Source organism: Anolis sagrei, chromosome X (assembly GCF_037176765.1).
Source record: "Anolis sagrei isolate rAnoSag1 chromosome X, rAnoSag1.mat, whole genome shotgun sequence".
Taxonomy (NCBI): domain Eukaryota; kingdom Metazoa; phylum Chordata; class Lepidosauria; order Squamata; family Dactyloidae; genus Anolis; species Anolis sagrei.
The window spans coordinates 14889915-14952451 of NC_090034.1; the positions used below are offsets into that span (position 1 = coordinate 14889915).

Below are 62537 nucleotides of genomic sequence, written 5' to 3' on the forward strand. Positions count from 1 at the left end.
CTCCTTCCTCCCCTTCCTACTTTCCTTTCTTCCTTCCCCTTCATTTCTCTTCCTTCCCTTTCCTTCTTTCCTTTCTTCCTTCCCTTCATTTCTCCTTCTTCCCCCTTCCCTTCTCTTCTTCCCTTACTTTTTTCCTCTTCCTTCATTTCTCTTCTATCCTTCTTCCTTCTTTCCCCTTCCTTCATTTCTCTTCCTTCCTAAGAATAATAGAATCTTAGAGGTGAAAGAGACCTCGTTGGCCATCCAGTCCAACCCCCTTCTGCCAAGAAGCAGGAAGGTTGCATTCAAAGCATCCCTGACAGATGGCCATGCAGCCTACACTACAGTCCAGGGCAGAGACTTCCACTGCTGAACAGCTTTGTCACAGTTCACCCTTTTGTTCAGGGGAAATCTCCTTCCTTTCCTGTAATTTGAAGCCAGTTCCATTGTGTCCTAGTCTCCATGGCAGCAGAAAATGAGCCTGCTCCTCCCTATGAATTTCCCTCACATATGTATACATGGTCCTCATTGTGTCTCCTCTCAGCCTTCTCTTTTGCTGGCTAAACATGCCCAGCTCTTTAAACTGCTACTCATAGGGCTTGTTTTCCAGACCCTTGCTCATTTTGGTCGCCCTTCTCTGGAAACATTCCAACTTAGAGTCATCATCTCCCTTCAACTGCAGTGCCCAGAATGGGACACAGTGGGATTCCAGGTGTGGTCTGAGCAAGGCAGAAGAGAGGGGGAGCATGACTTCCCTAGCCCCCCCCCCCCCCCGTGGTGGTGCAGTGGGTTAAATCACTGAGTGGCTGAATTTGCTGACTGAAAGGTCTGTGGTTCGAATCCGGGGAGTGGGGTGAGCTCCTACTGTTAGCCCCAGCTTCTGCCAACCTAGCAGTTTGAAAACATGCAAATGTGAGTAGATCAATAGGAACTTCTTCTGTGGGAAGGTAATAGCACTCCATGCAGTCATGCAAGCCACGTGACCTTGGAGGCATCTACGGACAATACAGGCTCTTCGCCTTAGAAATGAAGATCAGCACCACCACCAGAGTTGGACACGACTAGACTTTACTATGACTTCCCTGGATTGTCCTTCATTCCCCTTCCTTCTTTTATTTTCTTTCCTTCCTCTTTCTTCCCTTTCCTTCCTGCCTCTCAGGGCCTTGAGCTCAGCCTGGGAGTGGAGCCTCTTCGGCCTGCCCTCCAAGACCATAAGGAGAGCTCAAGGGGGACTTTGGAGCTAGGCCTGAGAAAGAGAAAGGGGAGGGTAGGAATAATAATAATAATAATAATAATAATGTTTATTTATACCCCATTTTTTTCTCTCCACTAGGCATTTCATTACTATTAAAATGTGGCCTTGGATGCTCATCTCATGCCATTGTTATAAAGCTGGATTATTATGATATGTATATACCTCTGGTGGTGCAGTAGGTTAAACCACTAAGCTGCTGAACGGTTGGAGATTTGAATCTGGGGAGCAGGGTGAGCTCCTACTGTTAGCCCCAGCTTCTGCCAACCTAGCAGTTCAAAAACATGTAAATGTGATTTATTTATTTATTTATCGTGTCAGGAGCAAACCAAACAGTTGTATTGCATTTTTTAACAAACAAACAGTTTGCAAGTTTGCAAGCTTGGTAGTTGATTAAATGTCCTTTGACCAGTAGCTGGCCACTTGGAGTGCCTCTGGTGGGAAAGTAATGGCGCTCCATGCAGCCATGCTGGCCACATCACCTTGGAGCCGGCTCTTTGGCTTAGAAATGGAGGTGAGCACCACACCCCAGGGTCGGATACGCCTGGACTTCATGTCAGGGGAAAACCTTTACCTTTACTTTATGCCACACTTTTTCTCTCTCTGCAGAAGACATTAAAACATTTGATGTTAAAAGCATTTCGATACAATGTTAAACTGACCAATATACAAACATTGAAACAGAATTAAATGTCAATTGTATCTTTAACAATTCAGTTAAAATGCACAAAAAGATGAAGGGCCCAGTGGACTGGGACCAGCCCTGCAGCGCCATGACGCCTTCCTCCCCTTTCCTCCTTCTCTGCTTTCTCTTCCTCTTCTGCTGCAGACCAGGGCCTGGTCTCAGAGTACTTCGCCCAGGCTTCCCAGTCGCTCATGCCTTACAGCTGGTACGGCAACGCCAAGCTCTTCCGCTTCCATGTCCCGGAGGACGCCCTGCTGTTACGGTGGTTGCTGCAGGTCTCCCGCGGGAAGGGCCACCCGTGCAGCGATTTGGAGGTCTCTATGTACGTAGAACACACCCCCCTCCCCTATGCATCCTTTTTGTGGGTCCTGCGCCACCAGGGGAGGGTCCTTGGCCCTCCCAGCAGCGGCCGCCATAGTCCTTGACCTCACTTGCCCGCTCTCCCCTTGCAGCTACGTCCGCTTTGGAGCCCCACCAGTCATCAACCCGCTGGATACCCAGTTCCCCGCCAATGTGAGCGTGCGTCTGGCCCACCGTCTGAGCCTGAGCCTCTCTGCTTCCCGGCAGAACAGCACCTTCCTCAACCTCACCAATCCTGCCGCAGGCTACTGGTTCCTCGCTGCCCACCTGCCGGAGCCCACCGGGAAGATTCATGTGCAGGTGAGAGCTGGGGATCTTGTTCCTCAACCCAGATCTTGTGTTTGGACCCCTGAGGTGGCTCTAACTCTCCCTCCCCGACCCCTCTCCTTCGCAGGGTGTCTCCACTCCGTGCTCCTACATCTTCCAGCCTGACATGTTTGTGCTGCGTAAGGTGGACATGCCCGTCCTGCAGCCCAATGTCTCTCTGCGCCGAACCATTTGGGCAAACCGACCTCTCCATGCCAAGTAAGTCAGAGGAAAGGCCCAAAAGTACTGTGTGGGTTTCAAGGAGTGGGGGTAGGAGCAGTATCAGATTTAAGACCCTGTGCTAATAAAGTTATGAAGCCTCTCTCTTGGGCCCTGAAGGAGGCCAGCCAGTGTGCCTTTTGTGGCACGCTCCCATCAATTCTATCATTATGTCTGGAATCGCTCCAAAACAGAATGCCTTCAGATTTAGAATTGCACCACAGAAGCAATATCCATCATAAAAAGGAATCAGGCAGGAAGATGCCCCCCTCCCCCCATCCGGCCAATGGGACCATGTGCTTAAGCATCCCTCAGCACAAGGGTCAGTCCGGCACTACCTGGGAGCCTGGTGCCTGTCTTCAGCTGTCCCCTTGTGCTCTTTCCCAGGGTCTTTGTCCCTGCATACAGTGCCACACTGCACTTGAAGCTAGGGGCCTGCACTGTAACCGGTTCCTCTGCCCCTTGTGCCGTACGGGTGGTGCTGGGCTCGGTAGTGCTGTCTGGGTCCATCAGCTGGAAGGAGTTTAACTGCACGGGGGCCTGCACCCTCCTCCTCGCCTCGCCCCCCTGGGAGAAGTGGCTGCGTGTCAAGGTGGACAGCCTCATTGGCCCCGGGGCCAACATCTCTCTTGAGGTGACTGCCTCCTTCACAGGTGAGTGGGAGGGGGCTGGCCAAAGGAGCGGAGTCTTGCTCTTGCCGGCCCTCCTTCTGGGCATGTGCTAACCCCTGGGGTCGTGGTCACCCTTCCCTTGCAGCCTGCCAGCCAGGGGGGACCAGCTCCTTCCTGAGCTTCTTCCAGAGCCTGAACCGGAGCCAGGAGGTCTCTCAGCCCGGAGGCAGCCCCAGCAATGCCACATTGCCGGCCAATACAGGGGTCCTCGACCCACTTGGCTCCTGCCTGCGGGACCACGCTGTCATCCGGGAGGACCTGGATGTAGTCTCGGTGCGCTTCCGGGTCCTGGGAGATGGCAACATTCCCGTCCAGGCCCAGCTGCCCAGCCTTCTCCTCCTGAATCTCGATTCTGCTGCAGACAGTGGGGGGACCCTGGTGCTGAACCTGCTGCTGAACAAGGTGAGCAGGGACCCTGATCTGACATGTCCTGTGAGGGCCACTCTGCCTGAGTGCGTATTTGGGAGGGGGGGGGGCATTCCAAGCCTGGCTGCTTTTTTTCCTTGCAGACTTCCCTGGGCATCAGGAACGCCACTGTCCGGGCCTGCCTGAGTGCTGCCTCCCCGGTCCTGTCGCCAAACACAACAGAAGACTGTGTGACAGGTGAGTGAGGGGCAGATCTGCACCCTTCTGCCTGGGTCCCTATGCGCTGGACCATCCCTGGGGGGGGGGGGGGGCTAGGAGGGAGGCATCAAGAGGCCCATGGCTGCCTGTCTATCTCTCTCTCCCCACAGCATTCTTCCAAGGCTATGGGCTGAAGGTCAGTGCCTCCTCTCTAGAGGCCTCCCTCGCAGTTCCTTACCCAGAGTCTGACAACTGGTTCATTTCCCTCCAGCTCATCTGCCCTGAATCGCCAGGGTGAGTCTTGACCTCTACTGGCAGATACCCCAAACCTTGGGTTCAGCCTCTGCCATAGGGCATTGTCTTTGCCTTCCTGAGGAAGGGGTCCTCCTGCTCTTCATCCCAGTCTGTCCCTGTCCTCTTGCTCTTCATCCCTGCCAAGGCCAGGCCACCAATAAGCTCTCCCTCACTCCCCTTCATACCCTCTCATTGCAGGGAATGCCTCCAGGCCAAGGCCCAGCTTGCTGTCCTCGCCTACCTCAGTCCCTGCTTCGATGACTGTGGGATGTATGGTGATTGCAGCCTCTTGAGGCGCCATAGCTACCTCTATGCCGGCTGCAATTGCAAAGCTGGTGAGCACCCTTCCTGCCCCTTTGACTCCACTGCCTTGACCTAGGTGGCTGTCGCATTGGCACTCCTGACTGACATTGTCCCTCCTCCTCTCCCTCCCCCCCCCCCCTTCGTATTGGCAGGTTGGGGCGGCTGGGGCTGCACCGATGCCACCAAAGCCCTGAGCCTTGGGGCCCAGACGCTGGCCATCCTCCTGCTGACGCTCAGCAACCTCTTCTTCTTGCCAGCCATTGTGGTGGCCGTGCGTCGCTACTACTTGGTGGAAGCCTCTGTCTACACCTTCACCATGTTCTTCTCCACAGTAAGTCCTGGCTTCCGCCTTTGGGTGGGAGAAGGGCTTTGGGTGGGAGCAGGCTGGGTGGGGAGCCTGCTGGCTTGGGTCCCAGTATGTGGCTTTGCCTTCTGACCATTCCTTTTTCTTCTCACTTCCGCGGGGGCAGTTCTACCATGCCTGTGACCAACCTGGCGTCGTGGTCTTCTGCATCATGGATTACGACACACTGCAGTACTGTGACTTCCTGGGCTCTGTCGTCTCTTTATGGGTGACCATTCTCTGCATGGCCCGGATCAAAACGACACTGAAATATGTACGTCTGCAGGGATGGCATCAAGGCGGTGGGTGGGGGGCACGTGCTGTAATCAGGATCTTGGAACAGGTGCAGAAGGGCTGGCCTCTCCTCATTTTTGGCTGAGTCTTCAGCCTTTGTGTGGGAATGACTCCTTGTGTTGCCTTGCCATTTCAGGTCCTCTGTGTGCTGGGGACCCTCTTTATTGCCATGTCTCTGAACCTGGACCGCAGAGGGGTCTGGAACATGATGGGGCCCAGCCTTGTTGCCCTTACCATCATGACAAGTGCATGGGTAAGTGATCTCGGCTCTATGCTAGACCTGCTCTATGCTAGACCGGCTCTATGCTAGACCTATGCTAGACCTGCTTCCTGACTAGCAGCCAGTTCTTGTTTCCTTGAAGTGCTCCCTTTGGCCAGACAAAACTGCAAGAAGAGGTCTGCTGAGTACCGGGAGCAGGGGGTGCAGGGAGAACCTCTGGCACTGGCTTATCTGCTCACGGCTCCATGGCCCCCACTACCATCTCCTCTTCTTCCTGTGACAGGTCTTTCGCTGTGTGAACCGGCGCCACTGCTACCCGCCCTCCTGGAGGCGGTGGGCCTTCTTCCTCATTCCTGGGGTCAGCCTGGCCATTGTGGGTGGGTCAGTGTATGCCCTGACAGAGACCACGGAGAACTACTACTACACACACAGTCTGTGGCACATGTTGGTGGCCACCAGCCTGGTCTTCCTTCTTCCGCCAGGAGAGAAGCAGCAAGAGTCCTGGTCCTGGTACCGCAAGCTGTTCTGCCGCTACCAGATCTGCCAGAACGACCAGGACGAGATGTACACTGCGACGTGACACTCCCAGCTTTCTTGTTAGGAGCTCCCAGCCTCCTCTCTGTGGCTCAACTTCCCTTTATCCAGGCAGAAGGGCCACCACAGGACCTTTGTCCAGGAGCTTCTCCTGAGATGACAAGAGACTCAGCTCTGGGCTGGTCAACCAGGCCCCGAGCTTGATCGCTTTTTCTTGGGAGCCCTTAAAACACAAGGAAGCACCAGCCTGCCCTTGGGCTCCTCTTCCTCCCAGATGGCCAGCACCTGGGCTCTCAGAGCTTTTAGCCCTTGATGCTATTCTCTTTGGGAAAGTGGCCAAGGCCCCTGAAGAGCTGCCTGGGAGGGACTGGCTCCTGAAGCCCTGCCTTAAGCCTTGCTTGGGGCCTCTGACCTTGAATGAGAAAAGAAACCTCAGGAAGAGCCTCAGCTGCTGAAGCTCACACAGCTCAATTCGTCACTTTCTCTTTGAGTTCGTTGTGTTGATTTGTTTCTTTTTAAAAAGCCACGGAAATGCCCTTGATCTTTATTTTTTTAATGTGTGCTTTTATTTAATTAAAACTGCTGCTTGCACTTGTTGTGCCTCTTTGAGGTTTTTAAAAGTGGGTTTCCAGTTAAAGGCAATTAAAATGTTTCCCCATTTTGACTCACGGCAGTTATACCAGGTATGGGCTAACTTCAGCCCGCCCTCCAGCGGCTGAGGGGGAAAAGGAAGGGCCTGAGCCTGTAGGAATGGTGGAAGTTGAAGTCCAAAATACCAGGAGGGTCGAAGTTTGCCCATACCTGGTGTGTATGTATGCATGTATGTATGTATATATCTATATACATCGATATAAATATATACACACACACAGAATGTATGTGTATTGTACCTATTTATTGTCTAGATCACCAGACTGGGCCACAGCAAAGCGTGGCAGGGAACGACTAGTATCTGTATAGTATCTATATATACTCATATTTTGTCTGGTATTGTCCTTTAGCGATACCCTTCCACGTTCCTCAGATGATGTACTAAAAGAAGAACATAAAATGTCAGGTGTCTATGTTTGATTCCTCTCCTTGTTGTGGCCTGCAGTTCCTGCAATTAGGGAAGAAGGGAAGGAAGGGCCCAGTGGCAGGGGTGCCATGATGTTTAGGGGAAAAGGAAAGGGCCTGAGGCTGTTAGGAATGGTAGGAATTGAAGTCCAAAACACCTGGAGGGTGAGCCAAAATTGGCTCATGCCTGGGTTGTACTCTCTCAGCCTCAGGGAGGGAAGCCATTTCTGGGAGATCCCTGTTGCCATGGAGAAACCACTATAGTTAGGCTCGGCTGTTGGAAATTGGCCACTAACGGGGCTGAGGGAAGAAAAGAAAGTGCCTGAGGCTGTTAGGAATTGTAAGAGTTGAAGTCCAAAACACCTGGAGGGCAGGCCGAAGTTGGCCCATGCCTGGGTTATATTCTCTCATCCTCAGGGAGGGAAGCCATTTCTGGGGAATCCCTGTTGCCATAAAGAAACAACTCTAGCTAGGCTTGACTGCTGGAAATAGGCCGCTTTTTCCCTCCATAAAAGAGACTCATTTTTATATACAGCTTAGTACAGGCATGGGCAAACTTTGGCCCTCCAGGTGCTTTGGACTTAAGCAGCTGAGGGGGGAAAGGAAAGGGCCTGAGGCTGTTAGAAATGGCGAGAGTTGAAGTCCAAAACACCTGGAGGGCGACCTAAAGTTGGCTCGTTGTTGTTCATTCGTTCAGTCGTTTCCGACTCTTTGAGACTTCATGGACCAGTCCACGCCTGAGCTCCCTGTCGGTCGTCACCATCCCCAGCTCCTTCAAGGTCAAGCCTGTCACTTCAAGGATGCCATCCATACATCATGCCCTTGGTCGGCCCCTCTTCCTTTTTCCTTCCATTTCCCCCAGCATCATACTCTTCTCTAAGCTTTCCTTTCTTCTCATGATGTGGCCAAAGTACTTCATCTTGGCCTCTATTATCCTTCCCTCCAGTGAGCAGTCGGGCTTTATTTCCTGGAGGATGGACTGGTTGGATCTTCTCGCGGTCCAAGGCACTCTCAGCACTTTCCTCCAACACCACAGTTCAAAAGCATCGATCTTCCTTCGCTCAGCCTTCCCTAGGTGGCTCATACCTGGGGTATATTCCCTCATCCTCAGGGAGGAAAGCCATTTCTGGGGGATCCCTGTTGCCATGGAGAAACCACTCTAGCAAGGCTCGGCTGTCAGAAATAGGCCGCTTAAGTGACTGAGGGAAGAAAAGAAAGGGCCTGAGGCTATTAGGAATGCCGGGAGTCCAAAACACCTGGAGGGCAGGCCGAAGTTTTTTTATTTTTCTTTATTGTATTGTTAGCAACTATTTGTAATACATTTATCTTTACTTTACATTGCTTTGGTTTCAATACATTTTTCCTTTCCAGAGGGGACAGGCCAAAGTTGGCCCATGCCTGGGTTATATGCTCTCATCCTCAGGGAGGGAAGCAATTTCTGGGGACTCCCTGTTGCCATGAAGAAACAACTCTAGCTAGGCTTGACTGCCGGAAATGGGCTGCTTAAGTGGCTGAGGCTGTTAGGAATTGTAGGAGTTGGAAGTCCAAAACATAGAATCATAGAATGAAAGAGTTGGAAGAGACCTCATGGGCCAAGAAGCAGGAATATTGCATTCAAATCATCCCTGACAGATGGCCATCCAGCCTCTGTTTAAAAGCTTCCAAAGAAGGAGCCTCCACCACACTCCGGGGCAGAGAGTTCCACTGCTGAACGGTTCTCACAGTCAGGAAGTTCTTCCTCATGTTCAGATGGAATCTCCTCTCTTGTAGTTTGAAGCCATTGTTTCGCGTCCTAGTCTCCAGGAAGCAGAAAATAAGCTTGCTCCCTCCTCCCTGTGGCTTCCTCTCACATATTTATGCATGGCTTTCATATCTCCTCTCAGCCTTCTCTTCTTCAGGCTAAACATGCCCAGCTCCTTAAGCCGCTCCTCATAGGGCTTGTTCTCCAGACCCTTGATCATTTTAGTTGCCCTCCTCTGGACACATTCCAGCTTGTCAATGTTGTTGTTCAGTCGTCTCCAACTCTTCGTGACCTCATGGACCAGCCCACGCCAGAGCTCCCTGCCAGCCGTCACCACCCCCAGCTCCTTCAAGGTCAGTCCAGTCACTTAAAGGATGCCATCCATCCATCTTGCCCTTGGTCAGCCCCTCTTCCTTTTGCCTTCCACTTTCCCCAGCATAATTGTCTTCTCTAGGCTTTGCTGTCTCCTCATGATGTGGCCAAAGTACTTCAACTTTGTCTCTAGTATCCTTCCCTCCAGTGAGCAGCCGGGCTTTATTTCCTGGAGGATGGACTGGTTGGGTCTTCTCGCAGTCCAAGGCACTCTCAGAACTTTCCTCCAACACCACAGCTCAAAAGCATCTATCTTCCTTTGCTCAGCCTTCCCTAAGGTCCAGCTCTCACATCCGAAGAGAGGGATGTGAGAGCTACAGGGAATACCATGGCTTTGACTAGGCAATGGATCTTGGTTGCCAGTGTGATGTCTCTACTCTTTAGGTTCTTGTGGGTTTTTTCGGGCTATAGGGCCATGTTCTAGAGGCATTTCTCCTGATGTTTCGCCTGCATCTGTGGCAAGCATCCTCAGAGGTAGTGAGGTCTGTTGGAATTAGGACAATGGATTTATATATCTGTGGAATGGCTGGGGTGGGGCAAAGAGCTCTTCTCTGCTAGAGCTAGGTGTGAATGTTTGAGCTGATCACCTTCATTAGCATTTGAAGGCCTGCCTGAGCCTGGGAAAACCTTTTGTTGAGAGGTGTTAAGATGTGCCTGGTTGTTTCCTCTCTGCTGTTTTGCTGTTGTAATTTTAGAGTTTTTTTTTAATACTGGTAGCCAGATTTTGTTCATTTTCATGGTCTCCTCCTTTCTGTTGAAATTGTCCACAGGCTTGTGGATTTCAATGGCTTCTCTGTGTAGTCTGACATGGTGGTTGTTGGAGTGGTCCAGCATTTCTGTGTTCTCAAATAATATTCTGTGTCCAGGCTGGTTCATCAGGTGCTCTGCTATGGCTGATTTCTCTGGTTGGAGTAGTCTGCAGTGCCTTTCATGTTCCTTGATTCGTGTTTGGGCAATGCTGCGTTTGGTGGTCCCTATGTAGACTTGTCCACAGCTGTATGGTACACGATAGACTCCTGCAGAGGTGAGAGGATCCCTCTTGTCCTTGGCTGAACGTAGCATTTGTTGGATTTTCTTGGTGGGTTTGTAGATTGTTTGTATGTTGTGTTTCCTCATCAGCTTCCCTATGCGGTCAGTGGTTCCCTTGATGTATGGCAGGAACACTTTTCCTACTCTTTTCCTACTCTTTACTATTTTATCAAGATTGGACATTGCTCTCCTCCCAAGAAGTAAGCGTCTCCTGATTTCCTGGCCACAGTCTGCATCTGCAGTAATCTTTGCACCTAGAAATACAAAGTCTGTTACGAAATACAAAGCTTGTCAATATCTCTCTTGAATTGTGGTGCCCAGAATTGGACACAATATTCCAGGAGGAATATTGTGTTTTGTGTCCCAGAATTGGACACAAAACACCTGGAGGGCAGGCCGAAGTTGGCCCATGCCTGGGTTATATTCTCTCATCCTCAGGGAGGGAAGCCATTTCTGGGGAATGTATTGTCGAAGGCTTTCATGGCTGGAATCACTAGGTTCTTGTAGGTTTTTTCGGGCTATAGAGCCATGTTCTAGAGGCATTTCTCCTGACGTTTCGCCTGCATCTATGGCAAGCATCCTCAGAGGTAGTGAGGTCTGTTGGAAATAGGAAAATGGGTTTATATATCTGTGGAATGACTGGGGTGGGGCACAGAGCTCTTTTCTGCTGGAGCTGGGTGTGAATGTTTCAGCTGACCACCTTCATTAGCATTTGAAGGCCTGGCTGAGCCTGGGAAACTGTTCTGTTGAGAGGTGTTAAGATGTGCCTGGTTGTTTCCTCTCTGTAGTAATTTTAGAGTTTTTTAATACTGGTAGCCAGATTTTGTTCATTTTCATGGTCTCCTCCTTCTGTTGAAATTGTCCACATGCTTGTGGATTTCAATGGCTTCTCTGTGTAGTCTGACATGGTAGTTGTTGGAGTGGTCTAGCATTTCTGTGTTCTCAAATAATATGCTGTGTCCAGGCTGGTTCATCAGGTGCTCTGCTATGGCTGACTTCTCTGGTTGAAGTAGCTGGCTGAGCCTGGGAAAATGTTCTGTTGAGAGGTGTTAAGATGTGCCTGGTTGTTTCCTCTCTGTAGTAATTTTAGAGTTTTTTTAATACTGGTAGCCAGATTTTGTTCATTTTCATGGTCTCCTCCTTTCTGTTGAAATTGTCATTTCTGGGGAATCCCTGTTGCCATGGAGAAACCACTCTAGCTAGGCTCAGCTGCAGGAAATAGGCCGCGTTGTCATGGCGACGTTCGGGCCAATGGGAACGCGGAAGTGAGCAGCTTCCGGTTCAGCGGCGGAGACGGAGGAGGGAGGCCGGCCATGCCGATGCACAAGGTGCCTCCGCGTCTGTGGGACGCGCTGCGGCTGGATCGAGGCCTCGCCGCCCGGCTCCCGGCTCACATCCGGCGCGTTCTGCGGGAAGAGGCCTGCCCTTCCCCGACTTCCACGGCGCCCGCCGTCCACTGGCGCCCGCGTGGGGCCCGCTTCGTCCCGCCTTACGAGGGCGCCCCCCTGTGGAAGAGGCAGCGCGTGCAGGACGTGCCCGTGGAGCCCTACCTCCCACCCGAGAGCCAGGAGGGCCTGTGGGGCGGAGAGGGGTGGGTCTCAGGCTTCCGCTATGCCAACAACGACAAGGTAGGCCCCAAGGAAGGAGAGAGGGAGGGAGGAAATAGACCTTGACATTTGGGAGTTGTACTTACTGGGATTTATAGTTCACCAACAATCAAAGAGCATACTGAACTCCACCAATGATGGAATTGAACCAAGCATAGCATACAGGACGTCCGTGACCAATAGAACACACTGGAAGGGTTTGGTGGGCATTGACCTTGAGTTTAGGAGTTGTAGTTCACCTCCATTCAGAGAGCACTGTGCACCCAAACAATGATGGATCTGAACCAAACTTGGCACGAATATTCCATATGCCCAAATTTGAACACGGATGGAGTTTGTAGGAAATAGACCTTGACATTTGGGAGTTGTAGTTGCTGGGATTTATAGTTCACCTAAAATCAAAGAGCATTCTGAACTCCACCAATGATGGAATTGAATCAAACATGGCACACAGAACTCTCACGACAAACAGAAAATACTGGAAGGATTTGGTGGGCATTGACCTTGAGTTTGAGAGTTGTAGTTCACCTACATCCAGACAGCACTGTGGACTCAAACAATGATGGATCTGGACCAAACTTGACACAAAAATTCCATATGCCTAAATATGAACACAGATGGAGTTTGTAGGAAATAGACCTCGACATTTGGGATTTGTAGTTACTGGGATTTATAGTTCACTACAATTAAAGAGCATTCTGAAACGCACAAACGACAGAAATGGGGCAAACTTCCCACACAGAACCCCCATGACCAACAGAAAATACTTAAGGCCATCCAGTCCAACTCTCTCTACCAGGGCAAGAAAATGTAATCAAAGCCCTCCTGACAAAGAGCCATCCAGCCATAGATATAGATAGATAGATATGATTCTCACGCACACACACAGATATAGTATCAAAGATTTGAAAGAGACCCTTAAAGAAGGGCTATGATATGTTGCATATTTCAGAGTAGGCAAACCAGATAATTTCCACATCAACACTGACAAAGAAACAACAAGAAATACTGTTTACTCACAAGCATAAAGGGATTACATATATTAGAAACCAACACTTTCTCATTACTTTATTTTCCAGATCACCAGACTGGGCCACAGCAACAGCTGGCAGGGGACAGCTAGTAAATAATAAACTTTATTTATACCCCGCCACCATCTCCCCAGTGGGGACTCGGAGCGGCATACATGGGGCCAAGTCCAGACAACATATTACAGCAAAATAAAACCAGAACATAAACAACAAACAGCATGATCAAAGTTACATAAAGGAAAAAAATTATAAACACAGTCATAAAATGACACACCAATAAGCACAATCACAATGGGCGGGCCACATGTACAGAATAAAACGATTAAAAGACTCTAATGAGATAAAAATAGGAGCAGATATTTGCAGGGAACTCGTAAAAACACATAGAATTATGAAGCTAAACTTCCCATTTGGAGGGCGTGTATTCCAGTGGGAAGAGCGTTGAGGGGTGCAATGGTATGGTATTGTGCACCTACTCGCCAAAGGCGCAGCGGAAGAGCTAGGTTTTAAGGTTCTTTTTGAACGTTTCTAGTGAAGGGACTTTCCTGATCTCTCCAGGTAATGAGGTCCAAAGTCAGGGAGCCACAGAGGAGAAGGCTCTCACCCTTGTGCCCACAAGATGAGCTCGTGAGACTGGCAAGGGCAAAAGGAGGGCCTCCCCCAAATTTCTAAGGGCCCAGGTTGGTACGTGGAGAGAGATACGACCACGAAGATAGGCGGGTCCCAAACCGTTTAGGGTTTTGTAGGTGATAACCTGTACCTTCCTCTCTTCTTGCAGCTCTCAGCCCGAGTGAGGAAGATCTGGAAGCCGCAGCTCTTCTACCGGGAGCTGTACAGTGAGATCCTAGATCGGAAGTTCACCGTCACGGTCACGATGCGGACACTGGACCTCATCGACGCCGCCTTCGGGCTGGACTTCTACCTCCTGAAGGTCAGGGCCCCTCCCCATCCCTCTTAGGCCTCAGCTCTTCTCCACACTGGCACACCACAGGGCTGTGCCTCCAGTCCTCTACTTTGTACTCTCTGCACATATGAGTGCATCCCCTCCCCTTCACCATAATACAGGGTGCAGAAGCATAACTTCCTTTTTTCAAAACATAATAAAACCCATTGTATGAATCAGAAAAAAAATTATAATGTAGGCGCATACCTAAAGTTTTTTTTTTACATCGTTTTGAATATCAAATTAGGTAGGTGACGTCCCCCATTCTCCATTCTCCATACACTGAGTAAACCGATTTCTGTCGTTTGTCATGACTCTTGCCAGCATAGCAGGCGTTGTCTTCCCGGATGTTGGTCTTCAAATCTTGTAGGGTCCTTAGATGGTTCACATAAACATGGGATTTCCAAAAAAAAAAAAACCTGAAAAAAAAATCACAAGGGGCCAAATCTGGAGAGCGGGCCGGCCACTCCAATCCGCTCGAAAAGTAGGCCTCAACAGCAAAAGCACGCTCCTCACTGTTCCAATGCAAGATGGCGACTGAACTGTGTCAGGACAAAACTTTATACTCCCGCCTCTCGAATGAGACCACTAGCACTCCACTGCGTCTTCAACCAACTGAATGGCACACAATTTCTTACCTACAAAGCCCTGAACAGTTTGGGACCCGCCTATCTGCATGACCACATTTCTGTGTACAAACCTGCACGATCTCTTCGATCATCTGGTTAGGCCCTGCTCGCGCTCCCACCTCCTTTCCAGGCGCGATTGGTTGCGACGAGGGAAAGGGCCTTCTCAGTGACGGCCCCTCGACTCTGGAACTCACTTCCCAAGGACATCAGGCCCCAACTCTGGCAGTCTTTAGGAGGAGCCTGAAACATGGTTATTCCAGTGTGCCTTCCTAGAGTAAGGAAAACTCGCAGCAATTTGCCCTCAAAATGCACTTTACCATTGATTTAGGACTGACTGTGTTCCCTCATTTCTCTTTGAAAATCCTATCCCATTTATATTCTACCTTGTACATGTCCAGTATTATTTTTTAAATTTTAATTTATTACATTTGGCCCGGCCATTGGTTTTAAATGCTTGTGTGTCACTGTTGATTGCTTATTGTTTATTTCGTGTTTATGTGATTTATATTAATTGTATTGTATTGATTGTTTTTGTTACTGCCTTTGTTTATTTTTGTATTGCGGGCTTGGCCTCATGTAAGCCACACCGAGTTCCTTGGGGAGATGGTAGCGGGGTATAAATAAAGTTTTATTATTATTATTTTAAAAAGGAAGTTATGCTGCTGCACCCTGTAATAATGATCATTATTAACCTCCTGTTTAAGGAGCTCCATTGGCTGCCGTTTATTTTCCGGTCTCAATTGAAGGTGCAAGTTCTTACCTACAAAGCCCTGCACGGTTTGGAACCCCCCTACCTGTGTGACCGCATTTCCTATTACGAACCTATACTATCCCTTTGATCATCCGGAGAGGCCCTTCTCTCACTCCCGCTCCCTTCGCAAGTGTGACTTCTGGGTACGAGGGAGAGGGCCTGCTCTGTGGTGGCCCCTTGGCTCTGGAACTTGCTCCCCAGAGAAATTAGGCAAGCCCCCACCCTGGCAGTCTTCAGGAAGAGCCTGAAAACTTGGCTGTTCCAGTATGCCTTCAATGAATAAATGAACAATAACCCCTGACCTGATCAAACCCTGCATAAAATGCCCTCGGAAGCACTTTATTTTACTCGTCAGTGCAATTAAACCCTACTTCGTCCCTCCGATCCACTGTCCAGATACATTACATTGCTCTCTCACCCAGTGTTTTTAAACCTTTAATCCCTGCAGCCGGCCCTGCTCACTGTGATCAACTTTCTGTGTTCAAATATTGTGATTTTATATTGTTTGATGGGTTTATTTATACTTTTTATCTCCTTATTTTTATTGTTGTTTTCTTATTGTATATTGGCATTATTGTATTGCTGGGCTTGGCCTCATGTAAGCCGCCCTGAGTCCCCTTGGGGAGATACTGGCGGGTTATAAATAAAATTATTATTATTATTATTATTATTATTATTATTATTATTATTATTTCTGTCCTTCCCCATCTCTCTGAAAGGACTTGGAGCGGCTCACAACATAAATAAATACATTAAATAATATATGCAAAATAATAAATGACAAGTCAATAAAGGAGAAAGCAAAACAACAATAAAATAGACAGATTAAACAACAGTCAAAAACCTTAGTTAAAGCACAGTGTTAATAAATTAAATAAAACGAAAATACCAGAGGGTTTTTTTTCATGTCAGGAGCGACTTGAGAAACTGCAAGTCACTTCTGGTGTGAGAGAATTGGCCGGCTGCAAGGAAGTTGTCCAGGGGACACCCGAATAGGTTAGAGAATGTTCTAACCGATTGCATTTGTGTATGGTTTGCGAATTGCACAGCAGCAGATCAGAAGGCGCACCAGAGGATCCACCTCACCCTAGGTATTGTTTTCTTTGAATAATGACCATCTGGCAGATGGTATAGGATGATAAAATAAGGACAAATAGGCTGAAAGAGAGCTTTGACCCTAGAGCTATGACTATATTGAATCGCCGAAAACCGACTTGAGTTGCCAATTGACTGAGAAAGGCGGTATACAAGTATAGTAAATAAATAAATAAATCGAACTCTGTGACTGTGCTAAACTGATGTGACATTAGGGACTGTGCATTAGGTATTAGAGTGTGGAAGGATGGGTGCTTTGTTTTGTAACTACACATATAATGTGCATTGGGGATGCCATTTAATTTTGTTGTGCGATATACAATATCAATAAAGCTATTCTGTTCTCTCCCTCAGACGCCGAAGGCTGAGCTGTGCTCCAAGCTGGGCATGGACCTAAAGCGCACGCTGCTGCTGCGCCTGGCCAGGAAGGACCCTGCCCTGCACCCAGAGGATCCCGCCCGTAGGGAGGCCATCTACGCCAAGTACAAGGTGGGCCCCCACCAGGGAGCCTTCTCCGCTCTTTCCATTCCCCTAAGGAAAGGGGCCCCTCAGGGGCCACCCCCAATGCTACACCCCCCATTCTTCAGAGCAGTCTTTCAAAACATGGCAGCCTAAGAATAGCAGAGAGGTCTCTACAGGGAGTCAACTGGAATCATCCCTCTAAATCAAAATCGAGGCCCTGCGGTCGAACCTGACTCTCCATGCTCTTTGATGTGGCCCTCCTCCAGATCCTGGACTCCCAACTCCAGTCTTTCTCCTCATTAGAAATTGTGACTAGAGCTGATGAGAGTTGCCATCCAATCTCATCTGGGAGGCTGCTGTTTGTTTTGTTGAACCAGGAGAGCAGAGTCTGGATTGAGATCCAAGGCTCGTGGATATGATGTATGGCTAAAATATCCTTTGACCTATCCCTGGCCGCAGAGGCTGTTGGGTTGTTGTTCCAATAATAATAATAATAATAACTACTACTACTACTACTACTACTTATTTATATTCCACTCTATTTTTCCGGAGGGACTCAGGGTGGATTCCAAACACGAAAAGCAAACATTCAATGCCCGAATACAATATCCATATTAACAAAATTTAAACAACTCAACATATAAAAACACATTATTTTTTATTTATTTATTTACACTATTTCTATCCCACCTATATCAGCCTGAAGGCGACTCAGGGCAGCATACAAAGTCGGTACAATTAGATGCCATATATAAAATACATACATTGATAAAAAGCAAAAAAGAAACATTACAGTACATTTAGAAACATAAAAACAATAAATAATAAAAAAAACCAAAAAACTTATGTCCTCGCGTTTAAATCCTCATCTGTTCCATCATCTTGGCCGTTCCTGGGTCATTTTCCGATTCAGGTTTGTCTGTTTATCCCCAGGTTCTGAACGCTTTCTCGAAGAGCCAATTATGTTATAACAGACATAAGACAAAACATTAAACTTTTAGTACAAATAACAATTTCCCACTTCCTTGGGGCAAATAGACTGATTGGTTTTGTTTTAGAGAGACGATTGATCATCCTCAGTCCACATGGCAGATCATTAGAAGGGATGGGAGCTGTTGTTCAGTATCACCTGGGGACCCAAACAGGGTAAAGGCTAAATAACACTGACCATTATATACAAAAATACATACTCTGCACGTGTCAAGTTCACCGTATGGGACTGGCTGCTTCTGTTTTCTGCCATAAAGAAGGTAGGTGGGTGGGGGGAGGGAGGCTGGGTACACTTGGGGAAGGTAATGTTGTTAAGCTGTTTTGTGAGGGAAATTGAAACAGCACTTGACAGACTGTGGGAACAGTGTTTTGCCACTATGGGGTGATTGGGAGTTGGGGTTGATATATACAGGTTGTTTGAGTGGGAAAACTTTAGAACTGTCTTTTTAGGATTGTGGAAAGAAGGAATAACCGCTTGTCTCCAGCATTTTATTGTTGTGAGCTTGATTTTAACTCCCAAGATCTTCCAGAGTCTGGCAGCACAGATTATCCATCCAGAGATTCAAGGGCCCTTTGAAAACAGCCGTAAAGTGCATGTGGCCCTCTGTGAAAATGTGTTCCAAACCAATGTATTGTCAAAGGCTTTCATGGCCGGAATCACTGGGTTATTGTAGGTTTTTTCAGGCTATATGGCCATGTTCTAGAGGCATTCTCTCCTAGGAACATGGCCATATAGCCCAAAAAAACCTACAACAACCCTGTGTTCCAAAACGTTTACGTCTCAGTTCCAGTTCCTCCCCTCTTAAGGGGTTCAGGTTCAAGCACTGCCTCTGCCTTGAAATCTCTTACAGTTTTTAGATGGCGCACCTTTTCAACCTTCCTGCCCAAGGAATCGCTTGGCATATCCGTGAGGGAGACGCCTTGGGTTTGCCTGCCACAGGCCCCCAGGTCGACATAACATGGCTTTGGGTGTCTCTGGAGGGCAAGCAGTGTAGGCAGAATGCTGGGCTTCAAAGGCTTTTGGGGTGCAGCTCGGCTCCTGCAGAGTCTCCTTGCCGTTAATGCTTTTGTCTACTTTGTGCCCGTAGGAGTTTGTAATCCCAGAGGAGGAGGCTGAGTGGGTTGGCCTGAGCTTGGAAGAAGCTTTGGAAAAGCAGCGGCTCCGGGAGAAGAAGGTAGGCTTGGCTTGAGTCGTCTAATGTTTACATATGTTGTTTAATGTTGTTTTAAATTGTTGTTTAATTGCTTTTAATTGTTGTTTAGGCATGGAATAATGCCAGTTATGTAAGCTGCCCTGAGTTCCCTTCAGGGTGAGAAGGGCAGGATATAAATGTTGCAAATAAATAAATAAATGAGTTGAGCTTCTAGTAGGGTCCCATGTTTTGGGGTTGCAAGGCAAGTCCTGCAGAGAAAGGGACAGGCAAAACCACCTCTAGAGTATTCCTTGCTGAAGACATTCCTAGGCAGCTTGGAGGCAGGTAAATGAGTTCCAGCAAGCTCTGGCTCATCCGTCTGTTCCAGGGAATCCCTTGTGGAGCAGAGCTCTGTGGGTGGTTTCCTGCTGTTGCATCAACTGGTGGCCTCCTGACCCTTCTCCGAGTTTCCTTTCCCTGCTGCGTTGCCTTATGTAACAGCCATCTTTCTTCTGCCTTTCTGTCTCCGTGCCTTAGGATCCCGTTCCCCTCTTCAAAGTCTATGCAGAAGAGCTGGTGCAGCAGTTTCAGGAACAGAGGCTCTCGGAGTCTGCTGAAGGCCAGAAGCCCTGAGAGGAGTAGCCCCTTTGGACTTGGTGGACTTCTCGTTCTCTTTGGGTTCAGTGGAGTGGGATGATGCTTCAGAGCATGGCTGGATCCGGGACTGTCTGCGTGGGGCTTGTGGTGGAAGGAAGAAGGAGTGGGGCCCTTCAAAGGGGAGAAGTGTGGCAAAGGGCTCACACCTGAGGTAGGACCTGCTGTCCTGAGCAGCCCTTGAGTGGCAGCACCAATAAAAACAATCTTGCAATCACACAGCTGCTTGTGGATCTCTCCTTGACCCGGCTGATGAGAGAAGTAATACTTATGGTTGCTCCACGTGCCTTGATCCCTTGCTCGTTAATCCAGACTCTTATCAGCCTGAGCTGTTTTGGTGTCTGTATCATTGTCAGAGGTCCAAGGCAGAGTCACACAGAAAATAGTGATTTTCTCTTCCCAGTGTCAGGACTCACATTCCAGAAGCTGAATGGCTGAGAGCTTCCTTCCCGTCTCCCAATCTTCCCCACAGATTTTGCCTTGGACCTCAGGCAGAACCTTATACCCCCAACCTCCCTGCAGGAGCTGGGAAAGAAAGACCCAGAGCAGTGCTGCCCCTTGGCACCTGGAACAGGCCAAGGGGGTGTGCATGTCTCTGTTTGTGTATGTGGGGGGAGGGGGAGTGGGTGTTAAGGAGAATCTAGAACAGCCCTCTCCAACCTGCGGCTGTCCAGGGGTTAGGTCCTCCAATTCCCAGAAGCCTTTTGCCAGCTTGTTCAAGGGTATTTATTTATCATGTCAGAAACAAATTGAGAATACAGTTATAATGTATCACAAACAAAGTTAAAAACGTGGCATTATGCTAGATTTCCTTTGACCAGAAGCTGGCCACTTGGAGTGCCTCTGGTGTGGCTGTAAGGAGGTCCTCCATTGTGCACGTGGTAGGGCTAAGGGATTCTGGAAGTTCAACAAAACAGCTGGAGGGACACAGGTTGGAGAGGCCTGCTCTTAAAGAAGACTACTTCTAGAGAAACATGCTGGACTTCCTGGATTATTTCCTGAACCTGTCAGACTTTGACCTCTTTGGAATGATATTGCTGGTATCTTCCGGGTGCCTCTGGCAGTTGCAAAGGACCTTGTGGCTATCCCTTGCTTCCAGCCACCCGCTCTAGTGGCAAGATGGATGCTTTGGGTGCATTGGGCCCTTCACCTTAGCTGAGCAGTAGAGCTTGGGTGGTCCCTGTGGCGTTTGCAACTGGGAACCTGTTTGCGCTGTCCAGAGGAGGGGTCCTGAGGGATTCCACCTTCCTGCTGGGGATTTGGGATGAGTCCCTTGGAAGCAGGATCCCTTTTCCTAGGACTGAGCACAAAGCAGGGATGAGAAGCGGGTTGCTTGCCCTTGTTCGGTGGGCCCTCTCTCCTGGTGGCTAATTTGTGGAGAGAAAAATGGGGCCTGTGCGTGGCTGTTGGAAAATGGCAGAGCTGCCCATTGGCACTGTGGGAAAGGATAGCCCAGCCTTCCTTACATCTCAGACTTCAGTGATGGAAACAGCCGATGCAGTAGCGCCTGTCCCAGATGTGCCGCCTTCAACCTCCTGCTGGAGGGATGTGTGTCTTTGGGGGTGGGGGCAAGGAGGGAGGGGGTGCAGGCAGAGGCCCTGTGACCAAGCCACCAACTGTGCAGATGGGAAGTGGAAGCAGTGCAAGGTCTTTACTGCCACCGCCTTCCAGTCCTGACATCTTGGAGCACCTCAATCAAAAACTGGGAGAGAAATGGTTCTGGGCAGGATAAAAGTGCCCCAGTCACAACTGTTGTTCCAGCCATTATAAGTGAACTGGTGGCGGCGCCACCGAGGGCCAGTTACCATAGCTACCATAGCATTGGAAGGGCCATCTTTGGGTCCGGTCCTCAGCCAATCCGGCGCAGGAAGACCAGGCTACTGCAGCACATCACTAGTGCTTGGCACCTTCCTGGTCGCCAGGGTGGCTGCCATGCCAAGGGACGGGCTTCCCGGGGAGCCAGCCAGAGCTCTGGATGGCGGCTGCTGTCATGGCGGATGGCGGGGGGCCCAGCGAGAGGGTCGCGCCACCCGAGCAGCAGGTGAGACAATGGGACCTTCCCTCCCCCCTTCCGATGGGCGGCGCCACGCCCAGACCCCTCTCTGCACCCTAGAATAACAGCAGACAAAGCGGTCCCAGTGGGGGGTGGCAGTGACCATGGTCCTTCTCACAGGTTGCCTTTGTCAGGGTTTCAGGCTGTGCTTTGCAAAGGCGGCTCTGCAGAGCCCCCCCCCCCCCCCGTTGCTCTGGACCCCTGCTGAGTGAGTCGCGCCCTGCTGCCATCCCCATTGGTCACAAAGCAAAGGATGAGGACGTGGGACCCAGATCGATCTGTGGGGCATCTTTTGCCCATTTGATGTCCTGCGGCCCCTCTGGAGATCAAAGTGTGGGGTAGACCTCCTTCCGTGAGAGTTGCAGCGGGATATACATCCTCTATGTAACTCAGTAGTGTTACTACCTGTTGGGTTGTGCAGCAGGCCAAACTTCTCCAGGCCAGGTCCTGGGCCCCACAGGAAAGGAGAGATTGCTGGCAGGGCTCCACAGCAAGCCATCGCAGGCAGGCCAGTCTGCTTGCAGGAGGGCTCTTGCTCTGCCTGCCTTCTTTCCCTCCCTCCCAAAGTGGGCCAGGAGTTTGAAGAGGAGGAAATGCAGACACCCTGCCTCCCTGGTGCTCTCTTCTGCAAACAGACCACTCTTCATTGCCTCTGCCTTCTTCCCCCATCTGAAGAAGGCGCAGACTCACAAATGGCCGATGACAGTCGTGCCGCCTTCAAAGGCACCTTCTGGGGCAATGGTTGCATTATGAGGTCTAAACCTTTTAATCCACTGTGGCTAATCCAGTCTGCTTTGATTGGCCGTGACACATTCAGCACCAACAAAAGGTCCGGGCGGTACTGACATACATAATGCATGGGCTGCAGAGTGGCCCGGCTGGGGGTCTGGGGCGGTGGGAAGAGAGGTCCGCAAAGCTTTCATCGCAGTTCAAAGGGCCCCTCCGCTCAATGCACGGCAGCAAGGGGCACCAAGGGCCAGGAGAGGAGTGGGGGTCCACTGGGACTGAGTCTCCTTCCTCCACCACCCTCTTGGAGCCCTGTGCGTACCAATTAAAGGACCTGCCATGGGGTGGTGCTGGGGGCTGTTCTTGTGCCAGAGCAACACACGTGTGCCCTGCCTTTGTCAAAGCAGGGAGGTGAAGAGTACAACTAGAACAGCCATGGGGCAACTTGGGCCCTCCAGGTGTTTTGGACTCCAACTCCCACCATTCCTAACAGCCTCAGGCCCCTTCCTTTCCCCCCTCAGCCGCTTAAGCGGCTGAGGGGGGAAAGGAAGGGGCCTGAGGCTGTTAGGAATGGTGGGAGTTGGAGTCCAAAACACTTGGATGACATGATGCGAGAATGTGTGTGGGGAGCCCTCTCAGCCCAGTCATAGCAAATTTCTACATGCAACACTTTGAAAAAGAAGCCCTGGAAATAGCAACAAAATAACCCACTATATGGTTCAGATATGTGCACGACACTTTCCCCATTTGGAGCCATGGAGAAGAAGAACTAAATAGGTTCCTGGACCATCTTAACAGCATCCACCCAAACATCCAATTCACCATGGAAAAAGAAAATGAAGGAAGACTGACTTTTCTAGATGTCCTAATTAAAGGTAGTCCGCTGACATTAAGTCCAGTCATGTCTGACTCTGGGACGTGGTGCTCATCTCCATTTCTAAGCCGAAGAGCCAGCGTTGTCCGTAGACACCTCCAAGGTCATGTGGCCGGCATGACTGCATGGAGTGCCTTTACCTTCCCGCTGGAGCGGTACCTATTGATCTACTCAGATGTCCTAGTCATCTGCAAACCAGATCAACAATTGGGTCACACAGTCTACAGAAAACTTACACACACAGATAGGTACCTACATAAAAACTCCAAGCATCACCCAAGTTAAAAAAGAAACATAATTAAAGCCCTGGCAGACCGTGCAAAAAGAATCTGCGAACCCCACCTCCTCCAAGATGAACCGAACCACCTAAACTGGGCTTTACAGGCCAATGGAGACTCTACCTCAGACATCAGAAGAGCTGCAAGACCAAGAACAAGCCACGAGAGTAAAGACAAAGATCCACCCAGACGAAAAGTGTTCTTGCCATACATCAAGGGAACCACTGACCGCATAGGGAAGCTGATGAGGAAACACAACATACAAACTATCTACAGACTCACCAAGAAAATCCAACAAATGCTACATTCAGCAAAGGACAAGAGGGATCCTCTCACTTCTGCAGGAGTCTACCGTATACCATGCAGCTGTGGGCAAGTCTATATAGGGACCACCACACGCAGCAGCATTGCCCAAACACGAATCATTGCCCAGAGAGATTAGGAAAGCTCCCACCTTAGAAACCTTTAAAAAGAACCTCAAAACCTGGCTTTTCCGTTGCGCCTTTGGAGAGTAGCCACACAACTGTACACTATTGCTCCCCTCAAAGTTCTTGTCCCTGGATTACACTTCCCCTCCTTGTATGAAGGACTATTTTTACAACCCCATTTCTTTACAAGCTCTCCCTCACAAATAATCTGCTCCTCTTTTATCTCACCTTGAGTTTTAACATTTTATCTTGCACATGCGGCCCGCTCATTGTTATTGTGATTTTGCATATTGTAATAATAATAATAATATTCTTTATTTAATACCCCGCCAACATCTCCTCAATAGGGACTCGGAGCGGCTTACATGAGGCCAAGCCCAACAGCATATTACAATAAAGTAAAACCAAAACACAATAACAACACAGTAAAATACATACAACACATGAGTACAAAAACAATAAAGCAAAATCATACACAATAAAATAACATAACAATTAGCAAGTCACATGTGCAAGATAAAAACTAAGATACTAAAAATGCTAAAATCAGGATGAGATAGGGATGGAGCAGATTGTTTGTGGGGGAGAAACTCATAAAAGAACGGGGTCATAAATATAGACCTTCATACAGGTGGGGAAATATACTCAGGGGACAAAAACCGTTGAGGGCGAGCAACTGTGTATGGTAATATGGCTACTCTCCAAAAGTGCATCGGAAAAACCAGGTTTTGAGATCCCTCTTGAAAATTTCTATTGTACTTGTATATTGCTCATTGTATTCATATGTTTTATGTATTTCACTGTGTTGTTGCTTGTATTTGGGTTTTTATTTTGTTGTAATTTGTTGTTTGGGCTTGGCCTCATGTAAGTGGCCCCGAGTCCCCATTGGGGGAGATTGTGGCGGGGTATAAATAAAGATTATTATTATTATTATCAAGGAACATGGAAGGCACTGCAGACTACTAGCTGGCCACTTGGAGTGCCTCTGGTGTTACTATAAGAAGGTCTTCCATTATGCATGTGGCAGGGCTCAGGTTGCATTGCAGCAGGTGGTCTGTAGTTTGCTCTTCTCCACACTCGCATATTGTGGATTCCACTTTGTAGCCACATTTCTTGAGGCTGGCTCTGTATTTCGTGGTGACAGAGCGCAGTATGTTCAGCGCCTGCCAAGTCGCCCAGTCTTCTGTGTGCCCAGGAGGGAGTCTCTCATTTGGTATCAGCCACTGATTGAGGTTCTGGGTTTGAGCCTGCCACTTTTGGACTCTCGCTTGCTGAGGTGTTCCAGCGAGTGTCTCTGTAGATCTTAGAAAACTATTTCTTGATTTAAGTCGTTGATGTGCTGGCTGATGAGCTGGAGATGTCACTGCCTTGGTCCTTTCATGATTGGTTGCTACTTCCCGGCAGATGTCAGGTGGTGTAATACCAGGTAAACAGTGTAATTTCTCCAGTGGTGTAGGGCACAGACACCCCATGATAATTTGGTCGTGTCAGGAGTGACCTGAGAAACTACAAGTCGCTTCTGGTGTGAGAGAATTGGCCGTCTGCAAGGACGTTGCCTAGGGGTTGCCTGGATGATTAGATGTTTTATCATCCTTGTGGGAGGCTTCTCTCATGTCCCCGCATGAGGAGCTGGAGCTGATAGAGGGAGCTCATCCGCCTCTCCCCGGATTCGAACCTGCGACCTGTCGGTCTTCAGTCCTGCCAGCACAGGGGTTTAACCTACTGCGCTACCAGGGGCTGCACACACCCCGTGATAATGTGGCATGCAGATTACTCCAACCAGAGAAGTCAGCCATAGCAGAGCACCTGATGAACCAACCTGGACACAGCATATTATTGGAGAACACAGAAATGCTGGACCACTCTCACAACCACCATGTCAGAGACGCCATTGAAATCCACAAGCATGTGGACAATTTCAACAGAAAGGAGGAAACCATGGAAATGAACAAAATCTGGATACCAGTATTAATAAACTTTAAAATTATAACAGCAAGACAACACTCAAACTCAGGGAAACTCCAGAGAGGAAACAATCAGGGACAGCTAATCACCTCTCAACAAAGGATTCCCCCAGGCAGTAAGAACCAAACAAACAAAAAAACTGCCAGGCTATCAAATGTTAATCAAGCAGGCCAACAGCAACATTCACATTTGCCTCAAGCATAGAATCATAGAATCAAAGAGTTGGAAGAGACCTCATGGGCCACCCAGTCCAACCCCATTCTTCCAAGAAACAGGAATATTGCATTCAAATCACCCCTGACAGATGGCCATCCAGCCTCTGTTTAAAAGCTTCCAAAGAAGGAGCCTCCACCACACTCCGGGACAGAGAGTTCCACTGCTGAACGGCTCTCACAGTCAGGAAGTTCTTCCTCATGTTCAGATGGAATCTCCTTTGTTGTAGTTTGAAGCCATTGTTCCGCGTCCTAGTCTCCAGGGAAGCAGAAGACAAGCTTGCTCCCTCCTCCCTGTGGCTTCCTTTCACATATTTATACATGGCTATCATATCTCATATATCATTAACAACCTCAGATATGCAGATGACACCACTCTGATGGCCGAAAGCGAAGAAGAGCTGAGGAGCCTTCTAATCAAGGTGAAAGAAGAAAGCTCAAAAGCTGGGTTGCAGCTAAACATAAAAAAACCCAAGATTATGGCAACAAGAATGATTGACCACTGGGAAATAGAGGGAGAAAATGTGGAGGCCGTGACAGACTTTGTATTTCTGGGTGCAAAGATCACTGCAGATGCAGACTGTGGCCAGGAAATCAGGAGACGCTTCCTTCTTGGGAGGAGAGCAATGTCCAGTCTCGATAAAATAGTAAAGAGTAGAGACATCACACTGGCAACGAAGATCCGCCTAGTCAAAGCCATGGTATTCCCTGTAGTCACCTATGGATGTGAGAGCTGGACCTTAGGGAAGGCTGAGCGAAGGAAGATCGATGCTTTTGAGCTGTGGTGTTGGAGGAAAGTGCTGAGAGTGCCTTGGACTGCGAGAAGATCCAACCAGTCCATCCTCCAGGAAATAAAGCCAGACTGCTCATTGGAGGGAAGGATACTAGAGACAAAGTTGAAGTACTTTGGCCACATCATGAGGAGACAGGAAAGCCTAGAGAAGACAATGATGCTGGGGAAAGTGGAAGGCAAAAGGAAGAGGGGCCGACCAAGGGCAAGATGGATGGATGGCATCCTTGAAGTGACTGGACTGACCTTGAAGGAGCTGGGGGTGGTGACGGCCGACAGGGAGCTCTGGCGTGGGCTGGTCCATGAGGTCACGAAGAGTCGGAGACGACTGAACGAATGAACAACAACAACAATCATATCTCCTCTCAGCCTTCTCTTCTTCAGGCGAAACATGCCCAGCTCCTTAAGCCGCTCCTCATAGGGCTTGTTCTCCAGACACCTGATCTGCTCCCTCCTCCCTGTGGCTTCCTCTCACATATTTATACATGGCTATCATACCTCCTCTCAGCCTTCTCTTCTTCAGGCGAAACACGCCCAGCTCCTTAAGCCGCTCCTCATAGGGCTTGTTCTCCAGACCCTTGATCATTTGAGTCGCCCTCCTCTGGACGACTAAAGACAAGAGTTCTTTCCACAAATATATAAACCCAATTTTTCCTAGTTTCCAACAGGAGACCTCACAATCTCTGAGGAAGCCTCTGCCATAGGAGAGACTGCTCCTAGAACAGTGTGTTTGAAAGAGGCTGGCAAGGGGGCGGGGCCAAGAGAAGGGGCGGGGCCAAGAGGAGGGGCGGGGCTTCTCTCCTCCCTTCTTGCCTTCCTTCCGGCGCCTGCCTTCCTTTCCTTTTCGGCTCTTCCGGTTGCGCAGGCGCATCCGGGCCGCCAGGGGGCGCTGTTGGGCCAGCTCCTCTGCGTCTCCGGCGGCGGAAGAACGGAAGGAAGGAAGAAGGGAGGAAGGAAGGAAGGAGCGGAGGAAGAGGCCAGGCCCCGCCGAGCGAGAAAGAGAGCGAGGGAGGGAGGAAGCGGGCCCGGCGTGACCCCGTCCGTCTCCTGCGGGGAGAGCGAGATGGGCCCCCGCCGCCGCCGCCCGCCCTTCTCCTCCTCCTCCTCCTCGGCCTCCCCGCCTCCTGGGCCCCGGCTCTTCCTCCTCCCGCCTCAGCCGGGCCGAAGGTGAGCCAGGTTTGGGGGTTCTGGGCGCCCCGGAAGTGCCTCCAGGGCAACCCCCCCAAGTGCTTCCGGGGTCGTGACCCCACTCTCCAGGCGCCTCCCCCCTGGATGGGGATGATGGGTCTGCAGATTGGGAAGGATGGGAGCCTGTAGCCTGGCAGGTCGCCCACCGCTTGGCCTGAGGCTGTGTGTTGTGGGAAGGGTCCCTGAGGCCACTTGCCTGCCCACCCTTGCCATTGTCCCTATCTGTCGTGGACTGCTCTTCTGACTCTGGGGATTTGGGCCTGAGTGTTGGGGAGGAAGAAGAAGGAAGACAGGCAGCAGATAGATCAGAAATCCCTTCATATCTGCAACGCCGAAAGGAGATCCCACCTGAACATTAGGAAGAACTTCCTGACTGTGAGAGCTGTTCAGCAGTGGAACTCTCCGCCCCTGCATGTGGTGGTGGAGGGTTTTAAACAGAGGCTGGATGAATGTATTGTTGAAGGCTTTCATGGCCGGAATCACTGGGTTGTTGTAGGTTTTTTCGGGCTATATGGCCATGTTCTAGAGGCCTGCATCTATGGCAAGCATCCTCAGAGGTAGTGAGGTCTGTTGGAAGTGGATGGCTGGATGGCCATCTGTTGGGAGTGCTTTGAATGCACTTTTCCTTCTTCTTGGCAGAGGGTTGGACTGTATGGCCCAGGATGTCTCGTCCAACTCTGTGATTCTATAAGATCAGTGAGGCTAGCAGAGAAAACACTGAGTATTCAGACCGTGCCTTAGGGATAGCTGTGCTGGACTATAAATTAGCAGCAAAGTCAGGGACTTTGTTGAATGTATTGTCGAAGGCTTTCATGGCCGGAATCACTGGGTTGTTGTAGGTTTTTCCGGGCTATATGGCCATGTTCTAGAGGCATTTTCTCCTGACATTTCGCCTGCATCTATGGCAAGCATCCTCAGAGGTAGTGAGGTCTGTTGGAAGTGGATGGCTGGATGGCCATATGTTGGGGATGCTTTGAATGCAGTTTTCCTTCTTCGTGGCAGGGGTTTGGACTGGATGGCCCAGGAGGTCTCGTCCAACTCTGTGGTTCTATAAGATCAGTGAGGCTAGCAGAGAAAACACTGAGTATTCAGACCATGCCCTAGGGATAGGTGTGCTGGACTATAAATTAGCAGCAAAGTCAGGGACTCCGGATGGCCATCTGTTGGGGTTGCTTTGAATGCGATTTTCTGCTTCCTAGTAGGGGATTGGACTGGATGGCCCAGGAGCTCTCTTCCAACTCAATGATTCTATAAGATCAATGAGGCTAGCAGAGAACACACTGAATATTCAGACCGTGCCCTAGGGATAGCTGTGCTGGACTATAAATTAGCAGCAAAGTCAGGAGCTCTGGATGGCCATCTGTTGGGGGTGCTCTGAATGTGATGTTCCTGCTTCCTGGCAGGGGGTTGGATTGGATGGCCCAGGAGGTCTCTTCCAAATCTATGATTCTATAAGATCAGTGAGGCTAGCAGAGAAAACACTGAGTATTCAGACCGTCCCCTAGGGATAGCTGTGCTGGACTATAAATTAGCAGCAAAGTCAGGGACTCCGGATGGCCATCTGTTGGGGGTGCTTTGAATGCAGTTTTCCTTCTTCGTGGCAGGGGTTTGGACTGGATGGCCCAGGAGGTCTCGTCCAACTCTGTGGTTCTATAAGATCAGTGAGGCTAGCAGAGAAAACACTGAGTATTCAGACCATGCCCTAGGGATAGGTGTGCTGGACTATAAATTAGCAGCAAAGCCAGGGGCTCCTATTCTGGGGGAGCTCCTACTACCAGCACCCTGCCGTGGCTCCACCGTCTGATCTCTGAAGGCTCTTGTTGTTTGTAAGGATGCTTTGTTTCCAAGACATTGTTTGCTAGCTGTTTGAAGACTTCTGATTTTCATGACTTTAATTTGTTGTCTGAAGAAAAGACTCTGTTTTGTGTTACTGTATATTCACTGTATTGTTGAAGGCTTTCATGGCTGGAATCACTAGGTTGTTGTAGGTTTTTCGGGCTATATGGCCGTGTTCTAGAAGCATTCTCTCCTGACGTTTCGCCTGCATCTATGACAAACACGGCCATATAGCCCGAAAAACCTACAACCCAGTGCGTATTCAATTCTTTTGGCTGAAGTAAAGCCCCTTTTATTTGCTTTCACATGTGCATCTGGCATTAAACTGGACACTCTCCTTGTTCCTTGCAGCCGGCGCTGGGCCTCCTGCCTGGGGGCACGCTGAGAGGCACCCACTGCCCTGCCCCTTCTCCTCCGGACGGACGCAGTGGCCCTGGCAACAAGGATGAGTGTGCCTGGCTTCACGCCGGACCCTGGGGGCGGCTTCTCGGAGGACGCCCCGCGACCCCCGGTCCCCGGCGAGGAAGGAGAGCTGGTTTCCGCAGAAACAGTGCGCCTGCCCAGCCACGGGGGCTTCTTCCACAGTGGGGAGGCCCTCAAGGCAGAAGCCACACCCCGTCGCCCGGACCTGGACCTGGGCTATGAGCCTGAGGGCAGCGCCTCCCCGACACCCCCCGCCTTGCGCTGGGCCGGCTCTCTACACTCGCTGTTGGACGACCGGGATGGGACCCAACTCTTCCGCAGCTTCCTGCGCGAGGAAGGCTGTGCCGACCTGTTGGACTTCTGGTTCGCCTGCAGCGGCTTCCGGAAGCTGGCGCCCAGCGAAGGCAGCGAGGAGAAGCGGTTGAAGCTGGCCAGGGCCATCTACAAAAAGTATGTTTTGCACGGTGCCGGCGTGGTTGCACGCAGGGTCAAGCCGGCCACCAAGAGCTTCATCAGGGACTGTGTCCTGCGGCAGCTGGTGGATCCGGACGCCTTCGATCAGGCCCAGACCGAGGTCCAAGCCGCCATTGAGGAGCACTCCTACCCGCTCTTCCTCAAGTCCGACATCTACCTGGAATATGCCAGGAGTGGTGGAGGAGGAGGGGGCTGTGGAGGTGGGGAGAGCCCGAAGGGCCCCTGCGGAGAGCACAGCCCCGAAAGCAACGGGAAGGGTCTCCCAGGCTACCTTCCCACCCTCAACGAGGATGAGGAGTGGAAGGGCGAGGAGGTTCCTGAGGGGAAGGGGGCCATGGGCCGGGCAGTGGTTGAAGCCCCCAGGGACCCCTTGCTGCCTGCCCCCACCGGATGCCTGACCCAGACGCTGCTAAGGGAGACCACCGTCCAGCAGGCCACTCACGGAGCCCCTCCCTCTGCCATCAGCCCTAGCAGCACTTCCGCAGTGGCCCCCAGACGCTACAGCGAAGGACGGGAGTTCAGGTGAGAGGCAAGGGCTTGTCGTCACATATCGAGGGGAACGGAGGGGTCCTGGCTGGGAGTTGGGCCACAAGAGGCTTCTCTGGGGAAGAGGGCAGCGCCTTTCTCCAGCTACTGAAAGAGGCACTCTCCGGCCCTTCTGTCTGAGAGAGTGCTGGAGAACAGCCTGTCCACTGCAGCAGGGCACATGGCTGTATTGGAAAGGCAGGAATAATAGTAATAATAATCAACTTTTATTTATATCTTGCCACCATCTCCCAGAGGGACTCGGGACAGCTCACAAAACACTCAAGGTGACGTGCAATATAATAATAATAATAATAATAATAATAATAATAATAATAATAATACTTTATACCCTGCCACCATCTCCCCAAGGGACTTGGAGCAGCTCACATGAGGCCAAGCCCAACAGCACATCAAAAGCAACAAGCAATAATAAAATAACAAGCAATAAACAATACAATTAATATAACTCATAAGTAGACAATAACACACAAGAGTTTAAAAACCTATGGCTGGGCCAAATGTAATAGTTAAAACTTGAAAAATAAATGCTGGACATGAGCAGAGGATGTATCTATTTGGAGGGTTTTAAATCAAAAGTAAAGAGCAACCCAACGGGTAATTAAAGTGCTTCTCAGAGTGTTTGCGGGGGATTGTTTCCTTTATTCAGGGAAGGCACACTGGATAAACAAAATATACAATATACAAAAATGCTAAGCAAAACATACAAGTAGACAATAAACAATCAATACAGTATCATAAATTCACAGTATCCTCTGGTAAAATCAATAAAATACAGCAATTGCTGTAGGTAAAACAGCAGTATTCGATTTCAGAAGTATAAGGTGTTAATAAAGAATCTAAAGGTCCTCATTTATATATTATTAGAGAGCCTAAACATGGTCAAAAGCTTGTCAGAAAAGGAAGCACCCCTAATTGGTGGCATCCTTTCCCCTAACACTGGTGTCCCATCTCAATGTGGGGGACAGGCTGGGAATGGCGTCCTCCTTTCCAGACTGCTATCCCTGGGATCTCATAACAATATCCTGGGTTGCTGTGAGTTTTCCGGGCAGTATAGCCATGTTGCCGAAGTATTCTCTCCTGATGTTTTGCTCACATCTATGACAGGCATCCTCAGAGGTTGTGAGGTCTGTTGGAAACTAAGCAAGGGAGGTTTATCTTTCTATGGAAGGTCTAGGGTGAGAGAAAGAACTCTTGTCTGTTGGAGGAAAGTGGGAATGTTGCAATTAATCATCTTGATCAGCATTGCAAAACCTTGCAGCTTCAAGGCTTGCCTGATTCCTGCCTAGGGGAATCCTTTGTTGGGAGATGTTCACTGGTGCTGATTGTTTCCTGTCTGGAATTCCCTTGTTTTCTGTGTGTTGTTCTTTATTAACTGTCCCAATTTTAGAGTTTTTTAATACTGGTAGCCAGATTTTGTTCATTTTCATGGTTTCCTCCTTTCTGTTGAAATCGTCCACATGCTTGTGAATTTCAGTGACTTCTCTGTGTAGTCTGACATGGTGGTTGTGACAGTGGTCCAGCATTTCTGTGTTCTCAGATAATATGCTGTGTACAGGTTGGTTCATCAGGTGCTTTGCAATGGGTGACTTCTTTGGTTGAAGTAGTCTGCAATGCTTTTCATGTTCCTTGATTCGTGTCTGGGCAATGCTGCGTTTGGTGGTCCCTATGTAGACTTGGTATACCATATAGCTGCATGGTATACGGTAGACTCCTGCAGAGATGAGAAGAACCCTCTTGTCCTTTGCTGAACGTAGCATTTGTTGGATTTTCTTAGTGGGTCTGTTTGTAGGTTGTGTTTCTTCATCAGCTTCCCTAAGCGGTCAGTGGTCCCCTTGATGTAATTATATCCTATTGTTTATAGATCAGTCCCCAAGTTACCAACATCTGACATAAATGATTCATAGTTAAGAACGGGGGTGAGACAACAGGAAGTGAGAGACATCTTCCTTTTGGAAAGAAAGGAAACCCATTTCTGTTAGAGTTATTATCATGGGAAAAAGGGGTCTCTGCTGAAGCTTTATCTCCAATCCTTATTTCCACAACAAACCAAAATTTCCAAAATCCAATTATCAAAGGGACAGAAAATGAGCCGGCACCTTCTGAACGAGGGCACAGACAGTAAAACAAATGCAACAGGGTTTTTTTTACCCTTCCCTGTGCTATCCAAAGCTACAATGAATAAACATAGATGGATGGATGGATGGATGGATGGATGGATAGATAGGCTGGAGTTACACTTAAAATGTACCTGTTCTGATTTACTGACAAGTTCCACCTAAGTACTGGCAGAACAGGGAGCATCCTCCTAAATCAATGGTATCCTTTTCCCCCCTTATAATCAGACACACTGGTGACCCATCTCAATGTGGGGGACAAGCTCTGAATGTCCCCTCTTCCTTCCAGACTGCTGTCCCTAGGATCCCAGAGATAACAATATCCTGTTGCTTGTAGAAGAATTGTCAACAATGATTGTAAGAAAAAGAAGCTTTCAGAGCCCCTACTGTGCACCAGGCATCTGAAGGTTGGGGGGGGGGGGCGTGTATGCCAGTTGGGGCCTGGCACAAGAGACACCCTCCCTGAGGGTTAAGGGGGTAGCATAGCTGGCTTGGACAAAAGCCCCCTTCTCCCCTGCTCCTCCCCATTGACTTCTCAGGCCTCTGGTTGTTTGCGGAGGCAGGACCCCACTGTCACCTGTTCCTTCTCAATTGTGCACCAAATGTTTGTGGTAAAAATAGAACACAGAGTGGAGGACAGCATGCGCTTTCCTTGTGTGTGCGCTTGCAGGCGCACAATCGGTGGCCCTCTGAAAGCATGCCTTGGTCCATGTTTTCTGCTTTTGTTGCTCTCAAAATGCTTTAGAAACAAATCCAGCTCTAAATGGCCCCAAGAGATTTGTAAACAGGACCCCATTTGCAGAACTTAGGAGGGATGGTGGGGGCAGGGGGCAAAGGGTGAATGGCAGAAGGGGGGCTGAGATGGTTGGGATTCTTTCCTGGGCTTGGATTTTGGTGCTTGTGGGGCCTCCTTGGGATTATCAGGATTGCCCCAGGACCAGATTGGACAGAGCTGGGAAGGGGGAGCTGTGGGGCTGCTTGGACCATGGACAGCAGCCAGAAGTTAATATTATTTTGATGTTTAGTATTATGTTTATATGTTTGTTGATACCCCATTTTTTCTCTCCACAAAGAGACTTTCAAAGTGGTTTGCATTAAAAGAATTTCAATACAATTTAGAATCTGCAAACATTTGAACAGGGTTGGGGCATGGTGACCCCCTTCTCCTGTCTGGAAGTGGTTCTATATCTCTGGGGTGGAGGGAGAGAAATCAAGGCCCATCCACACAGCACTATATCCCAGAATATCTGCTTTGAACTGGGTTATCTGAATCCAAACTCAGATAATGTGGGATTTCCTGCCTTGATATTCTGGGATATAGGGCTGTGTGGAAGGGCCCTTAGGGGGTCTGATGAAATGGCTCAAGGGATTTGTCAGTGCTGGAGAATGGCCTGCCTGCTCAATTGCTCCACGGAGGGCTTCCTCAGGAGCAAAGATGTCCCCCTCCTAGGAAAGTTTCCTCCAAGTGACAAGCAATGCAGAAATCAGTTGAAACATTCACACCCAGCTCCAGCAGACAAGAGTTCTTTGTCCCACCCTGGTCATTCCACAGATATATAAACCCATTTTCCTAGTTCCAACAGACCTCACTACCTCTGAGGATGCTTGCCATAGATGCAGGCAAAACGTCAGGAGAGAATGCCTCTAGAACATGGCCATATAGCCTGAAAAAACCTACAACAACCCAATGCAGAAATCCCCCCCAAGCCCTTCTCTGGTCCTGCTGCCTCCCAGGCTCAAGCCCAACTGAGACCAGAAGATTGGGAGGGGGAAGAGGGGGGTTCCAGCCAGAGCCACCCTTCCCAATCTCCATTCTGGTTGCTTCTGGAGATTGGGAAGGAGATTGGCTATTCCAAGTGGCCAGCTGATGGAGATTGGCCAGTCCAAGTGGTCAGCTACTGGTCAAAGGGCATTTAATATAATATAATGCCAAGTTTTTAAATTTAGTGTTTTTTTCAAATATATCACAACTGTACCCTTGGTTTGCTCCTGACATGATAACTAAATAAATAAATCTCCATTCACTTTCAGGGGCATAAGACAGATACCATAATAATAATAATAATAATAATAATAATAATAATAATAATAATAATATCTTTATTCTCATATCCTGCCACCATCACCATTTCCCTGAAGGGACTCAAGGCAGCTTACAGATGGCACAAAGTGCCAAACAACAAACTTAAAAGTGAATGCAATATAAAATACAATAACATAAAACACATGCACATATAAAAACATCAACCCAGACTCAATCAAGCTGCAATCCTCTAACTGTGGTGGTAAATTACTGGCACCATGGCCAGAATGTAAACATTGGAATAAAATAAGTACCAGCTGCAGTAATGGAGAGAGGGCATGGGATAAAGTGAAGGATGTGCGACTACTACGTAGGACAACTAGGGGCTAAATATTCTCCAAGGCTTGATTCCATTGGCCCTATTTGGCTGGCTGTGGTTCTGGAGTCCTTTCCTGTGGCTTTACTCCCCCACTTGGCACAGGAGGAGCCCGCCCTAGGCAAGAGAAGAGAGACCTTTCCAGAGCCTGGCCACCCAATGCCCTCTTCATGGTCTGGCCAAAGCCTGTGGGTGCAGGATGGACGCCACCCTCCCTTGCTTTTGTTTGTGCGAACTCTTTTCTGACCGGGCGGAGGGTCTAGATGCACCCTTTGGGGAGGAGGTCCTTGTGCCCCGTTGCCCTGACCTCGGTGCCCCTTGCTCTCTGCTGCCAGACCCAGTCCATGGAGGGAGCCGGTGCACCCCTACTACGTCAACACAGGCTTCGCTTTGGCCCCGGCCGCCAGTGCCAACGACAGCGAGCAGCACAGCATGTCCAGTGATGCCGACACCATGTCGCTGACCGACAGCAGCGTGTGAGCAGGGCGAAGGGAGGATTGGGGATTGGGGTTGGGCAGGGACACAGCCCCATTCTTATTTAGGGAAGAATAGGGGCTGTCCCCCAAATTGTGGATGAAATGGACAGTAGCAGTTAAAGGGAAGGTGCTGCCAAAGGGGAGAAGGAGGCAAGGCCCTTCCTGGCTGCAGGAGGCAGCATGCTTCTGGTCGTTCTGCTATGGGGGTCCCCTGACACCTCCTTCCCTTGGCAGAGACGGGATCCCTCCCTACCGACTCCGGAAGCAGCATCGCAGAGAGATGCAGGAAAGTGCCAAAGCCAACGGACGTGTGCCTCTACCTCACATTCCTGTGAGTGGTCCTGGCCCCAGTGTTCCCCTGTGTGGTCCCCCCAAACTGGGAAGGGAGCCCTTCTCATATGGGGATGGGATGATGTGGGGCTCATTCCCTCTCTGCATCTTTTCCGTGAAGCGTACTTATCGAATGCCAAAGGATATCCACGTTGAACCCCAGAAGTTTGCTGCGGAGCTGATCCACCGGCTGGAGGAGGTCCTGAGGGACCGGGAAGCCGAGGCTAAGCTGGAGGAGCGACTGAAGCGCGTCCGTGCGGTGAGTGAGGGAAGGGGGGCTTTGGGGGGCTTGTCCCATTGGTTGGGGCCACTTCCTCAAGCTTCACCCCCACCTTCCTCCATGCCCCTTTTCCTTGGGGGATCCTTTCTCTGTGGCAAAGATTAGGGAGGTCAGGGCAGAGGTACGGCCTTTTGCCATTTGTCGGGCTTTGGGGGACCCCTCCTCTAGTTTCACCAGACTCATTTGGTGCCTTTTGCAGGAGGAAGAAGGCGAAGAGCTGGAAATGCCTTTGGCCCCTTGCCTGGGGGGCCACAAGGTGCTCCTGCCCCATTTTGGCCCCCGCTGCTACTCTGAAGCCCCGCCCAGGGACGCCCACGAGGAAAACCCGGAGAGCATCCTGGATGAACACGTCCAGCGGGTTATGAAGACCCCTGGCTGCCAGTCCCCCAAGCCCCGCTCCCCAGACAGTGGCCCCGCTGTGACCCTCGGCAAGCCCTCCCTCCATGGCCCCATGGCAGTGGTGGGGCCCCCATTGCCCTTGGGGCATGGGAAGCATGCGGGGAAGGTGGGGCCCAGGTTGGAGGGCGCCGGCCTGCACCACCACAAGCACGTCTTTCACCATGCGGCACATCACCACGGCCCCCTCAAGGGCAAGGAGCCGCCCCCCGCGGAGGCCGAGGGCCCCGTGGGGCGGGTAGTCGGTCCCTTTGGGTGGGGCGTGGAAGGTGCCCACAAGCCCCGGCTCTACGGGGAGAGCGCCTGCCTGGACCCTGCGGCCTACAGGTGAGACATGGGAAAATGCGGGGAGGGAGGGAGGCCTACTTGAGCTACACCACGACTGCTTCGCCATGTGGGCCCCTCAGGCCTTGGGAGGGGAGGAAGCCTGGCTGGGAGATATGGCCCTGCCTCTTGGCCTTCATCCTCCCCCTCCTCACTCACTTCTCTGCAGCGGCAAAGCCAGCCTCCTCTCCAAGCGTATCGCCAAGAAGGGCGAGGGGGGCAAAGGCGACGGCTATGAAGTCCCTGGGTCACCAGAGGATGTGGAGAGGAACCAGAAGATCCTCCAGTGGATCATCGAGGGTGAGAAGGAGATCAGCCGGCACAAGAAGACTGGCCACAGGTGAGAGCCCTTTGGGGTGTGTGCATGTGTATGTGTCTCCTGGGCCCAATGGCCAGAGCAGGAAAGCGTCCTGTTGGAGAGAAGAGAGAAATCGCATGCATGTGCGATTGGTGGGAACGAGAGACAGGACCTTATCAGTGGTGGCCCTTGGCTATGAAACCACCTTCCAAGTGAAATTAGATCCTGACCTTTAGGTCCATACCAAGTGGTCTAAAAGTTCTCACCATCATATTCTCCATTTTTGTTCAAATTTTAGCTGTAGCACCAGTCAGGTGTTAAAACTAAGTTTCCCAAAATTTGAGGTGTGGAACTGCAATTGTTCCTGATCTAGACCCCTTTATCTGAAGGGTAGTCAGTGTGAGCACGACATTTAAGAAATGGGCTTTTTGGGGTCTAATAAAATTGAAACTAAAGGTATAAGAATGGCTAGTAAATTGAAATCCTGTGCAGATATTTCTGCTGATTCCAATGAAATTAATTTAGACATTATGGAGGCAAAATCCAGTTGAACAGGTTGACTCAAAAGTGTGCATCAAAATGTGTTGTGACAAATTTTGACCAATGTTTAGACTACAACCTTTTCCATGCAAACAAAGTTGCGGACTTGAAATTTTGACCAAGCATGATGCTTGTGCTGGACATGATACTGCCAGATTTGCAACTATCCAGCATCTTTAACCACCCTGCAGGATCTCTTCAAATCTGGCACTTTCGGCACAAATGGTAAAATCCACCAAAGTTCAAAACCAATTATTTAAAAATGTCTACCTAAATATGCTTGTGAATACTGTCATCTGAAGGAGAAAATTTTGTTCTACAAGCAGATTGGTTTTGCAATGCAACCATTAAGTATCCATTTACTCAGGTCAAAGTATGTTATATATCACATTGAAACCAGTATCCCCATCACTGTAGGGGCCACACCCGATAGCCATACAGTAACTAGCAGGACCATGAGGATGCAGAAAGCGTAATGCATAGATCCACAAAATATAACATACTTTGACTTGAGTAAAATGGATACTTAATGGTTGCATTGCAAAACAAAAGACATAGATGTGTGACCAAGCATTCAGTGAGTAATCTGTCAACGCAATAAGAAAATTATGGAATAGTGCAATGACAAGTTGGAATGACTGCAGACTATGATGCTGAATTCTATGATGTTAAAGTAGTGGTTTTAAGGTTTTATGTGTTTTTAATGATTGGTTTAATGTATATGTTCTTATTTTGTGTGTTTTTGGCATCAAATTTCTGCCTATATATGTAAGCCTCCTCAAGTCCCCTATGGGGTTGAGAAATGTGGGGTAGAGATATAGAAAATACATAAATACGTTAGAAAAGGGAATGTGAATGCCTGTAAAGGAAAAACACATGTGAATGGAGCTGAGGGGAGAATCATAGGGCAGCCCATGCCCAATGAATGTCCTCCTCTGGGCACCAAACATGGTGAACCCTCAGCTGGCAAAGAGGGGAGATCCTTTCCGTGACAGCACCAGCATTGCCTTGTATTTGCGGGAGGGGCTATGTTTTGGGGCCATTACCCAGTCTTCTCTTCCTTCCCTCTGTAAAGTTCCTCCGGCGTTAAGAAGCAGCTAGGCCATGAACTGCCGCGGCCAGCCTCCGTGGAGCGCCCCGTGGCTCTGCACCCCTGGGTCAGCGCTCAGCTGCGGAACGTGGTGCAGCCCTCGCACCCCTTCATCCAGGACCCCACCATGCCCCCCAACCCGGCCCCCAACCCCCTGACGCAGTTGGAGGAAGCCCGCCGGAGACTGGAGGAGGAGGAGAAGCGGACGGGGAAGGTCCCAGGAAAGCAGAGGTACAGGCTGGGGCTGGAGGGGGGCTGGTGGAGGGTCTCCACTGGGTTCAAAGAGCTGCCTTCCAGGACCAGAGCGGAGGGCCTTGGGGGCTGCAGTTGGCCTTGGCCCGGCTTCCTTCCCCTCGTAATGGGTGGGAGCGAGTCTCCCTCTGTATGGTCTCGCCCATACAGCCCATGGCACATCTGGAGGGTGCATAGGGAGGGTAGTGAGCATTTATATGTTTAGGTTGTTTTTTATATTTTGACAAGATGTGTTTTGTTTATCTGTACGGCATTAGATTTTTGCCGGATTTGTAAGCCGCCTTGAGTCCCCTCTGGGGTCAGGAAAGGCAAGGTAGAAAAGAAGTAAATAAATAATAGTAACTCTGTGGTGGGCAGAGACCCTGAGTTCTCCGATTCTTGAATGGATGGCTGTGTGCAAATGCTCCCAACAGAAGCCCTAGGATGGTGTCCTGGGTCTCCCCAAGACCTTTCCCTCCCCAGCTCTGTGCTGCTTGTGCTGGGTTTGCCTGGAGGCCTGGCAGGTGGCAAGGGCCCACGCTTCCCAGATAGACAGACAGGCCCCTCGGGGAGCCCCTCCCCTTCCCTGCCCTTCCTTCCTCCCTTCTCCAGGGGAGGAAAGCCTAATCTCTGAGGTTGTTCCCCAGGTATGTCCAGGAGGTCATCCAGCGAGGGCGCTCCTCCTCCTCCTCGGCCAGACCGGCCTGCCTGCCGGTCCTGAATGTGGTGCCCGCTGTCTCCGACCTGGACCTCTCTACGCCACCCGAGTATGTGCCCCCTCCCCTCCCCTCCCCTCCCCTCCCCTCCTGCTCTATCCCCCCATCTGTGTGTGTGAGTCCATGTCTGAGTGTTGCTTGGTGGGGCTGGAGGTCCAGGTGGGGCTTTCCAGGCAAAAGAGGGGCTGTTTTGAGGAGGGGTCACCCCGTACTCCCTCCTTCCCCACACACTCCTCCTAGTCCTGGTCCTGAAAGGCAGCTCTATTGGGATCCCTTGTCAGCCAGATGCAGCTGCAGGCCCATTGTTCCAAAACTGATGGGACTCACAGCGCAGCAACTGGTCAGTGTCCTGGTCGTAATGTTCCTCTGCCTTGCCTTTGCCTCCAGGGGGAAGACCCAGAAGCGGCCCCCACCAGCCCCCCAGCCGCCCTGCGACAACATTGTGGTGGCCTACTACTTCTGCGGGGAGCCCATCCCCTACCGGACGCTGGTCAAGGGACGCGTGGTCACCCTGGGCCAATTCAAGGAGCTGCTCACCAAGAAAGGGAACTACAGGTGAGGAACGGGGATGGAAGAGTGGCATCCACCAGAGGGGCCCAATGGGTCCTTACGGGGGGCAAGGTGAAGCCATGGGGCAGGTGGAGGGGTCTCTCCCTGGCCTGTTCTTAGATCTCAGGCATTTCTGGGGTACATTCTCTTTGACTGGACCTACAGCTCCCTCCCTCAAGGGTCTGGGGAACAAGCCCTATGAGGAGTGGCTTAAAAAGAGCTGGGCATGTTTAGTCTGCAGAAGAGAAGGCTGAGAGGAGACATGATGAGGGGCATGGATCAAAATGTGAGGGGAAGTCATAGGGAGGAGGGAGCAGGCTTGTTTTCTGCTGCCCTGGAGACCAGGACACAGTGGAACAATGGCTTCAAACTACAGGAACATGAGGAAGAACTTCCTAAGTTTGAGAACTGTTCAACAGTGGAACTCTCTGCCCCAGAGTGTGGTAGAAACTCCTTTGGAGACTTTTTAGCAGAGGATGGATGGCCATCTGTCGGGGGTGCTTTGAGTGCGATTTTTCTGCTTCTTGGCAGAATGGGGTTGGACTGGATGGCCCAGGAGGTCTCTTCCGACTCTACGAATCTTATGATTTCCGACTTTCCCCAGGTATTACTTCAAGAAAGTGAGCGACGAATTCGACTGCGGTGTGGTCTTCGAAGAGGTGCGGGAGGACGAGGCTGTCCTGCCCATCTTCGAGGAGAAGATCATTGGGAAAGTGGAAAAGATCGACTAGTGGTGGGGAGATCGGTGGGGTCCCCTAAGAGTTCCTCCTGTTCTGGGGCACTGCAGGGAAGGGCGGCTGATGCTTCTTCTTCCAAGTCTGTTATGAATGGGAAAAACCTGCATGGCACCACTTTCCAGAATGGGGAGGGAGGGAGGGAGGGAAGGAAGGAAGGAAGGAAGAGGGGGCCTTGTGCACTTTGACCCTTTCCTGCTCTGGGCTTTGTGGGGCTCCCTCCCCATTGCCTCTGCCCTCAAGGGCTTTCCATGGAGGACAGGGCTGCCCTCAGCCTGGGAGGCCTGGCCTTTCCTTTCTTCCTCTTAAAGAGGGCTCTTGAGGGGATTGGGGGGGGGGGTGTCTCACTGCTGCATCCCGCCCCCCATCTGCATTTGCTTCACTGAGTGCCTTCAAACCACACAGCTCTCTCCTCCTCCTCCTCCTCCTCTTCCTCCTCCTCCTGGGTCCGAAGAAGAGGCTGACTGGCCGCTTCCTCCCTTCCTTCTGGGAGGGGTTTTTAATGCGCCTGACCTGTCCGTCCGTCCCGGAGGGGAGAGGTCTTCTTCGTTTCCCCTGTTTTCTGATGGGGCTTCGGCTGTAAATATGTACATTTTGTAAGCAAAGCATCAGCTGCCAGCGGTTGGGCAGTTGGCGGCTGGTGCCTCCAGGACATTTTTCACACCTCGACTTGTACAATTTTATCTTTTGAAAGGTACTTGGATAATAATAATAATAATAATGATAATGGAATAAAACCCCATGTTTGAAGGGTTGCCCTCCGCGTTTGCCTTCATTGGTGCCCCTTTCCGTTTGCTTCTATGTGTGGTCATGAGGGTGGGGGTCCCCGGAAGAAAGGAAGCGGTGGAGCCGTATCTTTTGCCAGAGGGGTGGGTTTTATAGGTTTGTTCAGTCTTTACAACTCAACTTTTGGCTCTGGAGGCTTCGCTTGGCTCTCCTCCTTCAGCTCCTCTTTGGGGGCCTCCTGGAAAATAAGAATAAGAATAAGAAAAACCACCAATATCATCAAAGCCACAACTGAAAAGTCTACGACAGATCCCAAGTGTAGACTTTGCAAGGAAGCAGACTAAACTATAGATCACATCCTCAGCTGCTGCAAGAAGATCGTGCAGACAGACTACAAGCAGAGGCATAACACCATTGCTCAGATGATTCATTGGAACTTGTGCCACAAATACCATTTGCCTGCGACAAAGAACTGGTGGGATCATAAGCCAGAAAAAGTTACAAAGAACGAACACGTCAAACTACTGTGGGACTTCTGAATTCAGACAGACAGAGTTTTGGAGCACAATATTCCTGATCTCACGATTGTGTTAAAAAACAAAGTATGGATTGTCGATGTTGCAATCCCAGGTGACAGCAGGACTGAAGAGAAACAACTGGAAAAGCTGACACAATATGAGGATTTAAAGATCGAACTGCAAAGACTCTGGCACAAGCCAGTCAAGGTGGTCCCAGTGGTGATCGGCACACTGGGTGCAGTGCCTAAAGACCTTGGCCTGCACTTAAACACAATCAGCGCTGACAAAATTACCATCTGCCAGCTGCAAAAGGAAACCCTACTGGGATCTGCACACATTATTTGTCGATACATCACACAGTCCTAGACACTTGGGAAGTGTCTGATGTCTGATCTAATACAACAGCCAGCAGAGTGAACTTGTTTGCTGTGTACTAATCTTGTTATGTTTCAAATAATAATAATAATATTTTTATTTTTGTATTCCGCCTCCATCTCCCCGAAGGGACTTGGGGCAGCTGGGCAGCTTGCACATGGCACAAAGTGGTTTGTTGGGGGGGGGGGTGCCGACACTTACCGGGGGCTCCTCTTTGGGAGGGGTTTCCCCCCGGTTTTCCAGGAACATTGAGAGGCTCTCTAGGTCTCTGTCACCCTGGTACTCTGTCATCTATGGGGCAGAAAGGAGAGCGCATCAGATCCTTGCCCTCATATATACCTCTCCCCCCCCCCCCCTCAGCAATCCAAGCGCTTGGGCCTACCTCTCTTCCTTTTCCAGCAGGGAAGTAGTAGAGCGTGGGGAAGGCGCGGATAGGCAGCCCTGGCACCTCGTTGGCCGTGGCGTCCATCTCGGCAATGAGGATGTCCTGCCGGTCCTGGAACCTCTGGCCCAGCTGCTCCCAAGCGGGCGCCATGGCCTTGGAGTGGGGGCACCAGGGGGCATCTGGGGTGGACACAAGCGCAGGCCCTTCAGTGAGACCCTCCCTCGGCTGCCTCTCACTCCATGGGACCATTCTATGGATGAGGGACTACAAGACCCATCATCCTCTGTTGGCTGAGGGTGTTGTGGGGACCTGCCCCACAAGGGGCAGCACCACTGCTCCCATTTCCCCTCACAGTCAAGGATTCCCCCCCCCCCCCCACCAACACCATTAGGGGTTCCCATTGGGTACAGCAAATGAGTGACCACTTACAGAACTTGACGAAGACATCCTTGCTCTCATCCAAGGCCACCTGCTCAAAGGTCTGCCCCACCAAGGTCTTCACTGGCCGCTGGTCCCAGTCGCTTGGGGGCTCCTCGCTCATGAAGTAGGGCTGAAGGATGGAGCCGAAGCAGAGAGTTGGGGCAAAGTCCCAGAGCGCCCCACAAATGACGGAGGCAGAAGCACAAAGAGGCAAATGCCCTCAAAAACTGGAGCTCTTTTCTTGCCCCGGTCTCCAAACCCCCCCCCCCCCACACCATTTTAACTGCCCCCCACCTGGACTCTGCTCTCCAGCACATCCTGGCAGAAGGTGTTGATGGTATTTGCGGAGAGGCCCTGCCCTTCCTCAATGTCCAAGGAATACTTCTGGTTGGTCTCGATGTGAATGAACCGAAGGGCAGGGACCTGATGGCTCTTCAGGCCGAAGAAGTGGAGCAGGCTGGCCCCATCCCCACCGACATCAGCCACCACAAAGAGCACCTGTGAATAGGAGGGGACAGCCTTGAGGCCCTCTGCTGGCAACCTCAACCCCCCCCCCCCCCGGGGCGGCTCGTCCATTATGCAAAGTAAGCAGTCGCAGAACACTTTTTTGCCAGGGGTGCAGAGGCGCCTCTGTAAATGCCCCTCGACCACCACTTGAGGAGCGCCCCCTCAGCTCACAGCAGCCCTAGCAGTCCGGGGGGAGCCTTGGCTTTCTTGCCTTGCTGCCAGGCGATCATCTTCCCAAAGGGGCTGGGCCCTTGAGCTGTGCCTAGCCCCTCTCATTCCTGCTCCACCTGGCCACCGGGTGCGCGAGCAAAGCCGGTGCTCAATCGTTCTCCATGTTCGATCCCTTCCCCATGACCAGCTCCCTTTCCCGATCCCCCGGCTCTCCACCCGCCTCTCCTCCTCTCCCCAATCCGTGGGTGGGCCAAGGGGCGGAGCCGCCACACCTGGCCCGCTTCGGGTCCAGAGGCATGCCTGAAGACCCCAGCATGCACACCAAGTCGCCTCTTCTCCTGACTTTCTCTTCAGCCATTGGGACCAAGAGAGAGAGAGAGAGAGACCCTCCGGCTGAAGGTATCTCCCACCTCCGCTCCCTCCTTTGTTTTTGCGCCTACCTTCGGGAAAGGTGGGCATCTCCACCTCTCTCTCTCCCTCCCCCCCCTCTCTCTCTTGGTCCCAATGGCTGAGGAGAAAGTCAGGAGAAGAGGTGACTTTTGATGCACACGTCGGGGTCTTCAGGCACGCCTTCGGACCCAAAGCGGGCCAGGCAAGGGAGCAAGCGTAGTTACTGGGATGCATAGTTCATCTACAATCAAAGAGCATTCTGAACTCCACCAATGATGGAATTGAACCAAATATGGCACACAGAACTCCCACGACAAACAGAAAATATATATCAATGATTGGTTGGGGGGGGGGGGTGCCAAAATGCTTACCGTTGAAAATTACCTAGGGCCGGCTCTGCCCCCCCCCCCCACCTGTCAGGCAAATAAGCATCAAAGCCATACCCTTCTCAAGATGAGAGGGCTGCTAGACAGTTGCTGATGTTGAGGATTGGGTCCTCATTGGCCATCCCATATCCCCACTGTACAGACTGGTTCAAGATTGGGAAAGAGTATGGTGGGGTTGTATCCTCTCACCCAACCTATTCAACTTGTATGCAGAACACATCATGCGACGTGCGGGGCTTGAGGAATGCAAGGCTGGAGTTAAAATTGCTGGAAGAAACATTAACCTTAGATATGCAGATGGCACCACATTGATGGCCAGAAGCGAGGAGGAGCCAAGGAGCCTTCTCACCAAGGTGAAAGAAGGAAGTGCAAAAGCTGGGTTGCAGTTAAACATAAAAAAACCAAGATTATGGCAACAAGAATGATTGACAACTGGGAAACAGAGGGAGAAAACATGGAGGCCGGACAGACTTTGTATTTCTAGGTGCAAAGAAGACTACAGATGCAGACTGCACCCAGGAAATCAGAAGACGCTTACTTCTTGGTAGGAGAGCAATGACCAATCTCGATAAAATAGTGTAGAGATATCACACTGGCAACAGAGATCCGCATAGTTAAAGCAACTGTATTCCCCATAGTAACCTATGGATGGGAGAGCTGGACCATAAGGAAGACTGAGCAAAGGAAAATAGATGCTTTTGAACTGTGGTGTTGGAGAGGAAAATTCTGAGAGTGCCTTGGACTGCGAGAAGATCCAACCAGTCCATCCTCCAGGAAATAAAGCCCAACCGCTCATTGGAGGGAAGGAGACTAGAGACAAAGTTGAAGTCCTTTGGCCACATCATGAGGAGACAGCAAAGCCTAGAGAAGACAATGGTGCTGGGGAAAGTGGAAGGTAAAAGGAAGAGGGGCCGACCAAGGGCAAGATGGATGGATGGCATCCTTGAAGTGACTGGACTGACCTTGAAGGAGCTGGGGGTGGTGACGGCTGACAGGGAGCTCTGGCGTGGGCCGGTCCATGAGGTCATGAAGATTCGGAAGTGACTGAACAAATAAACAACAAATCCTCACTGTAACAGTAACACATTAGCTGGGGAGAGCAGCGAAGGGGGGGATCTCACCTGGTCCCGGAAGGTGGGGGCCGCTCCCCGGAAGCCTTCCAGTAGTCCCGGATGGGGCCCCTCTGTCTTGTTGAGGAAGAGTAGCAGGTGGTTGGGGACCTTGGCTCCAAATATCCTGGAAGAGTTCTGCGGAGGAAGGGTTGGGGGACAGGCTGAGCCTGCGTGCCACTGGTGGGGGGAGGCACCACATCCCTCCCTGCCCCAGGACCCCCTCAACTCAGAGAAGCAATGTTTCCCTGCTTCTAAGACCTGGTTTGTGAATTCCACCACCGGCTCCAGACTTTGCACTACAAGGAAGTGAGCCAACTCTGTCTCATCCAGGCTCAGCTCCTCGTCAACGGGGAAATCCACTCTGGGGACATCACTGCCCTCCGTGTCCTGGGGGGAGGCGCAAAGAGAGAAGGACCTTTAGGAGGAGGGAGGCCAAGGTTCCCATCCAAAGCAACGCCATTCACAGGGGACACCAGCCTCACCATCCGCCGGAAGAGGGCCACCGTTTCCCCCAAGACACCGTATTTATGGAAGAGGGCTGGGCGGTCAGTGAGGGCCACGGCCACAATACCATCGTCCATATCGTCGGCCACCTTGCAGAAGAGGCGCGCCTCCTGACCCTCAGGGTCCTGAAAGAAGGGCAGCTGAAGAGTGAGCACATGCTCCTTGTTCTCCAGAGACTAACATCATTGGCTCCCAAAGGTGGCCATCATGGCCCCAGGGTGTAGAACTCACGTGGAAGAATCCGATGGCAGACACTGGATGGGCACCCAGGAAGGCTGTGACCTCCTCCTCCGCGGTGAGCAGTGGAGCGCTGGGTCTGGCCTTCCGCTTCATCCAGGCCACAATTGCCTCAGCCTCCCTCTCACCTGGACAAAAGGTCAGGGATCAGTGGGGCTCCACGGAGGGCAGGTGCTGCAGTGGGTGCTCACAGGTCAGGGGGACCCTCACCTTTGTAGTCTATGGGGTGGCTGCGGTCACCCTCCCGGAAGAGCTTGAAAGTTGGGAACCCAGCGACGCCAAACTCCTTCCGCAGCTCCAGCTCCTGCGTTCCGTCCACCGAAGCCAGCCTCAGGGCGCCACCGGACCCTTCCTCCTTCAGCATGACAGCCGCCTTGGAGTATTCGGGGGCCAGCGCCTGGCAGAGGTCGCTCCAGGGGGCATCTGGCAGAGAGAAGGGGCCACCCCAAAAGAGGCACTGGGAAGCAGGGCATGGCAGTAGGGGGAGGGGGCATGGTGCCAGGCTTGGGCCCAGGAGCCACGCAGGCACTGTTTGCATGGCTCCTGACCCTGCAATGCTTCAGAGGCTGTTTGCTTTTCCAAGGTGCCCCTGATACGCCTTCGTGGCGCTGAGTGACTGCCTGACTCTTGACGGTAACGGCATTAAGGAGTGGTCTTTAGGAGAAGGACCAGATCCCGAAGGCAGCAGCAGGCACAGTCGCTCCCACCCCAGTGACCCCTCATAAAGAGATGGGGGGGGGGGAGAGAATGATGCAGACCAACCCCTCCTTTGCTCCCACCCCCCTCTGCCCCTTCGCCCACTCACGGAAAAGCACCAGGAGCAGCCGGTTCTCCTGCAAGGCCTGTGCAAAGCGCTGCTTGTCGAGGACCAAGACCTCTTCTTCCTCCTTCTCCTCTTTGAGGTCAGGTTCTCCAGGGAGGGCTCCCCCTTCGCTGGGCCCTGGCTGTCCCTCTGTGGGAGTCTGCCCCTCCTGAGTGGCTGCCCCTCGTACCCAAGACAGGGCCAGGCATGGGATCAGCATCAGTATCATCCACTCAGGCAAGTGGCCCATGGTGGAGGCAACCCAGAAGGAAAGGTGCCCAAGGAGCTACTGGAGCCAGGAGACGCCAGGAAATGATGGGAGGGGCCCAGATAAGGCTCACCTGCAGCCCCTCCCTTCACCCCCACCCCGCCCCATAGATTCTTCTGGCTCTTTGCGACCCGCTGCTCTCTTCATTGGAAGGACAGAAGTGGGAACTAAATCCTTGGCCTGCATTTCTTGGGGGAAAGGGTCCCCTTGAAAGTTGGGGGGGGGGCCTCTGGGCTCTGGACCAGGTTGTGGCGCAGCTAGTTAGTAGCCAGCTGCATTAAATCACTACTGAACCAAGAGGTCATGAGTTCGAAACCAGTCCGAGTTGGAGTGAGCTCCCAACCATTAATAGTCTAGCTTGCTGTTGACTTAGCTCGAAAGACAGTTGCATCTGTCAAGTAGGAAATTTAGGTACCGCTTTATGCAGGCAAGCTAATTTAACTAATTTACGACACCATAAAACCTTCTAGCAGCATGCACAAGAATGAGGAAGTACTCAATCAAGGACTCGGTATTTCAAGTGGACAGTGAAGCAGCGGCTCCCCCTGTGGCCAGAATCGAGCATACCCACATGAAGCCAGAAAGCTGGAATGTTAAATTGTCTCTATGTCTGTCTATATATGTTGCATGTCTAAGTGGCATTGAGTGTTTGCCATGTATATGTGCATTGTAATCCGCCCTGAGTCCCCTGTGGGGTGAGAAGGGCGGAATATAAATACTGTAACTAAATAAATGGATTTGTCCCTGCCAGCCATGAAACACAATCTCCCGCTTTCCTGTTTCATATGGGAATTTGGGGAGTTGCAGAAGGACACCTTCCAAAGAGCCCCCCCCCCCCCCAAGGCGGCACTTTCCTTGACTCCTGCTTCATTCATCCCTTGTGCTTTGGTTGACCTCTGACCCTTGGAGTTTCCTTCCAGAACGGACTGCAGAACCCGGTGGCATTCCATGGAACGTGCGCTCCCGTTCTGTTGCCCTTTAAGAATCTCTCATCTCTCTGGGCCTATTGCTGTGGTCAGCCATGGGAGCAAAGGGTGAGGCCTGCTTTTGAGTGTGTTTGTGAGGATTGGGGAAAGGAAAGGGGCAAATTTCAGCTAGCCCTTCCTTCCCCAAGTAAGCCTCTCCTCTGGGCCTCTCCTTTTCCTTGCAGGGAGCAAATGTGTGGGGCCTGGGGGAGCCCCCTCCGGAAGCCAGGTAAGGGCTGGAAGCACCTGAGTTTGGGGTGGGCCTGCCCGTCTTCCCATGCCCTCTTCTGGTCCTTTGCCTTTAGGACAGGACCGTCCCCCTCATTTCTATGGAGAGCCTCCTCGGCTTTTTTATGGCTGCCTCCAAAGGGCCACTGGATCCATGGACAGACAGAACACGAACTATACAGGCCACCCCCAAATTATAAACAACCATCTTCCAAACGAGGCTGAGACAACCGGAAGGGAGAGAAATTTTCCCTTTGGAAGGAAGGGAAATCCACTATTTGAGAACTTACTGTCAGGGGGAAAAGGGGTCTCCACTGAAAATTTATCCCAATCCTTGTTTCCACAACAAGCCAAATTTTCCAAAATCATATTCTCACAGGGACAGAAAGTGAGGTGGAATCTTCTAAACAGGAGCACAGACAGGAAAGGAAACCCCACCAGCGTGTTTACCCTTCCCTATTCCCTCCAAAGCTTATATATCTCTATCTATCTGGCAGGAGTTGCATTTTAAAATGCCCCTGTTCTGACTTACATACAAATTCAACTTGAGAGCAAACCTACAGAACCTCTCTTGGTTGTCACTTGGGAACTTTTTTTTTTACTTGAGAAACTGCAATTCGCTTCTGGTGTGAGAGAATCAGCTGTCTGCAAGGACGTTGCCCAGGGTGTGTTCTGTTTTACCATCCTTGTGAGAGCTGACAGAGGGAGCTCAACCTGCTCTCCCCAGATTCCAACCGCTGATTTGTCAATCAGTGGTCCTGGCGGCACAAGGGCTTAACCCATTGCCCCACGGGGGGCTCCAAGGTGCAGAGTAAGACATTTCTACATGCCACTGAATAACTATATTGATCTGAACCTCTGACTTGTTGGTCAGCAGTCCTGCTGGCACAAGGACTTAACCCATTGCGCCACAAGAGGGCTCTTTCCTACTTGGGGACTGCCTGTATATTGTATTGTCGAAGGCTTTCATGGCTGGAATCACTGGGTTGTTGTAGGTTTTTTCAGGCTATGTGGCCATGTTCTAGAGGCATTCTCTCCTGACGTTTCGCCTGCATCTATGGCAAGCATCCTCAGAGGTAGTGAGGTCTGTTGGAACTAGGAAAATGGGTTTATATATCTGTGGAATGACCAGGGTGGGACAAAGAAATCTTGTCTGCTGGAGCTAGGTGTGAATGTTTCAACTGACCACCTTGATTAGCATTGCCTGGGGCAATCTTTTGTTGAGAGGTGATTAGATGTCCCTGATTGTTTCCCCTCTGTTATTTTGCTGTTGTAATTTCAGAGTTTTTAAATACTGGTAGCCAGATTTTGTTCATTTTCATGGTTTCTTCCTTTCTGTTGTAATAGTTCACATGCTTGTGGATTTCAATGGCTTCTCTGTGTAGTCTGACATGGTGGTTGTTGGTGTGGTCCAGCATTTCTGTGTTCTCAAATAAAATGCTGTGTCCAGGCTGGTTCATCAGGTGCTCTGCTATGGCTGACTTCTCTGGTTGAAGTAGTCTGCAGTGCCTTTCATGTTCCTTGATTTGTGTTTTGGCATTGCTGAGTTTGGTGGTCCCTATGTAGACTTGTCCACAGCTGCATGGTATACGGTAGACTCCTGCAGAGGTGAGAGGATCCCTCTTGTCCTTTGCTGAACGGAACATTTGTTGGATTTTCTTGGTGGGTCTGTAGATTGTTTGTATGTTGTGTTTCTTCATCAGCTTCCCTATGCGGTCAGTGATGTATGGCAAGAACACTTTTCCTCTGGGTGGATCTTCGTCATAGAATCATAGAATTAAAGAGTTGGAAGAGACCTCATGGGCCATCCAGTCCAACCCCCTGCCAAGAAGCAGGAATATTGCATTCAAATCACCCCTGACAGATGGCTATCCAGTCTCTGTTTAAAAGCTTCCAAAGAAGGAGCCTCCACCACACTCCGGGGCAGAGAGTTCCACTGCTGAATGGCTCTCACAGTCAGGAAGTTCTTCCTCATGTTCAGATGGAATCTCGTCTTTACTCTCGTGGCTTGTTCTTGGTCTTGCTGCTCTCCTGATGTCTGAGGTGGAGTCTCCATTGGCCTGGAGAGCCCAGTTGAGGTGGTTCAGTTCATCTTGGAGGAGGTGGGGTTCGCAGATTCTTTTTGCACGGTCTGCCAAGGCTTTAATGGTGCTTCTTTTTTGACTTGGGTGACGGTAGGAGTTTTTATGTAGATATCTATCTGTGTGTGTGGGTTTTCTGTAGACTGTGTGAGCCAATTGTTGATCTGTTTTGCGGATGACTAGGACATCTAGAAAAGTCAGTCTTCCTTCATTTTCTTGTTCCATGGTGAATTGAATGTTTGGGTGGATGCTGTTAAGATGGTCCAGGAAGCTGTTGAGTTCTTCTTCTCCAAATGGTGAAGGTGTCATCCGCTTAAGTGGCTGAGGGGGAAAAGGAAAGGGACTGAGGCTGTGAGGAATGGTGGGAGTTGGAGTCCAAAGCATCTGAAAGGTCCAAGGTGGCCCATACCCACTCAGGCTGGGGAAAGGCCAGAGGAGAGCAGGCATCGTCCTATCCCTTGAGCTGGACCCTGTGCTGCAGGAGGAAGAGGAAGGCGAGGAGGCGGCCTTGATGGAGGCGTCGGGGGCCTCGCTGCTCCACGTCTTGGCCCTGAAAGGCGACTGCGAGGGGGCGCTGCAGCTGCTCTCGAGGGGACCCAAAGAGGACCTCCTCCGCCGCCAGGTAGCATGGTTGTTGTTGTTGTTACTGACTGGACTGATGACCCGCTGACCCCTTCCTGACCCCTCCTTCTTCCTCTTTAGGATTCCTCAGGCCGGACGCCACTCTTCTGGGCCACCGAGAACCGGCGGAAGAGGATGGCGGAGCTCCTGCTGGAGCACGGGGCAGACCCCGGCGCCAGGGATCACGTGAGCAAGGGGGTCCCGGTTTCATCTCAATCTCCTCGCTCCAGGCCCCGCCCTCTCTGGGCAGTGAGACCACGTTTCGAAGCCCCGCCCCATTCCCTTTCCCTAACGCCAGGCCCCGCCCCCTCTGGGTGGGAATCACACCTGGAGGCCCCGCCCCCATTCCATCTCCTACCGCCAGGCCCCGCCCCTTCTGTGGAGGGAGACCACGCCCCCACCCAGCTACCCTCTTGTCAGGCCCCGCCCCTCTTGTTAGTGAGACCACGCCCCCGAGGCCCATCCCATCCCCGTACCCATCTGGGGAGTGAGGCCACGCCCCCATTGAAACCCAGACCGCCAGGCCCCGCCCCCTCTGGGGAGGGAAGGATATCACACTCGAAGGCCCCGCCCCCAATATGTTATCCTACCACCAGGCCCCGCCCCCTCTGGTAAGGGAGACCACGCCCCCATTCCTTTACCCTCTTGCCAGGGAGGGAAACCACGCCCCGAGGCCCCACCTTCTCGTCAGGCCCCGCCCCCTCTAGAGAAAAAAGGAAATCACATGCCGAGGCCCCGACCCATTCCATTCCCATACTACCTTGGAAGAGTGACCACGCCCCCAATCCAGTCCCCTATCGCCAGACCCCGCCCCCTTTGAGAAGGACTATGCCCCAGAGGCCCCGCCCCATCTCATTCCACTCATGTTCAGGCCCCGCCCCCTCTAGGAGGGAGATCACACACCCGAAGCCCCGCCCTCATTAATTTCCCTAACGCCAGGCCCCGCCCCCTATGGGGAGGGGTATCAAGCACCCGAGGCCCCGCCCCCGCAAGGTTTCTTTGAAGGCTAGGCTCCGCCCCTCTCCGCCTCTGTCTCCTCAGGCTGGGAACCTGTGTCTGCACCGGGCGGCCTTCGTGGGCAGCGCCCGCCTCGCGCGGCTCCTCCTGGACGCCGGCTCCGAGTTGGACGCGCCCAACGCAAGGGGAGAGCGCCCCTCGGCCTTGGCTCGAAGGCAGCGGCGCCTCAAGTGCCTCGCGTGAGTGAGTCCACTAAGAGTGGCGGGGAGGCGGGGCTTCCAAGGCGGTGAGTGCCTCCCTCCCTGCTAACCACGCCCCCTCCCCGCTAACCCCGCCCCCTCCGTCCGTCCTTTCTCCAGGCTGCTCCTGTCACTGGGCGCCGCCTCTTCGCCGAAGGACCCGCCCCCGAGGCTCCTCTGCAGGTGAGGCGGGAGGGCGTGGCCAAGGCCAGGGGAGGGGGCTCTGGTTTCAGCCACGCCCCCATCTCAATCCCCGCCCCTTCTTAAAGGGACATCTCTCGCGGCCTGGAGGCTTTGCCCATCCCCTGCCTGAACGGCGTCGACGAGGAGGGCGCCCCCGGGGACTTCCTCTACGTCACGCAGAGCCTGCTCTCGGACTCGGCGGAGGCGCCCCCGGGCGGGTGGGCGCGCAGGCAGGTCAGAGGTCGGGGGGAGCTGAAGGGAGGGGCTCCCTCTCCTGTGAACGGATCCCAACTCTGATACTTCCTTCTGAACTTCCTCAGCACTGCTCCTGCGGCCCCGGATGCCCCGCCCCAGGCTGCTCCTGCCTGCTCCGCTCCGACCGCAGCGCCGCCTGCTACTCCCCGGTGAGAGGCCCCGCCTCTTACATCCAGGGGGCGTGCCCTTCTGAACCTGACCCCGCCCCTTTCTCCCGCGCAGGAGGGCCGCCTCCTCTTATTGGACGCCGACGCCGCCCTCTGCGAGTGCCACGTGCTCTGCTCCTGCGGCGCCGCCTGCGCCAACCGCGTGGCCCAAGGAGGACTCCGGTGAGAGGCCACGCCCCCTAACTGCGAAGAGGGTTACACTCCCCCTGAAGTTACAGGTCCGCAGTCTGGGAGTCCTCCTGGATTCATCGCTTATGCTTGAGGCTCAGGCGTCGGCGGTGTCTGGGAGGGCTTTCGCACAATTGAGACTTGTGCGCCAACTGCAACCGTACCTTGCGAAGGCGGATCTGGCTGGAGTGGTTCATGCCTTGGTCACCTCTAGACTGGATTACTGTAATGCGCTCTACGTGGGGCTGCCCTTGAAGACGGCTCGGAAGTTCCAACTGGTCCAACGATCAGCAGCCAGGATGTTAACTGGGGCCCCTTACAGAGAGAGGACAACCCTCCTGTTCAAGGAGCTCCACTGGCTGCCGTTTATATTCCGAGCTCAATTTAAGGTGCAGGTGCTTACCTACAAAGCCCTGAACGGTTTGGGACCAGCTTACCTGCGTGACCGCATTTCCATCTACAAACCTACACGCTCACTTCGGTCATGGAGAGGCCCTGCTCGTGATCCCACCTGTGTCGCAAGCTCGCTTGGTGGGGACGCGGGATAGGGCCTTTTCCGTGGTGGCCCCCAGACTCTGGAACACCCTTCCCAAAGACCTTAGACAGGCCCCCACATTGGCAGTCTTCAGAAAGAACTTGAAGACTTGGCTTTTCCGATGCGCCTTCCCAGATTAGGAAATCTCCACTACCAAGTCCCATAAGCACCTTATCAGAACCAATGACTGCTGCACATCGCACTTGCCCTAGAAGCCTCATATACACCTCCTGTCACATCAGCACTTTTAATTCTTGTACCCATTACTTTGGCCTGGCCCAGTTTTTATTGTGTTTTAGTGTATTGCTTTGCCTGTTGTTTATTTGCTTTGTCCTGTTTTTAATTGTTTGATTTGCCTAGTTTGTGTTGTGTGTTGAGGCCTCGGCCTGTGTAAGCCGCATCGAATCCTTCGGGAGATGCTACCGGGGTACAAATAAAGTTTAATAATAATAATAATAAAATAAAGGAGGCCACGCCCCCTCGTGTCCCATTCAGCCAATGACGAAGCACACTTTCTCTCCCTTCCCTCTGGCAGGACCCAGCTGCAGCTCTTCCGTTCCGCCAAGAGGGGCTGGGCGGTGCGCGCCATGCAGGACTTGGCCCCTGGAGCCTTCCTCTGCCAGTGAGTCTCTTCCTCTGACAGTGTGGGGGCGGGGTCTCCGTGGGGTCAGAGGAAGAGATTGACAGGCCTAAACCCCTCCCTCCTTCCCTCCTTCGCAGGTACTTCGGGGAGCTGGTTTCTGAGGAGGAGGCCCGGAAGAAAGAGGAGGAGGGGGCTGCCCCTGGATACTGCTTCTTGCTGGGCGCCCAGGTGATATTTATTAATCGTGTCAGGAGCAACCAGACATTTGTATTACAATTTTAATCAAACAAACAAACAAACAGACAAAGCACAAAGTTTGCAAGCTTGGTAGTTGATTAAATGTCCTTTGACCAGTATCTGGCCACTTGGAGTGCCTCTGGTGTTACTATAAGAAGATCCTTCATTGTGCATGTAGCAGAGCTCAGGTTGCATTGCAGCAGGTTGTCAGTGGTTTGCTCTTCTCCACACTCGCATGTTGTGGTTTCCACTTTGTAGCCCCATTTCTTAAGGTTGGCTCTGCCTCTCGTGGTGCCAGAGTGCAGTCTGTTCAGCGCCTTCCAAGTCGCCCAGTTTTCTATGTGCCCAGGAGGGAGTCTCTCATTTGCTATCAGCCACTAATTGAGGTTCTGGGTTTGAGCCTGCCACTTTTGGACTCTCGCTTGCTGAGGTGTTCCAGCGAGTGTCTCTGTAGATCTTAGAAAACTATTTCTTGATTTAAGTCGTTGACGTGCTGGCTGATACACCTGATACTCAGGTGATAAGACCCTCCCACTCCGGGCAGTGGACCCCTCCTCTCCCCTCCTGTCAGTAATCTCTGACCCCAGAGCCCCCGGTGGCGCAGTGGGTTAAACCCCTGTGCCGGCAGGACTGAAGACCGACAGGTTGCAGGTTTGAATCTGCGGAGAGGCGGATGAGCTCCCTCTATCAGCTCCAGCTCCTCATGCGGGGACATGAGAGAAGCCTCCCACAAGGATGATAAAACATCAAATCATGCGGGCGTCTCCTGGGCAACGTCCTTGCAGACGGCTAATTCTCTCACACCAGAAGCGACTTGCAGTTTCTCAGGTCTCTCTCTCTCTCTCTCTCTCTCTCTCTCCCCCCCTGGAGGCTGGACGCGGGTGCTGCCTGGACGGGCGTCGCTATGGCAATGTGGCCCGCTTCCTGAACCACTCCTGCCTCCCCAACTTGGTGGCACTTCCGGTCTTCACGGGGCTGGAGGTCCCCGGAGTGGCCTTCTTCGCCGGCTCGAGGGGCGTCCGGGCAGGGGAGGAGCTTGGGTGAGGAGAAGGGGGCGTGGTCTATTTATTTATTTATTTGCGACATTTATATGCTGCCCTGCTGGCTTACAAGATATATTTACATAAACTATATTATGTTATTAGCACACTACAATATCAGTATTAGGTATTACTATATTGTTCTAAACCATAATATTGTAATATTATTAGAAATATTACATGTAATATATAATTATAATATAATTATAATGTATTTATTTATTTACGACATTTACATGCTGCCCTGCTGGCTTACAAGATATATATACATAAACTATATTATATTATTAGCACACTACAATATCAATATCAGATTTTACTATATTTTACTAAACCATAATATTGTAATATTATTAGAAATATTACATGTAATATATAATAATAATATAATATAATTATTATATTATATAATTATTATATATAATTATATATTATATAATTATTATATTATATTATATATAATTATTATGTATTTATTTATTTACGACATTTATATGCTGCCCTGCTGGCTTACAAGATATATATATATACATAAACTATATTATGTTATTAGCCCACTACAATATCAGTATTATATATTACTATATTGTACTAAACCATAATATTGTAATATTATTAGAAATATTACATGTAAAATATATGTAATTATTAGTATTATTTTTCATTACGTTATAATGTTATAAATATTATATTAGTATAGCCCAGGGGACAAGGAGGAACTATGCCCTGGTCCCGCCTCTCTTCACTTTGGCCCAGAGTGGCAGTTGATGCTAGGAGGGGGCGTGGCAAGCAAGGGGCGGGGCTAACAAGGCCCGCCTTCCCTCCCTCATTGGTGTAAGAAGAGGAGGCGGGGCTACGAGGGGCTGTCAATGCCAGCCTTCCCTCCCTCTCTAGGGTAAGAAGGCGAAGAGGGGGGCGGGGCTATGTAGGGGGCGGGGCCACCAAAGCCCGCCCTTCCCTACCTCGGGTAAAAGGGAGGGGTCGGGGCTACGGAGGGGCGGGGCCACCAAGGCCAGCCTACTCTCCCTTGGTAAGAAAGAGGAGAGGGGGCGGGGCTGCGAAGGGGGCGGGGCCGCCAATATCTTTTCTCTGGAGTGAGCAGAGGGGGCGGGGCCACCAAACGCCCGCATTCCCTCCCTCCCTCCTTCCCTCCTGTCTTCCCAGGTTCGACTACGGAGACGACTTCTGGGCGGCGCAGCGGAGCCGAGGCGTGTCCTGCCTCTGCGGGGAGGCCGTGTGCAGATACTCTGACACTCGGGAAGCCCCGCCCCCTCGGGAAGCCCCGCCCCGCGGCTTCGCCTTCAAGACCCTCCGCGCCCCGCCCATCGCCGAGATCCACAAAAAGGCAGAAAAGAAGAGGAGGGGCCTCGGCTTGGCTCCGCCCCCCAGGGCTCATGCGCGCCAATAAAAGCCTGCTGAAGGAACCTGCCGTGGAAGCCCCGCCTCTTCTTTCGGAGGGAGGATAGAGGGGCGTGGTCAAGGGAACGCCCCTACTCTCTGGGGGCGTGGCCTGCTGCCATAGACATGGGAAACATGGGATCCCAGTGTGCTGATTTGGTGAAATTCTCACTTTTAATTCTTTATTTATATTAATTATAAGTAAGAATAATATAAAGACTATAAATTATTATAAAAATAATACAAATATAATATTATTAATATAATATAAAAATAATTATAAATAATAATATAAATAATTATAAAAATAATATAAATATAATATTATAAATGTATTATAAATAATATAAAAATATAATTTATCATAAAATAATATAAATATAGTATTATAAATATATTAATTATAAATAAAAATAAAAATAATATAATTATAAAAATAATACAAATATAATATTATAAATATATTAATTATAAATAATAATATAAATAATATAAATTATTATAAAAACAATATAAATATTATATTATAAATATATTAATTATACATAATAATATAAATAATATAAATAATTATAAAAATAATATAAATAATTATAAAAATAATATAAATATAATATTATAGAATATTAATTGTAAATAATAATATAAATAATTATAAAAATAATATAAAAATAATATTATAAATATATTATAAATAATATAAAATATAATTTATTATAAAATAATATAAATATAATATATATATTAATGATAAATAATAATATAAAATATTAATTATTATAAAAGAAATACAAATATAATATTATAACTATATTAATTATAACTACTAATATAAATATAATATTATAAATATATTAATTATAAATAATAATATAAAATATAAATTATTATAAAAATAATATAAATATAATATTATAGAATATTAATTGTAAATAATAATATAAATAATTATAAAAATAATATAAAAATAATATTATAAATATATTATAAATAATATAAAATATAATTTATTATAAAATAATATAAATATAATATATATATTAATGATAAATAATAATATAAAATATTAATTATTATAAAATAAATACAAATATAATATTATAACTATATTAATTATAACTACTAATATAAATATAATATTATAAATATATTAATTATAAATAATAATATAAAATATAAATTATTATAAAAATAATATATATTAATTATATTAATTATAGATTCATTCTTTATTTATAGGGAAACTTTGGCCTTTCAGGGGTTTTGGACTTCCAACTCCCAGCATTCCTAACAGCCTCAGGCCCCTTCCTTTTCCCGCTCAGCCGCTCAAGCGGCTGAGGGGGGAAAGGAAAGGGCCTGAGCCTGTTAGGAATGCTGGGAGTTGGAAGTCCAAATCACCTAGAAGGCCCAACTTGGCTCACACCAGTATTAGACAATGATGGAAGAAGACAATAACATCAAAGTACTTGTTTATAAGGCTGACATCTACAAACCTAACTCTTTACTTCTGGAGCGACACCATCACCATTGCCTTTGAGGAATCCTTCAAATCTCTTGGGAAGAAGAAGTCAGGCAGGAAAAAAACTTCCAAGGAAAGATCACTAGAATTGAAGCTATGGCCTTCTGCCATCCACTTTTGCTGGACCGAATGCCTCATTATCCGAAGGCCCAAAGATACCTGACTCCCAAAGCAGTTGCTTGACTATCTCAGCTCAAGGACGGAAAAAAGACAATGAAAGAGGTAGAAGTGAATCAAGAAAAAACTGGAGGCCAGTTGTGACCAACAGTGCTGTGGATTTTGAGGAGGAAATAATGGAGGGAAGAGTCTGAGAGGAAATCACTGTCTGCATGGAAACCCAGGCCCTCTTTGTGAAAGGGAAGGCCCTGTTGATTCAGAACAGGCTTCCTTAGGGTGGCCCATGATTTTTCCCTTCAGAAGAAGGCAGTCAATCTCTGGATTGATGATGATAGTTATATACTGTGTCAGAAGTGAGTTGAGAATACAGTTAATGTATATTTAAAAACACAAACTTTTAAAGGGGTTATTGTGAGTTTTCCAGGCTGCATGGCCATGTTTCAGAAGCATTCTCTCCTGATGTTTCACCTGCATTAGTGACAGGCATCCTCAGAAGTTGACAGGTCTGTTTGAAACTGAGAAAAATTGGTTATTATATCTGTGGAATGTCCAGAGTGGGAGAAAGAACTCTTATTTGTTTGAGGTAGGTGTGAATGTGTCACTTGGCCACCTTGATTAGCATATAGTGGCCTAGCAGTTTCAAAGTCTGGCTTCTTACTGCCAGGGGGAATCCTTTGTTGGGAGATGGTTTTTAAAAGTTTTAAAACTCTGAATTATGCTCACTGTCCTTTGACCAGAAGCTGACAACTTGATGTGGCCGTGAGAAGGTCTTCCACTGTGCATGTGGCAGGGCTCAGTCTGCATTGTAGTAGGTGGTCTGTGGTTTGCTTTTCTCCTCTGCTCGCATGTCGTGGACTCCACTTTGTAGCCCCATTTCTTAAGGTTAGCTCTGCAATGTGGACAGTTCACCAGTTAAACAGGCCCCCAAGTATAGTTTTCTATCAACTCCTGCACTTTATCATTGTCCACTGCCCTATAGACCTGGCATTCAAATTACAAACATATTACCCTTCTAGATCTCATTATTATTGGCTTTTGCACTTTTCCACCAGCTCCTGTCCTGAAACTATTGCTCTGGCTCTTAGCCCTCTGAGCTCAGTATTTATTACTGTTCAGGCTACTGATTGTTTTATGATATTGTGTTATGTTTTATAATGTGGTTTATAATAAATTGTGTCATATTCTTAATCTATGTCTGCTAGGGCTTGTCCTCATGAAGCCACCCCAAGTCCCTTCAGGGAGATGGAGGCAGGGTATAGAAATAAAGTTGTTATTGTGTTGTCAAATGCATTAATGGCTGGAATCACTGGGTTGCTAAAATCATAGAATCAAAGAGTTGGAAGAGACCTCATGGGCCATCCAGTCCAACCCCCTGCCAAGAAGCAGGAATATTGCATTCAAATCACCCCTGACAGATGGCCATCCAGCCTCTGTTTAAAAGCTTCCAAAGAAGGAGCCTCCACCACACTCCGGGACAGAGAGTTCCACGGCTGAACAGCTCTCACAGTCAGGAAGTTCTTCCTCATGTTCAGATGGAATCTCCTCTCTTGTAGTTTGAAGCCATTGTTCCATTGCGTCCTACTCTCCAGGGAAGCAGAAAACAAGCTTGCTCCCTCTTCCCTGTCGCTTCCTCTCACATATTTATACATGGCTATCATATCTCCTCTCAGCCTTCTCTTCTTCAGGCTAAACATGCCCAGCTCCTTAGGGCTTGTTTTCCAGACCCTTGATAATTTTAGTCGCCCTCCTCTGGACACATTTCAGCTTGTTAATATTACTGTAAGTTTTCCAGGCTGTATGGCCATGTTCCAGAAGCTTTCTCTCCTGATGTTTCTCCTGCATCTATTATAGGCATCCCCAGAGATTGTGAGGATGTCTGCCATAGATGCAGGTGTAACGTCAGGAGGAAATGCTTCTGGAACATTGCCATACAGCCTGAAAAATTTACAGCAACCCAAAGGTTTATTATTATTATTATTATTATTATTGGTGTCAGGAGTGACTTGAGAAGCTGTAAGTCGCTTCTGGTGTGAGAGAAATGACCGTCTGCAAGGACATTGCCCAAGGGACGCCCAGATGTTTTACCATCCTTATGGGATGCTTCTCTCCTGTCACAGCATGGGGAGCTGGAGCTCACAGAGGGAGCTCATCCGTGCTCTCCACAAATTCGAACCTGCACCCTGTTGTTGTTGTTATTATTATTATTATTATTGGTGTCAAGAGTGACTTGAGAAACTGCAAGTCGCTTCTGGTGTGAGAGAAATGACCATCTGCAAGGACATTGCCCAGGGGGCGCCCAGATGTTTTACCATCCTTATGGGATGCTTCTTTCTTGTCCCCATATGGGGAACTGGAGATGACAGAGGGAGCTCATCCATGCCCTCCACAGATTCGAACCTGCAACCTGTTGTTATTATTATTATTATTATTGGTGTCAGGTGTGACTTGAGAAGCTGCAAGTCGCTTCTGGTGTGAGAGAATTGACCGTCTGCAAGGACATTGCCCAGGGGACACCCAGATGTTTTACCATCCTTATGGGATGCTTCTTTCTTGTCCCCATATGGGGAACTGGAGATGACAGAGGGAGCTCATCCATGCCCTCCACAGATTCGAACCTGCGACCTGTTGTTGTTGTTGTTGTTGTTATTATTAT

At 50.1% G+C, this 62537-nt stretch overlaps 5 protein-coding genes across 6 annotated transcripts in view; 4 read left to right on the plus strand and 1 right to left on the minus strand.

Annotated features, from left to right (window-relative positions):
• LOC137094790 (post-GPI attachment to proteins factor 6-like) overlaps positions 1-6615 on the plus strand; it is an 8321-nt gene extending 1706 nt beyond the window's left edge. The window contains exons 2-13 of the mRNA XM_067460534.1: positions 2061-2238; positions 2369-2576; positions 2671-2801; positions 3189-3454; positions 3558-3874; positions 3982-4075; positions 4207-4330; positions 4529-4665; positions 4786-4964; positions 5104-5250; positions 5407-5523; positions 5774-6615. Of these exons, the coding sequence (XP_067316635.1) occupies positions 2061-2238; positions 2369-2576; positions 2671-2801; positions 3189-3454; positions 3558-3874; positions 3982-4075; positions 4207-4330; positions 4529-4665; positions 4786-4964; positions 5104-5250; positions 5407-5523; positions 5774-6070 (2195 nt within the window). The 3' untranslated portion in view covers positions 6071-6615. The remainder of the gene's footprint in view (positions 1-2060; positions 2239-2368; positions 2577-2670; positions 2802-3188; positions 3455-3557; positions 3875-3981; positions 4076-4206; positions 4331-4528; positions 4666-4785; positions 4965-5103; positions 5251-5406; positions 5524-5773) is intronic.
• A 4900-nt stretch (positions 6616-11515) lies between these two features.
• LOC137098006 (large ribosomal subunit protein bL28m-like) lies at positions 11516-19736 on the plus strand. Its single transcript, XM_067473650.1, has 5 exons — positions 11516-11850; positions 13639-13791; positions 16633-16767; positions 18819-18905; positions 19401-19736. Exons 1-5 carry the CDS (start codon positions 11536-11538, stop codon positions 19494-19496), a joined length of 786 nt encoding a protein of 261 aa, XP_067329751.1. The 5' UTR covers positions 11516-11535; the 3' UTR covers positions 19497-19736.
• An 8005-nt stretch (positions 19737-27741) lies between these two features.
• Positions 27742-42545, plus strand: LOC137097872 (axin-1-like). Of its 2 annotated transcripts, XM_067473182.1 has the most exons (11): positions 27742-28010; positions 30219-31286; positions 36162-36302; positions 36537-36633; positions 36754-36891; positions 37112-37635; positions 37802-37972; positions 39546-39791; positions 40439-40558; positions 40895-41062; positions 41661-42545. In XM_067473182.1, the coding sequence occupies exons 2-11, from the start codon at positions 30313-30315 to the stop codon at positions 41785-41787; spliced, it is 2706 nt and encodes a 901-aa protein (XP_067329283.1). In that variant the 5' UTR covers positions 27742-28010; positions 30219-30312; the 3' UTR covers positions 41788-42545. The 2 variants fall into 2 exon arrangements, with proteins under 2 accessions (XP_067329283.1, XP_067329284.1); XM_067473183.1 differs by lacking the exon at positions 40439-40558.
• A 101-nt stretch (positions 42546-42646) lies between these two features.
• LOC132782043 (protein disulfide-isomerase A2) lies at positions 42647-51201 on the minus strand. The gene is made up of 11 exons (XM_060786688.2): positions 48327-51201; positions 47732-47944; positions 47516-47649; positions 47263-47409; positions 47039-47167; positions 46790-46915; positions 44509-44712; positions 44224-44344; positions 43792-43973; positions 43611-43700; positions 42647-42754 (listed from the first exon to the last, which is right to left on the minus strand). Exons 1-11 carry the CDS (start codon positions 48571-48573, stop codon positions 42686-42688), a joined length of 1662 nt encoding a protein of 553 aa, XP_060642671.2. The 5' UTR covers positions 48574-51201; the 3' UTR covers positions 42647-42685.
• On the plus strand, positions 49613-58324 carry LOC137097958 (histone-lysine N-methyltransferase EHMT1-like). Its single transcript, XM_067473449.1, has 12 exons — positions 49613-49625; positions 49742-49785; positions 52347-52487; positions 52568-52672; positions 53528-53682; positions 53803-53865; positions 53952-54106; positions 54275-54449; positions 55526-55612; positions 55711-55801; positions 56681-56850; positions 58015-58324. Exons 1-12 carry the CDS (start codon positions 49613-49615, stop codon positions 58256-58258), a joined length of 1443 nt encoding a protein of 480 aa, XP_067329550.1. The 3' UTR covers positions 58259-58324.
• Positions 58325-62537: the final 4213 nt, after the last annotated feature.

Bases quoted from the DNA above. Each gene is read 5' to 3' on its own strand.
- LOC137097872 (XM_067473182.1), top strand. From the start codon at position 30,313: ATGAGTGTGCCTGGCTTCACGCCGGACCCTGGGGGCGGCTTCTCGGAG. The intron at 36,303-36,536 runs GTGAGCAGGGCG...TTCCCTTGGCAG, and splicing joins TCGCTGACCGACAGCAGCGT to AGACGGGATCCCTCCCTACC. The intron at 37,636-37,801 runs GTGAGACATGGG...ACTTCTCTGCAG, and splicing joins CTGGACCCTGCGGCCTACAG to CGGCAAAGCCAGCCTCCTCT.
- LOC137097958 (XM_067473449.1), top strand. The intron at 53,683-53,802 runs GTGAGTGAGTCC...TCCTTTCTCCAG, and splicing joins CGGCGCCTCAAGTGCCTCGC to GCTGCTCCTGTCACTGGGCG. The intron at 54,450-55,525 runs GTGAGAGGCCAC...TCCCTCTGGCAG, and splicing joins GTGGCCCAAGGAGGACTCCG to GACCCAGCTGCAGCTCTTCC.
- LOC132782043 (XM_060786688.2), bottom strand. From the start codon at position 48,573: ATGGGCCACTTGCCTGAGTGGATGATACTGATGCTGATCCCATGCCTG. The intron at 47,650-47,731 runs GTGAGGGTCCCC...CCTTTTGTCCAG, and splicing joins CCACCCCATAGACTACAAAG to GTGAGAGGGAGGCTGAGGCA. The intron at 47,410-47,515 runs GTGAGTTCTACA...CCCTTCTTTCAG, and splicing joins CTGCCATCGGATTCTTCCAC to GACCCTGAGGGTCAGGAGGC.
- LOC137098006 (XM_067473650.1), top strand. From the start codon at position 11,536: ATGCCGATGCACAAGGTGCCTCCGCGTCTGTGGGACGCGCTGCGGCTG. The intron at 16,768-18,818 runs GTGGGCCCCCAC...TTGTGCCCGTAG, and splicing joins CCATCTACGCCAAGTACAAG to GAGTTTGTAATCCCAGAGGA. The intron at 18,906-19,400 runs GTAGGCTTGGCT...TCCGTGCCTTAG, and splicing joins AGCGGCTCCGGGAGAAGAAG to GATCCCGTTCCCCTCTTCAA.